At 33.8% G+C, this 72,089-nt stretch overlaps 1 protein-coding gene across 1 annotated transcript; it reads left to right on the top strand.

The window, feature by feature from the left end:
- Positions 1–17,062: 17,062 nt before the first annotated feature.
- Positions 17,063–68,574, top strand: LOC129223057 (cytochrome P450 3A21-like). Its single transcript, XM_054857622.1, has 13 exons — positions 17,063–17,073; positions 23,087–23,183; positions 24,434–24,486; positions 24,570–24,666; positions 27,596–27,712; positions 32,623–32,711; positions 36,015–36,132; positions 50,216–50,306; positions 58,519–58,679; positions 58,849–58,937; positions 59,889–60,032; positions 62,360–62,522; positions 66,628–68,574. The coding sequence occupies exons 1-13, from the start codon at positions 17,063–17,065 to the stop codon at positions 66,721–66,723; spliced, it is 1,326 nt and encodes a 441-aa protein (XP_054713597.1). The 3' UTR covers positions 66,724–68,574.
- The last annotated feature ends 3,515 nt before the right edge of the window (positions 68,575–72,089 follow it).

Genomic DNA, 72,089 nt, shown 5'->3' with positions numbered 1-72,089 from the left:
GAAACAGAAAATCTAAGTCAGCACATGAGTCAAGAAATTATAAATTAATATCTGATGAAATCATGTACCCGCTTTGTCCGAAGGCACGTTTTTTATTTCAATAATTATAACCCCAAAGTTAAAAAAGAAAAACAAAATGAACATCGTAGTTTGTTGGTGGATGATGTCAGCAGAGCGAAATATTATTGACAATTAAAAAAAAAAAAAAGCTGGTCTTTGATTAATCACAAGTTATAAAACTTCATTTTTTTAAAGAAATGTATCTTTTTACTTTCTTCTATATCTAATATATAGAAGAAAGTATTGGATTCGTGCAAATTTTCGAATTTCGAAGGATTTGAACGTTTTGAGGTGTGCTGAGTCCATTTCGACCATTTTTGGAAAATGTCTGTCTGTGTGTGTGTGTGTGTCACGTATGTGTGTGACCAGTTTTTTTTGTGGCCGCTCTACAGCAAAAACTACCGCATGAAATTGATCGAAATTTGGTACACATATGTGCCCCTATGTGAACTTGTGCGCATTGGTTTTTGGCGTGAATTCCTCCAAGGGGGGAGGAGTAGTTGGACGTTTTTTGAGTTATGCTTGCCTGCTATTCCCCAGGAAGTAACTGGCGGAATCAAACAAAATTTGGTCCATATGTTGCCCCTAACAGGTAAAGGTGCTGATTCAATTTTGGTGTCAACAGCTCAAACGGGGGTTGAGCTATAGAACGTTTTTGGTCGTCAATTGTGACTGCTGTATCTCAAGAAATAATGAACGGAATCAAACAAAAATTTATCGACAAGTAGCTCTTAGAGGGTATAAGAGCTGATTCTATTTTTGTGCCAATAAGCTGAAAAGGAGGTGGCGCAATTGAACGTTCTTTGTTTTCCATTGTGAGTGCCATATCTCTAGAAGTAATGATACGTTCTGGATGAAATTTGGAATAAATGTCAATCCATGTGTAAACAGGCGTTGGTTCAATTTTGGTGCCAATCGCTCCTTGGGGGGGGGGGGGGGGCTGATTTTTTTTGTTTGAATAAAAATAGCTTTATAATTGCAACAATAAGAAAGATAAATCGCTATAAACTGTCGTTTGCGTAATTCGCGTGATTTTAATTGTTTTAAAATGAGAAGAAAATCGCGATGATTTAAACTTTTTAACTGTTGCCATCTTGTGTTTGTTAACAAACAAATGTTAGTATTTTTTTTTTTGAGCAAGGCTTTTAAAATAATTTTTAATTTTCATTCTTTGCTTTGATGTTGAGATAAATCGGGAATTGGGATAATTGAGAAGGAATAGATGGAGAGAGTGCAACCCTACTATCCCGATACGGCAACAGTACCATGTGACTTGGGGAGTAATTTCGAGTTGACCGTAACCGCTGAAGAAGTTTTCATTAGCTGAAGCCATGCATGATAACAACCTTTAACTGTAGAAGGGAAAAATTAGATTAATAGTAATAGTGCAGTATTCTAGCACTGTAAAGTGTAAGGAAAAAGCCACACCAGGAGGTCCAGTAACTTTTCCCTAGCATGTACGAATGTTTTTTACTTCTAAATAAAGAAAAAATAACATTTAAATGCATTCAACGAGTACATATTCCACAGTTGCCTATAATTTTTAAATTTTTGTACTTATTTTCTATAAAAGTTATAAAACATTGTATATCTTGAGTGCAAATAACATTTTAGTTCCATAAAAACACTTTTTACTTAACTAGTAATTATTTTAACGGCTCTTAAGCATTTTGTGTGCATTTGCTTTGTTGGCGAGTTATCTTCTCGCCAAGCTCCTGTGAACAGCAGATGCGCAAAAATAAAGATTTGCTATTTTTATGCTTCAATTTAAATACTAGTATGCCTGCGTATGAAATCATTTCAAAACATTGATTACAATACATATGAATCCATAAATTTTCAGTCAATAACAGAACACTTTAAACTATTTGTACATGCCCGTCACTTCAGGGAATAAACATGAAAATACATGAAACATGCAATTACATTATATTTTAAAATCCGGAAAGAAGTGGGGAGAGGGAGTTTGAATGATTGGTCCTGTATTTGTATCCGTTATTTATTTATTATTATGCGGTGAAGGAGTTGGAGCCAGAATTGCTCTGATTTGTAGCCCCGACTTCATAATAAGCGCCGTCGCGTCGTCTGAAAAATATTTAATGTCAAAAGAGCGATTGCGTGCCAAAACGCGACAACTTCCCAGCCAAACAAGTCACCTGACCTGGGAAACATTGGGTCCCAAGCTTATTTCACTGAGACATTTGCTATGGCTCCCTCCATTAGTTTCCTTCTCAATGATTGGGATGGTGGTTAAGTTTTGGTGTATGTAATTTTGTTTTTGTTGGGAATATTGCTACCTCGTCAAACATGGGGAGTGATAGTAATTATGCGAAAGATATAGAAGAAAGTTTCGTGATGGCCACTACATACTAGTTTTATTTTAAGCCTGGTTGCGCCATGACGCTTCACTACCGCTTCGCTGGGACTGGTTAAAACTCGAGGGCGTTCAGGTAAACACGAGACATACGAATGCATCACCGCTTACACACCAAGGGGGGGGGAGCATAAGAAAGCCTACCTGCTTTAGGCGACCTACCCCCGCTTTGGGCTACCCTCCCCTAGAGCTCATGCTTAGGCTTCAAGGCTGGTAGATGTTCTGGAACTGGATAGTATATTTACAACAGACGTTTGGTTTTGCCCTCTTACTTTCGAATGTTGACCACTCTCATGGAATGAAATCAATCAAGATCATCGGATTACTGCATGCCTTTCACATAAAGAAAGAGCAAGCACATAAGAAAAGCACTAACACACTTGGAATTTTCACTAAGACACGAGGTTGACCAATATTACTAAACTAGAAAATCGCCCGTCAATATATGACGGGTGAAAATTCTCTGCATTTGAACGAAGCAATTGCCTGTTTGGTGATATTTTGATGTTGACATTTTAACCCTACCTCCAGTGGATTAACTCTAAACTCCAGTAGATAGCGTTCATTGTTGACCGCTTTTTCGTTTCTTTATTCCCCTGAAATGAGTCTTATCAGTAAAACAATTAATGCTGGATCCAGTTCAGTCTTGTCACAATAAAGCCTTCCCATGCATGTCAAACATTATCAAAACATATTACAGTAAAACCTGTAAAGTTGACCACCCTTGTAAGTTGACCACCTGTCTATGTTGACCGCTTTTGTCAGGAACGGAATTAGCCCTATCTCATATAATGAAGGAAAACCTCTGTAACTTGACCACCTCTCTATCTTGACCACCTGTCTATCTTGACCACTAATGTACGCCAAATTTGGTCTGGAGTATTGTAAAAAACCCTTTGTAAGTTGACCACTTGGTTTATTTTTTAAAACTTTCTTCAGCAAATTATTTATTTTATTAATTATTATTATTATTATTATTATTATTATTATTATTATTATTATTATTATTATTATTTCTTTTTTTTGTTGTTGATAGCTTTCCAAAAATGTTTTTAATGCTTTGATGAGAGACTAGCATTTTCCTAACTAAACAGCAGCATAAAGCTTATGCTGCTCTTTATTCTCCAAACTTGTTTTTCATTTGTTTTTCTATTTGAGATAGCTTTTTGTACTCCGTTCAATGAAAATAGGTGTCAGTAGAAAAGTTCAAAGTCTTCCCTTTCAATTGCAATATTATGTGGCAACACAGGAATTGTGCTAAAAAGAGCAGGCCAGGATCTATACATTTTGGGTCCCCCTGGAACAAAATATGTAGGGCCCCTCCCTAGTGGCCAGCAGTGTCTATTTGTAAAGTGAATAAGTCATAGTGCTAGTTTTTTTTTCTTCTATTTTTTTTCTTCAATTTCGAGAGCTGTTAGCCCCTTTAAGGACGCAGGCCCCTCGCTCTGCTGGTACACAGATGTACACATGCTAATGAGTCAAGTTACATGTTTCTGGTGCAAGGGATTAAGAGATACGACACTTTAATTTTGCCTTTATGAACTGGGAGAGTCGTTCTTATTGCTCTTTGTGCTATAAGTTGTACAAAAAAGGCTTCAAAAAGAAAATTAGTTGAACTTGAGATTAATAAAAAGTATGAAATATTATATTAAAATTAATTGAAAATGGAGAAAGCCAGGGAAAATTAGCCGGCACATATGGAATTTCTAAAACTAAAGTGTCTAATATAGTTGAAAACAAGGAAAAAAATTACAAAATTATTTGAATAGTATTTTTAATTACTGTTTCACTTTCAATAATGTTAAACAATGAAAGTGAGTTGAACAGAAAGAAAAAAGGGTGAATTCCTCAAAAAATGAATACATGGTGCCAGAAGTGGCAAAAAAATAAAAAACTCATTGCCGCCCTTTATAAGTTGACCACCTGTCTAAGTTGACCACCAAAGTACTGCACCGCGAGTGGTCAACTTACACAGGTTTCACTGTATCAAATTATCATGGCGTATCACGCGGTTTTTTTTTGTTGATGACATTAGGAGCGTTACTCGATCATTGGCTATGATATACAGGGTGTTTCGTTTTAACCTGAAATACCCTTATTTTCGCAACCGTTAGTCCTAGATGTATAATTCCAATTGCAAAAATGTCCAATTTAGATGCAGAGATATATTGAAAGAGATATTGAAATATTTTGACTGAGAGATAAGGTATTGTGTGTGTGTGAAAGTTTGAAGTAACAATAAAAACGAGTCAAAAATACAAAATTTAACTTTTTATACGGGCCCTAGGTCCCCTAACTAGTATCTAGAGAAATAGTCTCCATTGAAAGCTATTACTGACACATAGCACTTGACAATTGTGCGACAAAAACTCAAGGAGATATTCCAGTTCAAAGTTTTAGGGACCATACAGAAGATGAGATTGGAACTTATCACCCTTTCAGAAGAATGACAGGTCGTCGAAGTAAGGAAAACTAGGTATTTATATTTTGAATTGCTATTCAAAAATAAATGCAAATGTTATGCCGTGATGTGCAAAAACACACGACAAAACCTCGAACAATTTGAAAAATCTAACTCTATGCACACATACAATTTTAAACACTTGTTAGCCTTTATATTTCTCCCCAGAAGGTGTTATTGACGGCTAGTGAAAATTGATGTACGTCACAAATCGCTGCGTTTCATACCTCAATGAATATTGGTCGTACTAATTTCAAACACTTTGAGCTAGAATTATTTTTTGCTGGCGAAGCGGCCTAAATATAAGTCAGGGAACCTAGGGCCGTGTAAAAAGTTAAATTTTTTTATTTCTTTTTATTTTCACCTCAAACTTTCAATATCTTAAACTCTGCATCTGATTTTGAACATTTTTGTAATTGGAAGTATACATCTAGGACTAACGGTTGCGAAAATAATGGTATTTCAAGTTAAAACGGAATGAGGATTAACTTAAATTTTTTAATTATGCAGATACAACAGAACTCTGATAAATGCGATAGCTTCATTGGTGATTTGTAATGGACATTGGTGGACCGACGATTAGTTTTAAAGTTTTTTTAAATTTTACTATAGCGTTATAGAATTTGTGTGTTGTGGCAAAACTGATAATAGTTCGGGGAAAGATGTGATACGTTACTGTTTGCTTTTTGTGACTGTCTCCTTGCTAACTGCTGCTCTGTTTCTCTCTGAATTCGGAAGCCTAATTTATTCTATAGCAGTTGCTGACAAAGCACCTTTTTTCCACATTGAACTTTTTCTTCGAGACCACTTGGATTTATCCAAAAGCTACTGCAAGATCACTCACAAAACACCCAAATCAAGAGCTTTAACACATGCGCCAGAGACAAATTCATCGTCCCTGGAACAAGAGCAAGAATCAGGTAAATTAATTTGAAAGTGAAACTTTACTAATCAAGGAACAACCGCTAAGTTTAAAAAGAAAATGAGCTACAAAAAATAACAAAACAAGAAAAACAAGTAAGAGAAGTAAATTTGATAAGACAACGGGTGACGGCTTTAAAGAAGTTTTTAAAACTCATAAGTTACTCAAAACGTAACATAAAAAAAAAAACGGTTAAGGTATTGGTTAGGAGTGAGTTTTTATACTCTGGTTTTGTGCCGAAAAAAAGTGACATTTTAAAACAAACCCTTAGGAAGGAAAAATCGGTTCTAATGATTTCTGAAATATTTTAGGAGGAAAAACCCCTATAAGTCTCCCGAAGTGCTCTAAATGGACATGCTTTTGAATTAAGCACCCCTCTAGCCTCTCAGAATATTGTTAAAGCCTAGTGGATTTCCTGGATTTCTGATAATCCGCATGCAAATAGTAAAATGATATTATTTTAACAGCAAATTATACATCTTAAAACTATACATCATAAACTGTGCTAGTTCAAAGACTATTTTAGGCCTTATTTTATAATTTTATGAAATACTATTACATTATTTGCTTTATCGTCTGACTTACAATCACGTGATCCTTCCAACAATAATTCTAATAAGGGACGAAGCAGTTTTAGTTAACTTTTCTCTTTTTTAAGGGGGGGGGGGTGAGAAAATATTAGAAGGAGGGAGGAAAAAATATAAGAAGTGTTCATCATGCCTATACTCTTATAACGCCTTATTCCAATAAAAATGAACTAGTTTCTTATACGCTGGAAGTAGGGAAACACGGGGCAAGACCTAATCAGTTTTCCATTTTTCACAAGCGTAAAAATTGTTTACTAATACTTTGTCATTTGAAATTTTTGAGTTGAATCTAAAATCACAAAGAAGTGCAAACAACGTAATATAATGATTTAAAAACATTATGAGTCGTTTTTCGAAAAGAAATTTAATCATCATCTAGCCCCTAATTTGGGGCAAGATGATAAACTCGTTCAAGATAGTATGAGACAAATACATTTGTTAGCATTTAGCATGCATTATTACAATTTTTGTGTAAGACATTAATACATAACAAAAAGCAATACTAAGGAGCTGAGAAATATATTCTTCTGAAATTGTTTTTTTAGATCTGAAAGAAAAGAACTACCGAGGTTTTGACAGGAAAAAAGTTTTTAGTGGTCCCCCCGAAAAATGCACTATCCGATGGTTGCCATCGATGAGTGATATGTACTTGCATTATTACGATGGCAATATAATTTTCTCTGAAATAGATACCAACGTCGCGTCATTATTCCCCATGTAGCAGAGATTTCCAAACTATTATTTTAATGAATTAAATTGCTATTCAGTCTGTTATACATACAATATAACTAAGCTATTGTAACGGATTCGGTGCGACTTCCACTTTCTTGAAATGAAGTCACAGTTCTTGATAAAGCACAGGAAATTTATTTACACTATGTACAGGAAAGATCGTCAACAACTGCTAAATTATTCATCAGCAATTAAGCAACTATCACACAACACCGTAAACTCAACGTTTACACACGTATTTACTTCCAAATACGAAAACAACACAGCGAAATGCTTCGCTATAAACAGAGCTAATCCACTCTCAGTTCGAAATCCTCAATCGAAACTAAACTGTTTATCCATCGCTAACGGCTTATATAGACCGAAAAGAAATCTCTCAAATATTCCAGAAAATGCTACAACGTTCTACAACTACACTTTCATTGATAAAATCAGTGAATGAAATAAGAAAAAAAAGAATAGGGGGTTGTATACTTTAGCCATATGTTAAGGGGTTGTATATTCATTACGGGAAACTATTTACAGGTTACGTTACTACAATAATTACTATTTACAGGATTTGTAACATTGCCCCCTTCCTAAGGACTGCACGTCCCGGGCAGTACAATCCCCAGAAAGGGTGCCAAACTTCTATCACAAGTTTACAAATATACACATTAATTAATAACTAACAGATACAGAAAACACAATAATAACAAGAAATATTACTAAACATTAAAAGCAAAAATTATCTACAACTTTTATGTTATCAACCATGGTTGTTTACGTAATACTCATGAACTATGGCCATAGTATGGGGCTAACCGATCATAATGTACAACCCTAGGTTTTGCATTAGGTGATTTTTGGATCCTCACTACGACGTCATTCAGTCGGTTAAGGACTTTGTAGGGTCCATCCCAATGCGACTGCAATTTGGGTGACAGACCTTTCCGTCGGATGGGATTCCATAACCAAACCTTGTCGCCTTCGTTGAATTCATGTCCAGTAGACCTTGTGTCGTATCGGGTCTTCATCTTCTCCGCCGCGATGTTGATTCGCTCTCGTGCGAAGTTATGAACGTCTTCCAACCGGGCCTGGAGATCCTGGATGTACTCCTCAGGCGATGCAGGCGCATCCGGAGGACGACCGAAGACGAGATCACAAGGTAGCCGAAGCTCTCGTCCGAAGAGCATCTGAGATGGGGCATATCCGGTAGTCTCGTGGACAGCACTGCGGTAGGCCAGCAGGAACAAAGGTAGCTTCTTGTCCCAATCCTGTTGATTTCTGGATATCATAAGCGAGAGATTATTTAGGATTGTGCGGTTAAATCTCTCCACCATGCCGTCCGATTGTGGGTGTAGTGGTGTTGTCCTAGTTTTCTCAATTCCGAAAATTTGACATAGGCCCTTAAACACAGCAGAGATGAAATTCCTCCCTTGATCGGAATGAATCTGCAAAGGTGTTCCATATCTCGAGATCCAATGTTGGACTAGAGTCTCTGCTACGGTGGTAGCTTCTTGATCTGGAATGGGATACGCTTCGGGCCATTTGGTGAAATAGTCGATGGAAACAAGAATGTATTTGTTCCCATCAGCAGTTCTTGGTAGAGGACCCAGGATGTCGATCCCAATTCGTTCGAAAGGAGCTCCAACGTTGTACAGACGTAGCTTCCCTCTGCTTCTTTTCTTCGGTCCTTTACGAGCAGCACAGGCGTCACAAGAATGGCTCCACTTCTCCACGTCATCCTTCGCTTTGCTCCAGAAGAAGCGCTTCCGAACTTTATTGAGGGTTTTCAACACACCAAAATGTCCTCCAGTCGCACTACTATGTATTTCTTTAAGAACATCTGAAATCCTTGATCGGGGAAGTAGTAACTGCCACCTAGATGTTTTGCCGTCATCAGATTCCCATTTTCGGTACAGTACGCCGTTCCGTAAATGGAGCGAGTTCCATAAAGCCCAGTATCTTTTTGTTGCAGGAGTGAAGGTGGAAACGTCCTGCCAGCTAGGGCGTCGACTGTCACTTTCCAGGAACTCCAAAATTGGTTTTATGTCGGGGTCTTCAAGTTGATCTTTTCGAACTTGGTCATCAGTCCATGGATCAGGTTCTGATGAAGTTGGAGTCACTGTCACCTGATAGGCAGTAGGGCTAGTCGTTCCATACTGTTTCTCGATTCGGGAACAATAATTGCAGTTCAGAGGACAGGGTCTCCTTGATAAAGCGTCTGCATTGCCGTGAGACAACCCTTTTCGGTGCTTGATCTCCATGTCATATTCCTGGAGCCGCTGAATCCACCTGGCTATCTGGCCTTCCGGATTTTTGAAGTTCAAAAGCCAAGTTAACGAGGCATGATCTGTCCGAAGCAGAAACTTTCGGCCGTAGAGGTAATGATGGAAGTGTTCTACAGCTTTCACTATGGCCAGTAACTCCTTTCTGGTGACGCAGTAATTTCGCTCCGACTTTGATAAGCATTTGCTCCAGTAAGCGATGACATGTTCATTACCGTCAATTTCTTGGGATAAAACAGCTCCAATGCCCTCGTTGCTCGCATCAGTGTCCAGGATGAAGGATGTTTCAGGCTGAGGATAGGCGAGGATAGGCGTTGATGTTAAAGCCTCCTTCAGTCGTAGAAATGCATCTTCGCATTCTTTGGACCATTCAAACTTTTGCTTGCTCTCCGTCAGCTTATGCAAAGGTCGTGCAATGTTGGAAAAACCCTTCACAAACTTCCTGTAGTACGTGCAGAGCCCCAGGAAACTTCGCAGCTGATGGATGTTTTCGGGACGACTCCAACCCTTGACCGCAGATACCTTCTCTGGATCGGTTTGTACACCCTCAGAAGAGATGATGTGACCAAGGTAGTTCAATTCTCGGCGGAACAAATTACATTTGGACGGGCTTAACTTCAGATTGGCTTCCTTAAGCTTTTGCAGCACCTTCCTAAGATTTGCCAGATGTTCTTCGAAGCTGCGTCCCACGATGATGATATCGTCTAAGTAGACCAGACAGGATTCGTAAGAAAGTCCTCTTAACACTGTCTCCATAAGACGCTCGAACGTAGCTGGTGCATTGCAGAGGCCGAAGGGCATCACTTTAAACTGCCATAAGCCTTGTCCAGTTGTAAACGCTGTCTTCTCTCGGTCATCAGGGTGTATCTCAACCTGCCAGTAGCCGCTCTTCAAGTCCAGGGTCGAAAACCACTTGTGTCCGGACAGAGTGTCCAAGGTGTCGTCTATCCGTGGAAGAGGGTAACTGTCTTTCTTGGTGATTTCATTCTGCCGCCGGTAATCGACACAAAATTTGGTGGAGCCATCTTTCTTTCGGACCAAGACGATGGGAGAGGCCCAAGGACTGGATGACGGTTCGATTACATCATTCTCCTTCATCTCTTTCAGGAGGGTCTCAACCTCTTCCTTCTTGGCGAACGGTAGTCGTCTTGGATGCTGTTTAATAGGGGGGTGTTCTCCAGTGTAGATCCTATGCTGCGTTAAATTCGTCCGGCCCACATCCTCCGATGTAGATGAAAACAGATGCTTGAAGTCGTCCACCAATTGTTCCGCAGCAGTTCTTTAATCTTTCGATAATGGCGCACTCCCAATTAACTTCGATGTCAAGGACTCAGAAGACACAGTTTCGGGGGAAATTGATTCTTCTAATAATGCAGTTTACTGGAGTACAAGTTGCTAACACTTCACCTTTCCGAATATTCCTTGGCCTTTCACTCACGTTGGCGACTCTTACAGGAATTACATCCTTAGAAAGGTTCACAAGCGTAGATGCTACCAGCACTCCTTTTGGGTTATTGCTTAAGTTGGGGGATTCAATGAGTCCAAATCGAAAACTATTGCTTTCTTCAATGGAGCCGGGTATTAATGATTCTGACCTTGAGGGAATTGACAAATCTGTTTGGGAAATTATTTGATGAGCGGATTTTACATCACTTTCTGCGGGAAAGACTGCTATGTCTTCTCTCGTCGAGTGCAGCTCGTTAGTCTTGAAGTCGAGGTTGAAGTCATACTTCTTTAAAAAGTCCAATCCGAGAATGAAGGGGTCTGTGATAGCAGCAACGAATGCCGTATGATGGTAAGTGGCATTTCCAAACACAATTTCTAAGTTTACTTTACCTTCAATCTCGATCTTGTCACCTGTCACAGTCTGGAGACTTACGCGTGGCGATGTCCACAGCAGTTTCAATCCAAATTCACGAGCCACATCTGTCCTAATGATTGTCACATTGACTCCAGTGTCGACAATCAGTCTGCAGGGGTTCCCATTTACATGGGCGTAAATGAAAAGTCCATCACTGCCACTACTAGAAGAGGAAATCTGCAGAGCTCTGGTGGTGGTGATTTCCTTCCCTCGCGTAGCTTGGCGAGCCGGACAACTCCTTCGCAGGTGTCCTTCACTACCGCATTTCCAGCACTTCTGCTCTTGTTTCTTTTGGGCTGTTATGCTGCTCAGATGTCTTGCCAAGTCACCGAGTTGTCTCTCGAGTTCAGCGATGTGGGACGACCTGGAATCAGACTGATCAGCTTCCAGAGTTCGGATGGGATGGCGATCCACACGGGTTGCTTGCTGGGCGGTCTCCAACTTCATTGCATACACAACAGCAGAATTCAGGTCTTTGACATCCGCCATCCGTAGAGCTTTCTGGATTTCCGGATCTCGAACCCCGTCGATGTAATAGTTGAGTGCCAGGTTGTCTCGAACATCTGCAGGACAGTCGCAAAAAGAAAGATGAGACAGTCTCTCGATGTCCGCCGCTAGCTCTTGCAGGGTTTCCCCGGTTTTCTGGAAACGGGACTTCAACTGGAGTCGACTGAAATCTTTCTGGCACTTCTCACCGAAGCGAAGCTCCAACGCAGATGTGAGGGCGGCGAAATCCAGCCGCTGGCTGCCCGGAAGGGTCTGGAGAATGTCCGCTGCGTCACCTCTCAGGGATGCTGCAAGATGACAGGCCTTGGTAGCAGAGTCCCATCCGTTCGCTTCCGCCACTATCATGAATTGAGTTTTGTAAACCTGCCACGAAGTTTTCCCATCAAATGTGGCAAGTTTAATGGACGGTCGAGCAACCGATGTGGGAGCGCCAAACTGTACAGAGCTGCTTTCCGCGGTCGCCAATCTCCTTTCCACGTCCTTAATTATTTCTTCCTTAAATGAAGTCAATTTCTTGTCTTCTTCTTCCAACTTATTTTCCATATTGGCGATGCGCTCTTCCACAGTATCAAATTTTTCTTCCAGGGCATCGACTTTATCTCCCATGGCGGTTAGTTGATTCTCCATCATGGTTTTCATTGACGTTAGGTCACTTTTCATTTCATCGTGACTTGTAGTAATTTTAGCAGTTAAATCACTATTTAACAGTTCTTGGTTAGTCGCTAATTCATTTTTCAATTGTTCTTGATTAGCCGCAATGTCATTTTTTAATTGTTCCTGATTTGCAGTAAAACTTGCAGTCAAATCACTTTTCACAGAGGTGATTGCGTCAAGAAGTTGTTTTAATTGTTCATCCATTGCGCGAGTAATCACCATAAAAACAAAGTGCAAATTTAAAAAGTCTTTATGAAAATAATGTCCAAAGTCACACTTACTCCAAGAAAGTCCTGAAGTAGCCCCACGTTGGGCGCCAAATTGTAACGGATTCGGTGCGACTTCCACTTTCTTGAAATGAAGACACAGTTCTTCATAAAGCACAGGAAATTTATTTACACTATGTACAGGAAAGATCGTCAACAACTGCTAAATTATTCATCAGCAATTAAGCAACTATCACACAACACCGTAAACTCAACGTTTACACACGTATTTACTTCCAAATACGAAAACAACACAGCGAAATGCTTCGCTATAAACAGAGCTAATCCACTCTCAGTTCGAAATCCTCAATCGAAACTAAACTGTTTATCCATCGCTAACGGCTTATATAGACCGAAAAGAAATCTCTCAAATATTCCAGAAAATGCTACAACGTTCTACAACTACACTTTCATTGATAAAATCAGTGAATGAAATAAGAAAAAAAAGAATAGGGGGTTGTATACTTTAGCTATATGTTAAGGGGTTGTATATTCATTACGGGAAACTATTTACAGGTTACGTTACTACAATAATTACTATTTACAGGATTTGTAACACTATGTTGAACATTGTTTAAAACAGTGCACTAAACGAAAGGGATTTAGAGGCTCAGTCAACTCGATTAGGTTAGGTTTGATCGAATTCTATTAACCAGTTGCGTAGTGAGAAATTACCATCTGGTTGGGACAAAACAAATTTCTGAATGCGCTACTGTTTGATACAATTGATCGAATTCGAGTATATCGAATTCTGTTGAAGTCTACTGAGACTTGTATACGCAGATTAAAAATTAATTTCACTGAAACTTCAATTAACAAACACTTGATACAACAACAGCTGAAGCTCTCAACTAACATCTTGATTTGTTTTGTTGAGTCTCCCGCACTTGTTTTCTTAGCAACCCATTAACAGAGCTTTTACCTTATTTAATCCAATATTCTTTATCTTGTCCAACCTAAATTCTGGAGTATAAACAGGTAATCATTCAAGGGGCTAGAGGGGGGCAATTTCCTTCCTGGCTTTATGTATTTACATGTAAGTGGGCCTGTTTTTTTGGCACATAATACATTTTTATAATTGTTGTACCCCCCCCCCCCCCTCTCCCTAGAAAATAAAGAAATGAAGTTTTTTGCGGAAAATAAATAAAATAAATTAGCAATAATAAATGTCAAATTTAACTGTTTGTTTCATAGAGCGTATTTGTATATCAGATTTGTAATATTCTTTTCATTCTTCTAGATACAATAAAAATTATAGTGTTCATTAATACCATTTTTTTAATCCTGTTTTAGCTTCGTTATCTGATAGGGAAAATGAAAAAAAGAGAAAAAAAAAGGTATTATATCAACATTCGAAACTTATCTCGTCTGAAGCCATCATTTTTAGAAACATTTTGATAAAGCTTATACTATCAGAGACTGTATATATAAGATTACGAACAGTTACATTTGAGACAGCTTAAAACGATTCCTTCGATAACGACAGTTTTGTAGATAACAAATGACAATTTGATTACGGATGGTGCGGTAAAGTAAATTCAAAAAACTTTTACAAATAAAACTTGATGCCTGGAACACATGCTCTAAGCATGTTCAGTAAACGTTTTTACTTCAAAATGTAGCAGTTGTGTTACACAATCAGCGGTACGCGTATAACAAGGCAAAAGGAATGGTTTTGCGAGTGCATCGGACAAAGAACATAGGGTGCACATGATAAGAGGAAAAGGAGAAATATATAAACACGAAACAAATTTGTGAGGGAGGGGTATACTGCCGTGCTAAGCACAGATGTGGTATCTGCACATATTATCAAAATTGAGTTATTGTCACCAGGTGGTCGTTAGTAATTTAATTTACCTAAATCTCAAGTTTTTTTTGGCGATTTGAAAACGCGAAATATTAAAAAAAGCTTTAAGAAAAAAGTCGTAACTGCAAATTTGCTTAGTTTGCTAAGGCAATTTGAACGTAAGTGACAAATACTAAGCCTTTAAAATGGTATCTGCGCAGTTACCACTTTTTTCCTTAGTAATTTGTAGATACGACTTTTATACCTTAGTAAGCAGCAAATTTAATAATGTAGCAGTTTATTGTAACACAGAATATTAAAATTAGTTTACCGTTGAATAGTTGATGCAGGTTGATAATGAAAACTAATAAAACTTTGCATAATTGTTAAAGTAAATATTCAGCTTTTTCTATTTAAATGGTTATTTAAAATACGAATTCTCAAGATGAAATGCATGTAAAATATTCATATCTAATTCCTTCAGGCAAACAAACCGCATTTCATTCTACGGCCAGTAATATTTTTATTTAAGTATCGTCTGCTGCCAAAATTATCTTCATGCTCAGTAAAAATGAATCTAGAAAATAAAACATTATTAAAAAAAAAAACACATTCTTTGAATATAAAAAACAGAAAATTGTTATGGATTACAGTTTTAACAGTCTGGAGCTTTGAAAATGGTATCTTTCAGAAGATAGATTCTGTTAGATTTGTATTACTAAATAAAGCGAAACAGCTAAGTCCAAAGAAAGCAGATGTTTTCAGTATTATTTAATGATACATTGAGCACGTTTTTCTAAGCTACTTTTGTCGTATCTGTGCAGATACCCCTAAAAATGCCCAGTAATTGTCACTTACGGTGCAAATAGCTTGATATATGGAAAGGTTTTGAAAAGAAAATTTGTCGTAACTACATTTATTAATATTAAATTAAGATTTTTACAAAAATACTCTCTTACAGTTTTTAGATAAGTTATTTACGAAACAACTACCGCAAGTTGAGCATTTAATTAAGTCATAAATCAAAGAAACGAGTTGTAAAACTTTAATCATCAATTTCTCATTTTGAGCTCTACTGCAGATACCATATCTGTGCTTAGTACGGCAGTATAGGAAAATTCTGAAGCGTCACAGATTATTTTCCGGCAGCATTTCGGAATTTTACGCGTGCACCAACTTTCTGAAAGAAATATATATATATTTGCAGTAACGTGTCCTGAAATGCTACAAGTTGCAAGAGTAAAGACTTTTCACTGTTGTGAAAACATTTTAAGCACCCACTGTAAAGATTAACTGAGCGTCTTTATTTTTCGTATCACCTTCAGCCCAGTTAGAGCCCGTTCAGACTTTCTGAGCTTCAAGTGAGGACAACGTGTTGAGTTTTTGGTTCCGTAGAACGAAAGGAAATAAGATGGTTGGTACTTACCTGATACCTTAGCTAGGATCATTTTCGCTGTATATTCTTTCGGAGCTCTCCTGAAAAATCAGGAAAATGACAAGTTATTGTTTTGAACATAACTAAAGGTTTATAAATTAATCCAGAAACATGACTGACTGATATTGGAAAGGTTTCTGAATTCTTCAGAAAGACTCCAGATTAACTTTAGGAAAACTACTGGCTTTTAGCGGGAAAAGTTCCTGTTTTTTGCGAGATTTGATACTGGTTTAAACCAGTATTGATCATTTGTTGTTTTTTTTTTCTTTAAAAGGGACATTTAGAGGTTTGAATAAATACACTTTTAAAAACAAATAAATAAATATTAAGGTATATAGTTTTTAGTTTGGGTTTATGACAGCAGAAACGAACTCTTACAAAAGAGGAATCAATGCATTATTGCATTTTTTCGCACATTTGCTTGAGTATATTTGCATCTATGCTAATCTACACATATTTCGTAAGCTGAAAAAACTTTTTAGTGGTTTTTTAGGGTCAGGGAAAAATAAAATGTATTGAAGAAATATAACATTTCGTGTAAGTGAGTTTTTTTTTTTTTTTTTTGAAAGTGCTTTTAAACAATCCTGCCTAGTGATTTACGGCTGAAACACTCCCAGCGCTGCATTTCGTTAAGTTACAGAACAGGACATTTCAGCGTCCCTCAGTTTTTTGTTTGAACAATCGGACAAGCTACGTATAGCTTAACTCTCCCGTTCAAAACAGGACGCAGGTCCGTCATTTACGGGGGTTAAGGAAGAGACTGGCTTTCTGTGAAATTGATGTTTTACATATTGTATATGACGCAATTTTCTATGTTTTTAAGGCCTTATATGCATTGTTAACATTATCTTGAACCTTCTTCTTCCTCGTGCAGAAATTTGAAATTACTGGCTTGATCGTGCGCATTGTCGCCTCAGAGTTAGAACATGAAAAATCCAGTTACGACCTATTTATTATCGAAGTTTTAAAAAAAAAAGTACAAAGAAAAAAAAAAAAAAACTTGACTTATGTTCAAACAAGAGGAGAGAAAAAAGTTGTAATTTTTTCTTCAAAGAATTTTTTTTTCAAAATGGAGTATAGCAGGAGTTCTGGAACTGGGTGACGTAGGACGAGGTGAGGGGTACCGCGAAGTGTCCGTGGTATCAATATGTATGTAAGGTGAGTGCATCAAATAATGCCCGGTGGAACAGTGAGGAAATTCTCCTTTTTTTGATACCTTTTTACAAAAATTCGCTAGGTTCTCCTTCATCGTCATCAAAATACCTAACTGATGATAAAGCGTTATCAATAAGCTATCTTTAACAACCTGGCAACAGTGCAACATTGTAGCAAAAGTTGTTGTAGAAGAGTGATGTCAAAACCAACTGCGCTCATTTCACAGTAAATTTTGTTTCTACAAGGGGTCCTGAACTTTAACTACAACAAAAAATGTTCATACTGTTCTTCAAAAGTAAATTATGTAGTGGACAAGTTCGAAAAGAAAAATGTCATTGTATCCGTCATTTTTTCCCGATATTGGATAATCTAGAAAAGTAGATTGTAGTACGGTAGGACCATTTTTCACCTTATTAACACTTGTCCTTACAATGTAACACTGTAGTATTTGGGAAGACGACATGATCATATGCTGCATGAACTGTGCGCAGGTGTGGAACCCAATCCCCTGAAAATAACGATTTATTAGTTGTTTACATACTACAGATGGATTAGGGTGCCGCAAGAAAATTCTAAATCTCCAAAGGGTGCCGCGAGACAAAAAAGTTTGAGAACCCCTGGAGTATAGCATTAGAATCGGATTAAAATTGGAGCATAGTAACAGATCGGATTCGAAATGGTAATATTTGTTGTTATAATAATTTTTCAACTGATGTTAATCGCTGGCGGGGAAAAAAATTAATATCTCCAATAAAGAGAGGGAGACATGCTTGGCAACGAGCCAAAAGTATCTCGACGTCACTCGCTTTGATTAATGACCTTGTATTTTTTTTTTTTTTTTTTTTTTCTACCAGCAGACGATAAACACATTTCCCTAAATTGACAGTCCTCGGAATAACTACGCCGCGTTGTGTTCTTCCTTAATGCTTTCTTTCTCTGATCGCCATGGAGGTGGCAGGGTTTACGTTTGCTCCTATCGTAACAGCTCTTCTCGTTGGAACAGCTACAGTATTTTTATTGTACTGGTAAAACAATCATTTTATTTTTATAGCATTAATTTTTGTTCGCAAATTTTTAAGGGGTTGTTTTTAAAAAAATATAACTACTAACTTTCTTTTTTTTTTTTTCTTGAAACTACACATCAATCCTAAAAATGTTAAGATAATTCATTCATAAAAGCAATATTTTAAGGAAATATGATATCCCTGTGTGCGTGCGTGTCCAGATGTAGTATTATATTTGAAATCATGAAATTGCAGCACAAGAAAGCTTGAAATTCTATGAATCGAATATAATTTTTTGCACTGGTGTCAGGGACGACGAGAGCCAAAGCGGACCCCTAGCCAGTTTTGTCGCCGAGTCCTCTACTCCCATGAAACTTATAATATTTTTACTACTCTGATTTCGAGCCACAAGGCCTGGCCCCTGGATTCCGAAGCGGCTGACAGGACCTCTCTTCGAACCTGACTGGTGTAATTGCGGTGATGAAATTGTTTCCATTCCCTCTAAATATAGCTACTTTTATGTTGCTTTCGAAGGTAACCAGTACTGTATTCGTCAAAGTGGCTGTTTTAAGTACACATTGTTAAAAATCCGGCAGTATTAGTTAAACCCCCCCTAAGGGCAAAGGCGAATCCCCCTCAATATAACGGAGACCCTCCAAAGCAAGAGCAATCCCCTTAAAATGAAAAAAAAAAAAACACCCCTCAAAACAACTCCCCCCTAAAACTTTCAATGGCGTAACCTACGCTATGACCCCCCCAAGGGGTCATAACACCCTAGGCGGGTCCCCCGGAGAGAGGGTAAATGATAGGTTGCATGGATAAACTTTAGGATATGGGTACTTCAAATTTTATTTTTCTAAAAATGTATCAAAGACGGATGCACATTTGTTCATAAAATCAAGGTCGCCCTTATGGGAGGGCACTGCGTCCTCCAAAAAAGTGCGTTATTTGGCAAAATTTGTCTGACGATTAGTCAAATTTGCAGACTGAATTGCAAAGTTGCAATTTAAAAAAATGTACATTAAAACTTATAAATGTCTTTTCTTATTAGATACTGTTTTCGATTCTTGTTTGCTTTTATCATTTGGGTATGTGTTTTATCATTCGATAAAATCCGGAGTTTCCTTCGACACTTTGAAAACATCCCGAACTTTCAAAAATTCAAGTCCCTGCATACAATACAATAAACTTATAACTTGAATTGAAAAAAAGAAAAAAGTCTATGATTAAAGTAAAAGGATGTAAGATATTGCTATGCGGCATTTCTTATTATTTACTAGCTGCGTGCCCGGCGTTGCACGGGCTACTTAAAAAATGAAAGATATGTCCAATTGATTCTTTTGCATTACTCTGACATCAGTTTTTAAAGTGCTAAGGAGTAAATAAATACGCGTAATGCAAGGTTTGCAAAACACCAGTAGAGCATATTTTTGGCAAAAATCTCTTTAACGTTAACCATAGTTATCAATGATACAAGTTATGAGTATTTTCAACTAGCACAAAAGAGAAAATATATGCATTATCAACTATAATCTGTGCTCACGTTAAAATGAATTACATCTGATAGACTATATCTGAAATATTTATGTACAATTACAATCAGCTTTTTTGCATAAAATGACACACACTTTTTGGTTGATTACGTGAAACTAAAGCACGAAGACTAAATAAATACCAATAAGCATTAATTTAATATCAAGTCACCAGATTCCAATTTAGCTTTAGTTAAAATCCTTAAAAATAATATTTTTTGTTCAACTCTGTTTCACTTAAAGAAATCCAAACAATCTTAATTTAACATGTTCTTTTAACGATACAAACTGTAATAAAAACAGGAAGGAAAAAGAGAGTTCTTACAATTCGAAAACTCACCCGTGTGACGGGGAAAAGTCCAACAAAATAAACATAATTAGTCGCACATCCTAAATGTATCAAAATATGAGGCCGGTGAATAATAAACTTACACTAAAATCAATAAACATAGCTAAAGAAACAACTTTCATATGCTGAAAAGAGTTAAGAACGTTGAATGTAAAAAATAAAAAAAGGACAGACGAAAAAATAAAGGCTATGTCCGAATAGAACAACCAATTTTAAACTAATTTAAAATGAAATTCTAGATGGAAACGTTGTCTTAAGATTTGGACAGCAGCCAAAAAAATCTCTTTTTAAACAATTATTAGAATTTTACTTGCTCACTCATATGCAAAATGGCAACAGGAAAGAAATAAAAATTCCTGAATAACGTTATGTCAATTAACGTTTTAATTAATATCTCCGCTAATTAAAGTCGCACAATTATGAGATTGGTCCTATTGTTTTTTCTTTGGAAAATTTCGAATTGATCGGTATCTCGTTTGACTCTCGATTCGCACTGGTTCTCGAGAAGATCGATCTTCAGACAGACAGACAGACAGACGGACGCGAACAGATTTTAATATTATAGTGAATTTGTTTAATCAAATTTGTTACATAAAGGAAATATAAAACATTAATATCATTGAAAATCAGTCGGTTTACGCTATTTTCTTTAGCAAACGAGCAGGTATACGAAGTGTTCTCTTGAATATAGCCCTGGTAGTAATTGTTTCGTAAAAATATGGATCAAAATGGAAAACTTGAATTTAATTATTTTACATGAAAATATGGTTCAATTATGTATTTACTTATATCAAAACGGATCAAATTTATAATTATAAATCAAGAAAACATTTTATGCAAAATTTATTCTAAATGTAGAACGGGTAACCGGATGCCCTTTTTCAATTTTAATGCTGCCATATCAGTCATTTGAAATTTGTGATTAAAAATAAAACGTGGTCTTGTCACTGCATCGAAACTAGTGTGCCAAAGAAATATGTTTAGTTAGCGTTATGGAATTAATAGTGCATTAATTGGTGTTTTTATCTTTGTTAAGAAATATTTATAAAAGCTCTTCAACCTGTCTTTTTAAAAATAAAAATAAAAAACAGAACAATAACTCTTTTATTAGGGTTGGCCTTTTGATCTAGCTCCAAGTTTCATGTGAATGTTAAGATGCTTAGAAACAATGATAAAAGACCTGGACACATTTCATGTATCCTCCGCCATCCTTCCACTATATTTTATATCATTTTAATTGATTTTATCATTGCTTTCTCACTCAGCAGAATCCGTGTGACGCTGCGCAGACCGTAGTAGCTTATTGAGACAGTCTGCAGACCATTTCTTTGCAAGAAAAAAATACTAAAACATTTAAAGTTAAGAAAAATCTCGGTGTTTTTTAGTGCGATTAGATGCAGAGTTGCACCATATTTTTTTGGAGTATAACCGATTGTAGCTAAGAACGTTCCCAAAGGAAAGAAGGGTGGGGGGGGGGGGAAGAGATGGGACACCTGTTGGCCGAGGCTCAAATCTGAACGGGACCCTTGCTACAAAAAAATACTTTTAAAGTTTTTGTTTAATAGTCATACAAACGTAAAATAAGACATCTCATATCGTTGCGTTAAAAATTAAGAATAAATGACTGGAGCTTATTAGGTTTAGTGCGAGGTATGCCAAAAAAACAAAACACATTTTGTCGGCGTTTGAAAACTCATCATAACACAAACAAGACCAATCCATTTTTAGAAGAAATTCTCCATTTTAGTTTTGATGCTATCAGGAGGGTCTAATTACGGAACCGGACAACTAGGCCATGATCTGGGACCTCCGATTTTTAAAAGGTCCCTAAGGAGCATAATTCATTAAGATTTAGCCTACTGTTATCTGTGAAAAAGAAAGAAAATTAAGATGTTATCCTTTATTTATTCCTTTTTCTTCAATTTACTTCTTGTCACAGTATAGGCCCATATGCCATTAAATCTAATAGGATCAGTAAACCAATCTGTTCTCGTAATTGTTTAATGTTCTACACCTCAAAACCCATTTTGAGAGAGTGTTTGAACGACTGAAGTTAGCTCTTCTAGTTCTTCGAGAATGTTTGTATTTTTAAGATTTGACGACAGAAGCCATGTCTATCAGCAGCTAATTTCTAAGATAGGAAAAAAATGCGAAGTTGAGAAAAACACAGATTAGATTGTTGCAAGGGTCTTAGAGGAGATAAATGATACCTAGGACTCCCGGGTTGCTAAGAGCTCTTTTCTTTTGCAAATATCTGAATTTGGGGCTTCGTTATTCGTTGTCTGGTCTCACTAACAAGACTAACAATCTAACAAACCAGCTCCAATCCCCCCTTTTTCTTTTACGACATTTCAAGTTCCTTGTTAAAATTGAACATTTCATAAGTGCCAAATAGAGGATGTGCTGCTTTTACTAAACACGTATATTATACATTTATTTTATTTCTTTAAGTATGTGCGATTGATGAAAGCGATTTGTTAAAAAAATAACACATTTCATTTAAAAACGGAAATGATTGCATTTCCTACACGGTTTTTGCACTGTTGCAAGGAAAAAAAATGTTCAATTATAGCTAGGATCATAGGCAACCTACAGTTGTGTTTATTGGAATTCAGTGGCAAACATTTTCCAGGAAAAGAGCAGCTGAATATTCCCCACTTTCTCAACATTCTCAAACATAGGCTATATTTGCAATTATTAGACTTCGAAGTCGGAAATTTTCCTGAAAGATCTCCCAAACCTTTCTACTGCACTAAAGTCTCCAAAAATTGCATTTTAAAAGTTGAATTCTGGAAATTTTCCGAGAGGAGATCAGGCCAACTTTTTAATGTTGTCAAAAATTGCAAAATTTTAAAAACCTTTTGAAATTCTATATGTGTCCTCTGCCGTGAGAATTATTTTATTAAGAAGTTTGGTCCTCGAGTAGAAAAAAGTTGGACACCAATGGTATAATGTATAAAACTGGGAAAACATAAAATACATTTTTTAGGTGTCTGAATTGAATAAAAATACATTAACTTGATTGAAAAATCAGGTGTTGACGGAAAATAACCAAAAGTTGAACACGTATTCTGCAATATAATTGATTTACTACAAATTTTCACATTTTATTTTGTGCGTTCTATTTATAGGCTTTCAACTAGAAACCACCAATACTGGAAGAAAAGAAACATTCCTTATGTGAAACCAATTCCCCTATTTGGGTGTCTTTTAGAAACCTTCAGAAAGGTACTTTCACATATATTTTTTTAACCGAACTTTCCATTTAATTCTAAATACTTAAACTTAAATGAAATTTTCACTAACACTTAGAACAAAAAATTTGTTTGTTTAAGCCAGTTTTCTGTCTGATCGACATGAAACGTTAATACAAACTGCTCTCCGCACTATTAATCGAGGTGCGACATCAATGGCAAAACATCGATGTTTTAAAACATCGATGGTCTTGATACATCGACCAAAAAAAGTCTTTTTGTCACTATATATTTATCATACATTTTTGAATATACTACACCACAGACTTACATACTTGATAATCTCTAACAAATGTTTCTGAGTAGATCTGTTAATTATTTTGTCATTGCACCATTTTAATAAATTACAGATATTATTTCGGAAATTTCTAAGTAAAGACAATAATACATTTTATATAATATATATATATATATATATATATATATATATATATATATATATATATATATATATATATATATATATATATATATATATATATATATATATATATATATATATATATATATATATATATATATATATATATATATATATATACCTCAAATCATAAATGCAATTTAATAGGAATAATTTCTAACTACTAATATAGGAATATTTCCTATTGCTAAACTTATTTAGTAGAGTAAATTATCTTCATTAGGCTCTCATTTAGAATAAGCTAGGAAACCATCTTTGGAAGGTTTCGGTATTCGAAACATCTAGATGGATGGATTTGAATATACTGCAGCGTAAATTAAGGTGAGAGAATACCCCTACACGAAGGTGCAGACAAATAGGGTTTGGAATATCTTTCGCAAAAGCCTTGGTACTTAGACGCCTCTTTCGAACACGTGTTAAGACTTAATTTTAATTTTAATTTTTTTTTCTGAATCTTTAAAGCAACAGTATATTTTTCCATAAAATAAAATAAAAAAAATAAATATTTCTATTATTTTCTATATATTTTTTTCTTTTTTTTGTGCTTTCTATTCCATAATTTTAGTAAAATTAATCAAAAAGAATATTCCGATAAAAAAAGTCTTTCTTCCAAGGTATATCAGATGCGTTAATTTGAAGTTAACTTTTTTCTGTTTAGCATAAGAATTCTAAATATAATTCTCACCCCTGAATACTAAAAACTATAACTCTTCCAAATGTAAGAAATAGTGAAATGTCGCATGAATTTTAATGAAAAATATTGATGTGACTTACCATTTTTTTTTTTTTTTTCATTTTTTCAGTCACTCCATATTATTGAAGTAGAAAGGTATAAAAAGTATGGAGCAGTATACGGGTGAGATTTCTGCTTTGAATATCGTAATCAAAAGTTTATTCACAAAATTTGCAGTTGATAACCCATTAATTATATTCTTACAGGCACTATGAAGGTACATATCCAGTTATTTCTATAGCGGATCCAACGTTGCTTAAGAAGATTTTTGTGAAGGATTTTCATGCTTTTACCTGTCGAAGAGTAAGCATCTTTTTATGTTTTTTTTTAAGCAGTTTTTTTTCTTCCCTTTTCCCTACCTATTAATTTTGCTAAAATAAAAGAAACAAAAGTCTTTTAAACAAAAAAAAAAAAAAAAAAAAACAAACTGTCCCTTTGGTTTCTTATTGAATAGCAACACATGAAAAAAAAACTGAAAACAAGATCCTTGTGGAAATATGTAGTAATATTTATGCTTGTTGTAAAATACATGGTGTCCCAAAACTACCGCATAAACTCTGCACAGCTGGATTCCTCGTTGGGAGAACATAAAAACTGGCCAAAGAAGCTTTCCTTCAAAATCCATAGTTTACGAGAAAAATACAAATAAACAAAGTATGACGTCACTGCCGGTGCAAGAAAGGACACTTTATTGGACATATCAACAATAGTATTTGCATATCTTTCCAGACGATAATGTTTAAAACGTCAGTAGACGTATTTGTTGTTATACGTAATGTACGTATACTAATGTTGATATGTTCAACAAAATGTCTTTCCTTGCACCTGCAGTGACGTCATACTTTGTTTTACGTATTTTTCTCGTAAACTATGGATCGTACAGGAGTACAGGAACGCTTTTTGGGGCAGTTTTTATGTACTCCCAATGAGGAATCTAGCTGTGTAGAGTTTATGCGGTCATTTTGGGACACCCTATATGTTCTCAGTAAACACATTTTTCGGATTGCTTCACAATATTGCTCGCGCAAATTTTCGCAGAGAAAATAAATCATATAAGATATCACAAGAATATTTTAAAATAAAAATATCATGTAAAATCATTAATAAAATCAAATATTCTAAGTTATAAAGTGTGAAGATGTACAGTGCTGGCCAAATTATTAGACTAAAGAGTTTTTTTGTTTTTGTTTTTTGTACACTTTTTGTACTATAATACTATTTATTTTACTGTTAAAGTACAGTACATACTGTACACTGATTATTACGTTATTTTAGCATAATTTAATGTTTGCAGGTGGCAGTACTGTCTGCTTTGTTTATGTTCTTTGTTTATCTACCTACCAGGAACATAACCTCAAACAGCTTAAACACTTCACTAGTTCTTTTTATTAGTGTGTTATGTTATATTTAAAGTTATTTTTAGGTAATTAGTAAGTATGTGTATGTGAGTATATACAATAGTAAGTATAAACAATTTTTTACCTCCTTTTTTTAAAAAGTTTTAAGAAATGGTGTAAACCTTGCGAAATTATGCCAAAAAGATTTAAAATGCTCTTCAAGAACAAGGGAAATCATACTAAATATTTGATAATTATTTCACTGTTCGTTAATGTGTTTATAGTCAGAGGCGGCATTTCAGCATTTCACTCGGGGGGTCGAGTTTTTTAAATATGAATTAGATTAGTATAGAACAAAACTCATATTAGCTAACAGCATGTAATCATGATATGGGGGAGATATTGTATAGTTAAGGAGTCCCCAAAAAAAGTATTTGTTGATATGAGATTTTTTTTTCTTTCAAAAATAGTATGTATTTTCAAGAAGTATCTATAAAAGCATACTATGCATTGAGCAGCTCAAATTTGTTTCCAACAGAAAAAAAAGTAATGAACATTCATTAAATAGACACACTTTAAAATATGAGCGTAACAATCAATTTAAGATACCAAGCATTTTCTTGTGAAAATCATGCAGCCACACCACTGCGCTGGCCTCTCATAACTTTCGTTACACAGAGCACACAAGAACGAGATATTTAGCCTCTATGAGAAAATTAAGTCTTTAGATAAAATCCATCATGATTCTTCAGTTTTTTCTGTTCTGAAAAGGCCGGTAAAGGCTTGAATTTCTAATAATTTAAAAAAACGGAAAACACTTGCTCTGTCTGAAAATGTGTCGAGTTTCATCAACCATTACGGAATACCAGCAAGATTGTTTTTCTTGAACATTGATTTGCGATTTAGTTAAATTGAATTTGTTCATTTTTTATCATTCTTCTCGAAAAATTTGAGAATGCGACCGCCCCCTCTCGACCCCCTTATTTGCCGCCCCTGTCTATAGTTATGTAATCAATAAATAATTTGCTTTTAAAACAGTCTTAGTCTAATAATTTGGCCAGCACTATAGGAATGGGAGCATGAGCGCGATATAGAATTTAGTAGTATAAACTTTAAAAAAAGGAACTCCGGGCAAATGTAAACGAAATCTATTTCCATGCGTGCGGTACTTTTTGAAACTAAACTGCTGATGAGTTTAATTCTTTTATTATTAACAAACAGCTTTTTCTTTTAATTTTCATGATTTTTGAAAGTAATACCTCACTTTTTAAATGTATCATGGTGTTATTCGCTAAAATATGATAATGTTGGCTGTAAATCATGAACAGTTTCTTAATCAAATTCTAAATAATTATACTGTTGTTCGGCAGATAAGCGTCAGTTTCAGCAAAAATGAGTTTTCGTGATGTTTTTAGAAACGCGTTTTGGATTCAATACTAACAATGGAGAAATGTTAGAATTAGATATGCACCCTTGTACCATCGTGCCTCATTGTAGGGTACTTTGGTACAATGATTTTCATTTCAAAATCTACATGTTACTGATTTAATTATAGATTTTTTTTCCAAAATTATGCGGCACATTGCAACATTTGAAAACACTCTTCAATCATATTGTTAAAATGTTAACTCCAGATGCTCATTATAAAATAATTTTCTGTACTTTGCACCAAAGTGCCCTGGTTTACCGTTCTTGGGAAATTATGTTTGAGCTTGAAAACGCCCAATTAAAAAAAAAAAATAAAAAAAAATAAACGCTCGTAAACAACTAAGTCCCTTTTGTTATCAAAATAGGCCCATTTTCACCATAAACTTTTTTAACCTGTTGTCCTGTTGTGTTCTTAGTAACGGTTTTTTTTCAACAAAGAAATATTTTTTTTTTCCTTTTCATTTCAGACTTTTGAGACTGGAGAACCAGTTATGGATAAAAACGTGTCAATAGTAAAAGGCGAAGATTGGAAACGAATTCGTTCAATCATTACTCCAACGTTCACCTCAGGAAGATTGAAGAGGGTATTATACTTCCTTATATTTATAAGTACACGAAAAATTTCTGTTGCCATTCGTTGCTTTTGTTTCTCCTTACTGGTCTGTTTCAGTATTGCTATTTTCTTTGTATTTCTTTGTATTTTAGGTCTGCAAATGATCTTGGCTTCCGAAAAGAGAAAATTGTGCCCTGTGTCCCAACAATGTTTAGCAATTGAAGATTTGTTCAGTCCCTGTTTTTTAACGTGGTTTTCATGTTCTATTAAACGAAATTTAAGTGAACGCCTTGTCTGTCCCACGTAACCGATATTACATTGACAAGGAATGTGATATATGCCCCACTGATCAAGTGGTTGGAATGTGTCCTTCAGTTTAGAAAAAGAAAGTTTATTTATGGGTCTGTAAATTACGCGAAAGTCAAATTTACTGAGAATTCTAGAAATACGAAAAGAAATGTGTGGATAAAACGGTAAAACCACAAAATTTGTAGAAGAAAAACTACGTATGTTGGAGGTTTTATTCCGGGTTGAAAGTTTGCAAAAAGCCCTGTCGATGACCTGAAGAGGATAACACCTGTCCAGAGCCACGGCTTTCAAAAAATTGAGTTCATTGTTGAGAAGGGTCTGATGTACCTGTAAACTAATGTACCTGTTATTGGAGCCTTACGGTGTCTTGAAACAAGACTCCGGGAATTCCATCACACCCACCACGAAATTTCCGAACTTGTAAATTTGACTGAAATTTGTCTTAAACATTCAACCTTTATTTTTGAGAGTACTTTTTACCAACAAACTGACGGCCTTGCTATGGGCAACCCTTTGAGTCACATCCTCAGTGAAATCTACATGGACTTTTTTCAACAGAAATTGTTTCAGTTATTTGACTTTCCACTCTGGCTTAGATATGTTGATGACACTTTCACCCTCTTGATTGCATTGTTGATTTTGTTCCGTCTATCATTGATCTAATTAACGCCGTCGATTCTAATATTCAGTTTACTGCTGAGATTGAAAACAATAATTCTTTGCCCTTTTTGGATGTTTTAATCTCGAAGAACAATAATAGGTTTTCTACTACCGTTTACCGAAAACCATTTACTGTCTGTCTTCCCCCACACTCTCGTTCATGCCACCCGAAGAAGCAAAAAATGTCTGCTTTTTATACTTTTGTCAACCGAGCCATCTCCATAGGTTCTGATCAGACCCTTCTCAACAATGAACTCAATTTTTTGAAAGCCGTGGCTCTGGACAGGGGTTATCCTCTTCAGGTCATCGACAGGGCTTTTTCCAAACTTTCAACCCGGAATAAAACCTCCAACCTACGTAGTTTTTCTTCTACAAATTTTGTGGTTTTACCGTTTTATCCACACATTTCTTTTCGTATTTCTAGAATTCTCAGTAAATTTGACTTTCGCGTAATTTACAGACCCATAAATAAACTTTCTTTTTCCAAACTGAAGAACCCAATCCAACCACTTGATCAGTGGAGCATATATCACATTCCTTGTCAATGTAATATCGGTTACGTGGGACAGACAAGGTGTTCACTTAAATTTCGTTTGAAAGAACATGAAAACCACGTTACAAAACAGGAACTGAAGAAATCTTCAATTGCTAAATATTGTTGGGACACAGGGCACAATTTTCTCTTTTCGGAAGCCAAGATCATTTGCAGACCTACAACAGTAGGTGAATAAGATTTTCTGGAATCCTTTTACATTCATAAAAACTTAAATAATCTTTGCAATGAGTCTTTTGCTGTTCCGAATTTTTCTCCAAGCTTATTCAATCTCACATGTTAGTATACGTCATATTTTGCCTTTTCCGGTTACGCAATTTAAACTCTCCCTTGACCTTGATTCATCCATTTGTACATTTCGCACTGAGGAAGGAGGCTATTGCTTCCGGAACATGTCTGCGTTTTTATAAACTTTTTATCATTTTTGTGCTTTTAAACGTTGCTCCATTTTTATCCAATAAAAAATGATTTGCTTAATAAAATAGCTGTTTCTTACGTTTTTAAGTTATATTTGGTCTTACTTATCATTATTTTTACAAATTTATCTATTTATTTTAATGATTGCTTTGTACCATTAACAAATATGCTAAAATATTTTTTAACTGTTATGATTATGTATGTAGAATATGGTTTAAATGATATAACTTCGCAATTGCTTTGCATGCTATAAATTGTAATATACAATGCATGATATGTACTGTTATATATACGAAATTAGAAAACAGTTAATCTAGTGTTCGTTCATCTCATACGTTTTAAGTTAAAAGATTCTTTTTATTTTAAATCTAAGCACGTGTTAAAAATTAAAAATCTATAAAATCAATAACAGAAAATATACTTAAAATCATTGGCAGTCACTGGTTAATGCCTATCATTTTCTCAAAAGCTGTAATATACGAAAAATTGAATGTTATAACGACGAGAGGGTATTATGGAACACTATTTACATTTCTAAAAAGAAATTTTTTTATTGGTTTACGAATAAAAAATCCCCAAATCAGTAAGTGTACATACTACGACTAATTGTTGTGATCTTCCTCTTGTAAAAAAATAAGAAAAAAAAAACCGACTTATTGTATTGTTATTAAAACATCATTGTAAAAAAAATGTTGCAAGTAAAGCGTAATAGGAAATTGTCGGCGAATATAGAATAAATGATGCAAACCACAAAAATTTTTTGACTTTCTTGTTTTCCTTCGTTGTTTTAAAACTCCTGATTTCCTTTTTTTTTTGTCTTTTCTTGCGTACGATCTCTGAACTCCGTTTAAAATGGGAAGTAGTTTAGTGCAGAAGTAGATGAAACTTTCCTGCTTTATTTGACTTCGGCGTTTTTAGAGGAGATATTGTACGTGTGGTAAAAACTTGTAGAAATGCATATACACGGACAATCGCAACAGGACACTTGAAAGAGCAGGGCTTACATCAAATATAAAGGATAACCTAGTGTGCCATGATGCCTGACATGCCTTCGTGAAAAACTATTCTTTTAATATATATATATATATATATATATATATATATATGTATAATGCTTTTGGTGTTCAAGTTACATGTGTACTAAATTTAGTACATTAAGATGTATAGTAGTTAAAAAAGATTGAAATAGTGTGGAAAATTAAATGCTGAAACTCGTAAAAATCAGAAAACACTTTATATTGTAGCGTAATGTAGCGTACTTCGTGTTATCCATTAATGTCTACAAGTGAAAGCAGCATCAACTACAACTGAAACCTTGGTGCTCCATATTTCTGAACTTATTTATAATACCCTGTACTTATTTAGGGTAACGGCATTAGTCACAGACATGCTTAAGACATCGACTTCATGTTTGTTAAATTTTCTGAGCCTTTGAATGTTTTTATGTTATTTTTTAAACTGTCTGTCTCCCGGGCAACTACATCTCATCTAACGTTTGGAAACTTCTGGATCCTCTGAACTAGTTAATTCTATTTTTATATACTAAATTTCGAAAAAAAGTCCGACTCCCCTCTACCAGACACAAAAAAAAAATCAGATGGAGATCAGACACCCATCTGATGATACCCATACCCAGTGACAGACAGGATGAGAAAAGGATACGTAATGGACCGAAATTCATTTTTTCTCTTCAAAATATGCAAAAGTTCTTTATTTTTAGAATTAAAGCCTTTTTAAATTCAAATGAACCGGAAACGCCACCTGACCTCGTCTTAGTTGTTCATAACGTTCCACCACCGCCTTGTAAACACCAACTGGCTCATGGAATTCACTCTGATAGTTCTCTAGATGGCTTTTGCTGTATTCATGGGCCACATCAACAACAGTTTCATCCGCTTAAAAGCATAGACTAATGATAAGAATAGACTGAGCTATAGCAACCCTTTTGCTGCTCATAAACCAAACCATGTGACTGGTGGATATCCTAGCAACAGCGGGCGTTGATCGTAGCAGACGATCAACGCCCGCGAGAAATAAAATAAATAGAAATTGATGGAACACGGAAGAATGATCTTTTATGGAGTCGGTTTGTAAATTTGTTATTCTAAGTTGTAAATATTTTGTTAATATAGTGAGTTTTTCGTTTAGATAGTATTGTGCATTTTCTTTAGTCAATTTCAATATTTCTCTAAGCAATTAAAGATGCAAGCGCCCAAAAAGAATCGTCAAACGGTAAGATTTTTACCTACAATTTCAATTTTAGATACCGATTAGTACATTTTTGCGTTAACGCAAAATGTTTACGCCATTACGTTTACGCCAACGCTGACGTAGCAGTTTCAAATGAAATAAAAATTACTGAAAACTGTGATCAAAAACTAATTACTAATGTCAAAATAATGCATAACTAAAAGAAAAACAGTTCAATATCTGCACCTGGAAAAACATTATAATGAAAGCATATTACGTCTTAAAATACATGTCGAGTGTTTAACTATAGATAATGTTGCCATCTAGCAACCATGCTGCCAAAGTTTTCACCTAGCCTCCCACCAGTCACATGATGTATCCATGAACCAATTTTTTCATCAGCAAGACTGGGAAAGCTCGGTCTACTCTTATTATTAGTCTATGCTTGAAAGGGTTATTATTTAAATTCAAACTTATGATTGTCTGTTACTGGACCCTTGTCTGTTACTGATGACTTTACCCTATGTATTTTAGCATTAAGTTGTACAATCCGTTTAAATTTTTGGTATTAATACGCAACTCCTATAATCAATGTATTTTGATGCCTTTTGAGTTCAAGTTATCTCAGTAAATGTTGAAATGAATAGTAATGAATGCTTTTAAGTAAATGTTTATCCTGTAAATGGTTTTTGATGTTCCTAATTGGAATTTTTTAGTGAGCTATCATATTTAGAATATATTTTTTTCCAGTTGAAGAACGACTTACAGAACTAGTTTAAAACTAAGCTTATACATTATTTTTCTTGTCATAGATGATGAGCATTTTTAAAGAATGCTCCCAAGTGTGTGTGAATAATTTCATGAAGTACGCAGAATCCGGTGAGCCTATAAATTTAAAAACGTAAGTTTATTTCAAAGATACCTTTTAATTGTCTTATTTTGATATGCTTTCACAATTATGAATATAACTACGTTAGAAACGGGCTTTTTATTATATATTTTGATTTTCTCAATAATAAGCAGTCAACTTATTATGTATTATATCTTTTGATTTCTTTTCTTTTATTGCGTTGTCTTCTTTCTTAATTTAGTTATCTTTACTAATAATAGTGCTCAAAGTTTTTTTATCTGGATGTCTGTAGGATGTCTGAATCTCTGTGACGCGCTTAGCGCCTAGACCGTTCGGCCGATTTTCATGAAATTTGGCACAAAATTAGTTTGCAGCATGGGAGTGTGCACCTCGAAGCGATTTTTCGAAAATTCGATGTGGTTCTTTTTCTATTCCAATTTTAACAACATTTTCCGGAGCAAAATTATCATAAGATGGACGAGTAAATTACGAAATTATCATGGGAGAGCGAATGAACATAGCCAATTGGCGAGAAATTCGTCATCCATTATTTGTAAATATACAGGCGAACCGAATGACTTTTTAATTTTTAACTCCGGGCAAAGCCGTGCGGGTACCACTAGTGCTTAATAAATAGATTATCGCTACGACTTATCTGGAAACAGAGTTTCCTATAACGCGAGGCTCTGAATACTAATTTTGATGATTCAGAGTAATGCGATTCCCACAACTCCATAATTCGCATTACCGAATTTTTAAACAGAGTCAGGGTTTTAAATGAGAGAAAAAAATATGTGCTTCTTTTCTGTCGCTTTACAGGACTTACTCTTCTCTCTCGCAAAAAAATGTTCCAAGATGCTGTCATTATTTCAAAATGACTAATCGTGCGCTTCTTTACTGCATTGTTTTTAAAGCACATCGTACAAACGATTTTGTTTTGCGTGTATATATAGGTAGTTATCAAAGTAATGGAAACACTCTGTGATAACTGTGTTGGGAATCGTTACTCTGCCGTAAATGTTGCGTTAATAAAGGTGCCTTCTGACTGTAATCACTCACACTGGTGAATCCAGTTGGTGATTGGGTTCTGTAGTCACTTCTGCTTCTATTGTTCGCGTTTTAGACATTACAATCCTATTCAATACCCGTCGGTCTCTTTCACTGAGCTTTTCTTTCCGTCCACTATTTTGCTTTGCTGAGCTTGTCTTACCTCGCTGTGTGTATGCTGTCATGACTTTAGATACTGTACCTCTTGAAACGCCAAAAAAGTTGAGATTTTTCTGTTACACTTGCTCCAACTAGACGCGCTTCAACAATTTGGCCTCTTTTAAAATTTGAGAGGTCCGACTTTTTACGCGCTTGAAAAAAATCCAAAACTTCCAGAACTCCAATTGAGCCACCATATACTACCAGAATATTAACATTGCTATTTATATAAAAACATCAGAAATCTACTTTTATTCTTTATTACTTACTAGTGGTACCCGCACGACTTTGCCCGTAATAGAAAAATTAAGAGGTCTTTTGGTTCGCCTGTATATTTAAAAAAATTGTATGGTGAATTTTCTCGCCAATTGGCTTGTACCCATGTTACGGTTACACGTTATGATAATTTCGTGTCTCGCCAATTGGCTTTTGCCCATGTTACGGTTCCATGTTATGATAATTTCGTAATTTACTCGTCCGTCTTATGATAATTTTGTTCTTAAAATTGGAATAGAAAAAGAAGAATATCGAATTTTCAAAAAATCGCTTCTAGGTGCACACCCCCATAATACAAACAAACTTTGTGCCAAATTTCATGAAAATCGGCAGAACGGTCTAGGCGCTATGCGCGTCACAGAGATCCAAACATCCATACAGAGAGCCTTTCAGGTTTGTTATTTAAAAAGAAAAGAAAAGAAGAAAGATAAAGAAGTAAAGAAAAGAAAGATAAAGAAAGATAATTTTCAGAACAAATTCTTTCCCATTTTATTAAATTTCTGTGAAAAATGGGCTTAAAATTGGAATAGAAAAAGAACAAAATCGAATATTCGAAAAATTGCTTCGAGGTGCATACCCCCATGTTACAAACTAACTTTGTGCCAAATTTCATGAAAATCAGCCGAACGGTCTAGGCGCTATGCGCGTCACAGAGATCCAGACATCCTACAGACATCCTACAGACATCCTCCGGACAGAGAGACTTTCTGCTTTATTATTAGTAAAGACAAAGCACATTCAAAAATCACTTTTATTCACAGGTGTTTCCATTATTTTGATAACTACCTGTACATACTTTCCAGGTCAAAGAGTTTGTTTTTACATGTTAGAAAGAATCTTAATATAATGTTTAGGTTTTTTTTTTTTGCGTGTGTTTACATGATTTTTATTACATACTAGTGATACCCGCACGGCTTTGTTCGTAATAGAAAAATCAAAAGGTCTTTTGGTTCACCTGTATATTTACAAATAATGTATGATGAATTTTCTCGCCAGTTGGCTTGTACCCATCTTATGGTTCCACGTTATGATAATTTCGTATCTCGCCAATTGGCTTGTGCCCATGTTACGGTTGCACGTTATGATACTTTCGTAATTTACTCGTCCATCTTATGATATTTTTTTTCTTAAAATTGGAATAGAAAAAGAACCACATCGAATTTTCGAAAAATCGCTTCGTGGTGCACACCCCCATGCTACATACTAACTTTGTGCCAAATTTCATGAAAATCGGCCGAACGGTTTAGGCGCTATGCGCGTCACAGACATCCTACAGACATCCAGACATCCTCCGGACAGAGAGACTTTCAGCGTTATTATTAGTAAAGAAAATGAGAAAATACTTTTATGCACGGGGGAAAATAGATATAATTTAATATAAATGTAAACAATTCATTAGATTATTATAAAAATGTAAACACAATAAAGGTGATTTATTTCGTTACTGACAAAATAGTGCACTTTATATAATTTCTGCTGAATATTTAATTTCTTATCACATCTCCGTTCGCATTCATTTTTGCACTTGCATAATATGTGCAGGATAAAACTTCATGTTGCTATGTTTTTGTTTGCAATTCGTATTTTTTACTTACTAATTATCAGTTTTATTTTCAAGAAATAAATTTTTAACCTCTATGCTAACTTATGTAACAAGGTTAGCACGCGTCTTTTGAAAATAGATCAAAGTTTCACTTTAGGTTGAAACATACTTAATTTGATGTTGCAGATAGATGCTTGTGAAAAAAAAAACTTCATTATTTTTGTTCACTCTCAAAGAGTAACTTTATTCAGAGCATTAAATGAAGGGGGAAAAAACACATTTCATATTGTACAGTAATATTAAGTAAGTGAATCTACGTTTTTTTGCAGATATTTTGAAGCTTTTACGATGGACGTCATTGCGAGTGCTGCATTTTCTACAAAAATTGACTCGATTAATGATCCAAAAAACAAGTTTGTTGGGGCAGCAAGAGATTTATTCAAGAACGTATTCAGCTGGAGATTTATAGCTTACAGTAAGGTTCAATACCTGTTTGATTCGATAAATTGAAAACGTAATTTATGTTTGTATGCTATGTCTGATGCACTTTTTTTCGGAACTCTTTAAATAACATTTTGCGTACTAGTTACTTTCTAAGCGAACAAAAGTGTCCAAAAAATGGTGACCTTTACTTATTGAAATAACTACAGACCGTTAGCAAGAACTTTGTTCATAACTAAACGAGCTTCGAGGAAGACCGCTTATGTAGAATCACTGCCCAAACTGGACCCGGGACTAAAAAAAAAAAAAATCCAGCATCTAACTCTGAGTCCCACTTTACTGATGGAAAAGCGAAGCTTTAGGTCCACAAGCTACGATGATGCACCTTCATTATTATTCGAAGTGTGGTACAACGTGGTTTATAGTTTAAAGTTCTAAAATCTTGATTGAAGTATATCTACCTTGTTAAAAATTACAAAGAGCTGCAAACTGATTTATGAATTGCCACATTACATTACACTATTTAATTTGGGATTACAAAACTGCATTTACTTGCGACATTGTGAGGATCTTTTTGACAGGGTGTAAGGAGAAGAATACAAAATGATATATTTTCCTTTATTGAGACAGTGTTTTTTTTCCTATATCGGATCGTGGATCAAATTTAGAATATGCGAATAAACCACAAACCTTTGTATTTTTAAGTCAGAAAATAAGTTATTGATGTAATTTAAGTGCACATTTATGATTGTTTAAAATATATTTTTTTGTTAATCAGGATAATCCTTCAGATGGTTCATATCAAGCGTATTTCCTAGAAGCTTCAACTCCTTGATATTTTTTTTCTTTTACCAGAAACCTAAACTTTAGTTTTTCTGATTTTTTTTCTATTTTTTTTTAATTGTGCTTATTAACGTGACTATGGAAGAAAAACGAATGACAACAAAGCCCTCAGCTGCATGTAGAAGCAGTTATATTGGCAAGTCATACTTAGAACTTTTTTCAAAGAGAGAGGAGCGATTTATTTTATCTTACCTCTTACTACGCATCTAATTCACACATGTAGGGGATGGTATCCACATAATTCCTTTTAAAAACAAATAAAATACACATATATAGCCGATTGGAGGAGCTCCCTAACCTATTTCCGTTTCTGACGTGTTCAAAGCTAATCTAAAATTGCGTTTTTAGGACTTCAACTTCGACAAAACTCAGAGAGAAACAATCAAAAATCCGTATCTGCCTATTATCATCGAAATTCGTCTAAAATTGAAACTGAAAAAAATGCCGGAGATAAGTCCCGAAACGTATTTCTTCTTGAAATTCGTATTGTCTGAGATGGTCTAACTATCGCGTCTTTACGACTTCAAATTTGAGAATTACCGGGGAAAGGCCACCGAATCTCTCCCCCCTTAACGTCACAAAAGATCGTCTATAAGTTTATTTTAGAAACTTCAATGTCTAAGGGAGATTTGATTGAATCGACATCATTACTCTAGAAAGTAAATAGTGATTTGGAAGAAATGTTGATCTTATCGCAGTTATTCAAAATCATATACTTCAGTATGTATTATTTTTGAAAGAAAGGTTTTCGGCATTTTGCTTTCAAAACAGCGGAAGGAAATAGTTTACTACACATATTTTACCGAAAAATGAAATTGCCAATTGGATAAGTGGTGCAATTATATTTCTAGTCATTCAGACATTTCATTATGGCAACCCGAAGCAACCTCTGTGACCAAGGTTCGTGGGTTTTTGTAGATGGAAATTAATGAGTTATTTAATATTTTGAAAATAATATTGACGAACACAATTAAAAATGTATCTTAAGGATGAAGGTGGAAACATGATCAAATGCACGAAATTTCCCTAATGGGCCATTAGAACTGCTCCAAAGAGGGGCAAAAGTAAATGACAACCTGTAAAAAAATGTACAGCTTATTTTTTTAAAAAAAATCTGCAATTCTCTATGGTGGTCCAATTTATAAACTGCACTGTCAAATTCAAGCCAATGTACTCCTATTTGGACTTTAGTAACTTTGTAAAAATTTACTCAAAAGGAAAACTACACTTTTAATCTATAAATCTCTTATCAGACCTGTACTAACATACTCCTCAGAAACCTGGACATTGACACAAAACAATGAAAATGCCCTTGGTGTCTTTGAACTCCGCATTTTAAGGGCCATCTTTGGAGGAAAGGAGGTTAATGGTATTTAGCACAGGCGCTCTAATTTAGAGTTGTATCATGCTTTTAAACAACCTTATGTGGTCAAATTCATAAAAATTGAAAGATTCAAATGGGCAGGCCACGTTATAAGATTAAATAAAGAACGATCAAGAAATAAAATTTTTTTTTCGCCTAAATTTACAGGAGTTAGAACAAGGGGTCGACCTAACCTCAAACGGATTGATTGACTTGATTAGGATTTTTCTACCAGAAAAGTGAAAATTTTGCAAGCCATTTCCAAAATGAGAGAGGTGTAGAAGAAAGTTGTTGAGAAAGCCAGGGCCCACCCAGGGCTGTCGTGCCACTTAGGAAGGAGGAAGGAACTTTGTACAAAATAATTAAATTAGTAGTAATTTTCAGATTTAGCGAATATGTGTGTATCTAAGCCTTTCCTTTCTGAAATTTGACTTGTGAAGCCCTATTTTTTTAAAAATATATTTGACCATATATTTAGCGGAGCATAACTCTTGTAAAAAGGGGGTCCAATATAGGCGGTTTCACTAGATGCCTATCGACATTCTATCATGAACCGATCTCTTATGGCTCCAAAATATTTAAAATCTATTATTTTAAATGATAGATGTATATTTTTTTATATATGATTGAAGTAGAAATTACTTTTAAATAAAAAAAACCGCCTTCAAAAAATACCCAGGAACTAAAAAGCAAAAAATAACTGATTACACTTACATTCTATTTCCTACCCAAACATAGAAATTGTAACATATTGTATAATATGTACCAGGTAAAAAATTATATATCGCAGATGCATTGTCTAGGACACCGTTGAAAGGTAGTGAAGATACTAGTTTTTTAGAGGCTGGATCAGCAGTTGTTCATACAGTCCTATCAGCTACTGATGAGAAGACCGAAGTTCTAAAGATTGCTACTAGAGATGATCCGGAGCTAATTTTAATAAAAAATACATTGAAGAAGGTTGGCCGCAAAGTTTTAAACAGATGCCTGAGAAAACTAGAAGCTATTGGGACAAGAAAGCAGAACTTCACTGTTACAACGATTTAATATTTCTGGGAAATAGATTAGTAATTCTCACAAAGATGAAAGCTGAAATTTTGCAGAACATACATTCAGCCCATCAAGGGATAACATCTTGCATAAACAAAGCTTCAAAAAACGTATATTGGCCAAATTTTTGTGAAGATATAAAAAAATTCATTAATGCATGCACAATTTGTCAACAACATCAACGTGCTAATGTAAAAGAAACTTTACTACCATACAGTATACCAGCACTGCCATGGGAGGAGGTAGCTATTGATTTCATGTATCTACAAAAAACAGACTATCTTTTATGTGTTGATTACCATTCCAAATTCATAGAAGTTAAGAAATTGACAAAGAAAACAGCAGAGCCAGTTATCAATGCACTGAAACAAATTTTTAGGACACATGGTATACCACGCAGGTTGCATTCTGATAAGGGTCCACCGTTCGATAGTAGACTTTTCCAAAATTTTACTAAGTCGTATGACATAGAGCCTGTAACATCGTCACCTAAGTATCCAAAATCAAATGGAATGGTAAAGAAAGCTATTGGAACGATGAAATCAATTTTACTAAAAGTTATTAGAAGCAAAGGAGATCCCAACCTAGCAGTACTGGAATACAACAGCACTCCAAAATCCAGTTTGTTATCACCGTCAGAAATGCTTATGGGACGAAGACTTAGAACTGTAATGCCACAGAAAACATCTCTTCTCACACCAAAGTTCCCAACAGATGAAACAATAAAGATTTTAAAAAAGCAGCAAAATAAACAGAAAGAATATTATGACAGATCAGCTGTAAAACTGTCAACTCTAAAGAAAAATCAACCAGTTTTCGTACAGCTAGGGCACCGAGATTGGGCCCCAGGGACAGTTATAGAAAAGTTAAATACACCCAAATCTTACTTAGTGAAAACAGCGGCAGGAAGTGAACTTAAAAGAAATAGAATTCACCTTAGACCAGATGAGAGTAAAGAAAACATGGAGTTGGATGTAGATAAGGAAAAATTAAAATCACCATCCACCCAAATAGTAAGGGAGGATTCATCTGAAAATCCAACTGAGACTCTGCCTGATAATGTCTCAACCCCCAAACGAGAAAAACGCATAATAAGAAGACCCCTCAGGTTCCAGGACTATGTTTAAAAAAAAAAAAAAAACTTTTGACATTTATTTCTCTTGAATATTTTAGTATTTTAGTATATGTTTAAATTGTGATTGTTTTAGTAATTTTTGCACTTATTTGTCTTTATCATTTTAATCTTTAGTGCATGCTTAAATTGTGTTTGGTTTAAATCATTTTTTTTTGTTAAAAAAAAAAAAAAAGGACGTGTAACATATTGTATACTAATGAGCATCGACTTGTAGCGCATGCGCGGTTGCCAATGCTTTGGCTGGGAAAGTCAGTCCATGGAGTGTGAATAAAACAGTTAGACGTTCATATTACTTTGTCCTCCTTATTTTGGTATTATCATTCCACACACGTTGAAGAACCCAACCCTGGATGATTTATAACTATATAACAGAAATGAAATTTATTTTGCAATTCCAGCACAAAAATCAACTAAACTAAACACCGAATTATAAAATAAACACTGATTTAAATTACTGTACGATGAATTATTTAAAAAACCTAACTAATTATGTACGATCTCTTAATTTTTAATAACCTTTTGAAGTCGGGCCCTCCTATAAACAACTACATAACGTAACTGACAACCCACCGAATCCTGAATTAAACACTAATTTAACTATACGCGAAATAAGTCTTTAAAACTAAACCTACTCAGCTACGTTAGGTAGTAGTTTATAAGAGGTCAAATCGGTCCAGTAGTGGTGGAATAATTCGAAAACACACATAAAAAGCCGCAATACGAAATCATAACCTCCTTTTTTGAAGTCGGTTAAAAAGGAAAACAATTTATTTTCCGTAAAACGATATACTTTTTAACCGACGGAAAAACAGAGGAAGTTCTTAAGTAGGCCCCTGTATGACCACACATAATATTTTACAGATTAGTCCAATTTTGATTATTCTTTTGGAAAGGATAGGTATGCCCCGAAGTTGGTCCCATATAAATGTATAGTGAAGAAAAAGTGCACTGGTTGCCTTAAAATGGAGCTACTTGAACCCAGCGTTCAAACAGCCCTAAACCACATTTGGTCACTGATGTGTTATGTTAAGTGACGATTGTGTTAAGTGAGGTTTGTAATATTTTAAAATGAAGAGGTTAGTTACTATTTATACCCTTTTTTAGCAGATCTGGGGATAAAAAGGGTCCGAATGTAAAAGAACACCCCTTGAAGTAGGAAATACTGCGGATTATTAAAAGGAAAAATCACAATCGTGTCTAGATTAGAGATGTAAAATTTCCGGAAATTTTGAAGTAGTGGGAAAAATTGTAAAAAGTAGAAAAATTGATTTTTTAATGAATAAAAATGGATTTTCTTAATAGCTCTGTGTTTCTTGGAACATGTAAAGGGTTAAGCATTGAAAAATATATGCAATCCACACATCTTCTTTTTCTGATAGCCAGAATTACACATAAAAGTTAGTTTAATTAGAAAAAGAAATTAAAAAAAAACCTTTTTGTTTTATAACTGAGAGCTTTCTTGGTCAAACACCAAAAACAAGTCAAGTCGTCGTTCAACCAATAATATTGAGTAATATGTGTCTAATCATAACAATTACATTTTCTTTTTTAGATAGCCTTTGAAACTTGAAATAATAATTGTAATTTTTGACTTTCAAACATGATTGATAATGTTTAAAAGAAAAATAAGTATTATTTCCCTTCCTTACAATGTAACTTTACTGTCTGAAAATGAAAGCTATTGAGTTTTGATTTTTTTTCCAATCCAGTCTAAATCCAAATCAAAGCTAAATTGGTTTCTCTTTTCCTTTCCAACAGAAACCCCAAACAAAAACTGCGTAATGATTTCTAAAGCTGAATCAAAACTTAAACTGGAGTTTCAGTTTATTCATACGGTAGTGCTAAGCACAGTAGTAAAAGAAGTCATACCTACACTTTAGAACAAAACTGAGTTATTGTAACCAAGTTTTTCTCTATTTCGTATTTTACTTAATAAATAAAATGATTTTGGGTCATTGCATCAAGAACTATTTTTTAATTAATTCTGAAAAAAAAAAAGAAAAAAAAAAGCCATCCTAATCAATTATATGGAAGAGTCAAACTTTAAAACACAATCTCCCTGCTTGAGCTCAAATGCAGACTCCACTTTTATGCTTAGCACGGCAGTATACAGGGTGCGGCAAAAAAAAAAAAAAAAAAAAGAACCCCTCGGACGAAGATTGCATCATCGAATGGAAGTAAAGTAACTTCATTTTAATGAGTGTCTTATTTATTTTTGTATCTCACTTTATTAGAAAATAACTTACAATATAGGGTCTGGTGGGGGAAAGTGGTCAATGGGGTAAAGTGGTCATAATTCAAATAAATGGCTATAGCTTGGAAATTAATGTTCGAATAAATATGAAAATTTTATTTTAGTGTAGTGCATTTATAAACTATATTTTGAATACAAAATTTTACAACTGGCAAAATTTTATTTGGTAAAAAAAATATTTTGTGTAAATATGAAAATTCTTAAAATCTAAACACCTTTTTTAACTTCCTTGGGAAATTTTGTTTGTTAGAATTATGAACAGATTGACTGCACAGGAAGCTTCCTACATGTCTCAAGAACTCTTACTCATTAGCAGTTAGCTGAATCTATTTTGAATAATTTGTTAGAACAATTTAAGTAAGATGGGGTAAAGTAGTCATAATATCAGGCTTAATGAATATTGTTCTTCTAAAGTCACTAAATCTTTAAGTATAAGGCAGATATAAATTAAATATTAATTTTACTTAATATGTATTGTTTTTACAATAAACAGGGTTAAATATACGAGTATATGCGTATGTATACGCAAATACACGTGTAGGCACGTATATATCCGTATTCACATAAATGCACCAATAAACACGTATTTGGGTATCTGCAAGTATTTTTTATCTATACAGATATACATTCGACCATACACATATATTCCCGCTTATATGCTCGTATATATACGAACAATTATATACTCAGGGAGACACGTATATACGCGTACGTACACGAGTAGACACTTGCATATAAGCATATGATATATATGTATACAGGGTGAGTATAAACTCTTGGTCAAATTATTAAAAGGTGTTAGACGGGAGGATAAGAAGCAATCATAAGAATCATGAGAAACATCCAGAATCAAACTCAAGGCTGACGCGCTACATGCACGCAAAGCCAGAAACTGATGGATGCAAAACATGTCACAAATTTATTAAACAAAGACAATTTTACACAACATTTTAGGTTTTAAGAAAATTTTAAAGTTATTGATGAAATTTGCGGCAGCTGTAATACATGCATCGCAATCACTCTGTTGCAATTACGAGACTTTTGAAAAACTTTCATCAGTCGCTGCACCTTCGTTGCGATGCGTGTATTAGAACTACTACAGGCCGTAACTTTTAACAACTGCTCTAAATATGTCTTAAAAACTAAAATGTCGGGTGAAATCATCTTTGTGTAACAAATTTGTGACCTGTTTTGCTAACGTCAGTTTCTGACCATTTGTGCATGTAGCGCGTCAGCGACCATAAGTTTCTTATGATTCTTTGCTTCTTATCCTCCCCTTTCACACCACTTAGATTTTGCAAAAAATCTTGGATTCATTCTGTAAGCATACATGTATATTAGCGGACATACTCGTGGATATACGTGGATACATGCACTGGTGTATGCACGTAAATACGTCTAACAGGTATAGAATCGTGTTTACACGTAAACATACGAATATACTCGTGCTTTCATATATATTTACGTGAATAGACACGTACAAACACGCACAGGATATTTCCACGAATTAACTCGTTTATACTCCTATAAGTATGTATGTACACTTTTATATGCGTATATGCGTCGACTGTACACGTATATACTCAGGTATGCACGCATATACTCGAGATACAAGCGCAAAACGCGCATGTGATGTTCTTTTCTACGCTTTACTCGCATATACACGTGATACGTATATATTTGTGTAGACACGTATACACTCCTATAGGTAAACACGTATACATGCGTGAGTATATACGTGTATACACTCGTGTATACACGTATATACTTGAGTAGGCATGTGCATGCATCTGATGTATACATGTATCTATTCATATATGAACATGTTTACTCATGTCTACACGACACGTATAGTAGGCTCGTGTATACCCGTATATACTCGTACATGTACTTGTAACTATAAAAATAACTGAAATATACAAAAATTAGGGTTATTTGTAACGGTTTTGCAGTTTTTTTAAACTATGACCACTTTACCCCATGCTATGACCACTTTCCCCCATCCCATGGGGTAAAGTGGTCATAAATACAAAGGGAAATGAAAGTGTTATAAAACTACTTAAATTCAATATTTTTTCCCTGAAATGCAATGTACCGTGTTCTTTAATAATGCAATGTAAAATAACAACAAAAAAAGTTGAAGTGTTTAAAGAATTTATTGTTTTTATTATCCACCTAAGTTGAAAACCTACGATTTTATGACCACTTTACCCCACCATACCCTATATAGTAGTTTATGTACTGTTTTTCAGTTTTCAAGGGCACCCATATGCAAAATTATAAGAGGGGGGGGGGGGAGCTCAGATATTTTCCCGACGGTTTAGCAGGAAATTTTCATCATAGAAACCGATTTCAATACAGATTAGAATTATTAAAATTTGACATTTTTAATAACTTATTCATTAATTGCTGGAGAAGAAATGTTTACTAAAAGCAAGGAAGTTCTGATGTCAAGGGGGGGGGGGCTTGAGCCCCCACTTGCCCCCCCTATATGAGCGCCCTTGGTTTTCTTATAACTTTAAGCAAAATACTTGCTATTTTAAACTTGTTTAACCAAGTAGAATGGCAGTTCGTTTGCTTGTTCTGCCTCGGCAAACAGTGTTTGATGCGTTATGTCGCTTCAAGTGGCTTAGAAATTATAGTCGATGTCCGAAAAGTGTACAAAAAAACGAACAGTGAACATTTCAGGAAAACATCGCCAAAATCCGAAGTCAGGCGTTGCTTGTGATGGAATCAGCATAAGCGACAAAAAATCTGTTTTTTTTTTTTTTTTTTTTTTGTAGATGAGGGTTATAAAATGAATTAAATAAGTTTACTAGAAGGACATTTTAGATGCTGTTGTATTTCTGTGAATCTAAGGGCACTTCAGCACAGCAATGTAGCCTGGACATTTCAATTTGACACCACGCCAGTTCATACGGCCAAAAAAACAAAAGTGTTGCAAGGCGCATTGTTTTTGACTTGATATCATCTTTAGAGTGGACGCTTTACTCGTTAGACCTCAATCACATTTGTTACATTGTATGGCCTGTTTTAGAGTAAAAAGTCTACCCTAAACTACACATAAGTTTGGACTCTAAACCAATTGCTTTATAGCGAATAGGATTGATTAAAGAACTTGCGGTCCTTAAATGAAAATGTTCAATCAGTTGCACCTTTGTTTTACTTCAAAAGGCGGCTAGTTTGAAACCAATTAATTTGTTCACTCTAAAGGTTTTCTCAGATTATTATGTTTTTTGTTTTGTTAATTTATTTTTTTTTAATAAAGTTATATGGAAAATTGCTTGCACTTTTTTTTTTGCCGCACCCTGTATATTTGGTTCGCACAGTCAGCAGTAACATAGTTCTGTGATTAAAGTTATGCTTGTTTGTTTTATGAAGGAAAATAAATTCTTCACTAAGGATATTGATTTAATTTTTTTCTTTTCTTTTTTTTTTTGCGAAAAGTATTAAATGTGTTTTGATCTATATGCAAATTATATTATCATACAACAACTTGCATTATCAAAGTTAGACTGTATTCACATACAAGGTGGGGGTGGAATGAGGAAATTGCATCAGAATTTAAGTATAAAAAATTTCTATTCACTTTTTACTGAAAATTTCAATTAAAACTTCATAAAAAGGTGAAAAAAATTAATTTTTTCAATTTTTCCGAAGTAAAAAAATACCCCTTCGAAAAAAACGTTTTTTTTCCGTTTTTTTCGGAAATGTTCCGGTTTTTTTTTTGACTGTTTTCATCTCTAGTCTAGATTCAAATAATTCTGGAGAAATGTCTTAGATAAAGGCATCAGCCCATTTTGACTTAATTATATCAACTCTAAAAAAGGAAATTAAAAGATCGTTCACGAAACAAGCCTGGGCATCCTGTAGTATTTAGTAGCTAGGAAAAACAGGTATTAAATAATATCAGAGAAAAAAATCCACCAAAGCCATTAAATTGAGGGGTTTTCATTCTTTCTAATGTTTAAATAATGAGCATTTTAATTGGTTTTAGATGTAGTTAGATTATGTTTCTATTTGAGAAATTATGTTTGCATAAAAATATGTTCTTATGTATACGTTGGTTTTATATTAATTTATACAAATAATTTGCAATTTATATAAATAGTTTGCTTACTAGAATGTACGTTTTAAGTTTCTTTTTAAAAATCATTGGTCCTTCTTGGTACCATCACCTGTTTTATAGCTTTTTCTAATGGATTTGCTGAGTGGGACCAAGTAGCCCCAGCGCGGGGCTACTTGAGCCCAATTTTTAAAAATAAAAAATATATATAAAAAGTAAAAATTGTTGTTTAAAAAGGCCTTAGGTGGTAGCAGAACGTCTGAAAAGTGGTAAAAACAAGGTTATCAGTCTCGTTATGGGTTTAACATGGGTTTTCAGTGTAAAAATCGCAAACAGTATGAAATTTCGGGTCCAAGTAGCCCCACTTTACGGTGCGTAAAATAAGTCAAATAAACTAAAACACATTTAATGCAAGTAGTAAACAAAAGAACTCTGTTTTGTGCATATGAATAATAATTATAAAAAAATGTTGTTTTCATGAGGCTTTATTTAATTTATTAATTTTTGAAAAACAAAAAACAGTCAAATTAAAAAAAAAATCAAATTAATTCTGATTTTCCTTTTTGTATGTTCAAAATAAGAAGTTCCGTCTAAACCTAGCCTACATTCCCGAATACCCATATCTAATTTCTAGTATCTGATCAATATTTCCAAAAATAGCTAAAATCAAAAATTATTTCAAACATAATTTTGTAATATTTTAAGTGGATTTCTAGGAATAAAATATACCTCACTCGTCTCAAGAATTAGATGCGTAAAAAAATAAATAAATAAACGAACAAATAAAAGAGCAGCACCTTTTAAACAAAGCAACACATTTTTCCATTAAAAAAAATCTTTAACCATTTATAAAAAGAAAAAAAAAAATAATTCGCTCATTAAACTAAATACATCATATATAAAAAAAAAAGTTTGTTTTTCCTCTGTTGCCAAAAAATGTTTAAAGTGAATTAATGTACTTTCCAAAGTAAATAAAAGCAATAAAATGTCAACTTAAAGAAATAATTTTCATTGTCAAAAAAAAAAAAAAAAAAGTTTGCGCATATCTTAATGTAGAAATATAAAGAACTTCGAGTTTATCCGCCGAAAACTGAATACATAAATTAAAATTTTAGAGTGAAAATAAAAACAAATCATATAAACAGTAATTATTTCACAGTTAAAACCGTGACTGCGGAGTGAATCTTATTTTGGGATAAAAGAGTCAGATTCGGGAGCCGAAGGCATTTAATTCAAACACTCGGAGCTAGAATCGGTCATTTCCTTTAGAGTACGCAACTCTGCCAACATTTGCAGAGTCGGAGTCGGACTTATTTTGGGATAAATGAGTCGGAGTTGGAGTTGAATATCCAATAATCGGAGTCAGTAACTTATCCTCCATGTATAAATTTTTACCAAAACTACGAAGTCAGAGTCGAAGTCGAGGAGTCGGAGTCCGACTAATTTTCGGGCACAGGAGTTGGAGTCGGAGTCAGGTGCTCACGAGTTCTCGTAGTCGGAGTCGGGAGTTTTTCATCAAGAGTTCCAACAAAATTTGTTTGAAGTAAATCCGCCTTCAAGTGCGGAATCTACATTGACTTTCAGTTTTCCCATAGGCGCTAATGTTAAGGGGTTTTGAACTGTTCAAAATTGAACGGAAAATTGTTCAAACCAAAAAGATATTTTATATACAAGTTTTTCATCAAAAGCTTTTTCCTACAAAGTTTGAAGCAAATTCGCCTCACAATTCGGAATTGCCTTGAATTTCCCCGTAGGCGCTAATGTTAAGTTTTTTTGAACTGTTCAAAAACTGTTCTGTTTGAACAAAAATCAGTTCAAATAAAAAAGTTAAATATAGGAATGAGGTGTACTCGCCGAGATATTTCGAACAAAAAAAATTGTTTGAATCGGACTATTCACTCAAAAGTTATTAGGAGGGGGGGGGGGAGCAGACAGACCGACAGACCGACCGACAAACCGACAGACAATTTCCCTCATCTCAATACCCTACTTTCCAATTTTTAATTTTTTGATATTTATTTATTTATTTTTTTATTTACTTTTTTTTTCGCGATATTTTAAAGATGAAATAAGACTTCTTTCATGCTTTTTTCTTCTTTCTCTGACTTTTACTGGGAAAGAAATACACTTCTTTTAAACGATACATTTACGACTTCTTTTTAAAGTTTGGGACAGCCATCAGATTTAAAGAAAAATAATAATAATAAAAACATTAGCAGTTAAAAATATTTAAAGTGTCTTTTTAGAAAATAACGATGATCTTTTGCTTATTATTTAATTCTAAGGTAAAATAAGTCAATAGGTTATTGTTTTTGTCTTAAAACTTTTGAATACGTCTCTTTGATCGAACAGCTCTAAAAAAGGGTTTCACTTCCCCCAACCAACCCTATTTAACTTTTCAATAAAAACATTCAACACGAAATTTTTTTAAAAACTCTATTGTACTAATAATTAGGTTCATTGCAAATACTCATTTTAAACTTTGAAATTTTCTTGAATTTACGAATTTTTTATGCTTGCCAATTTCATTTTGAAATGAGTCTTTAAAATGTATGTTTTCTTTCTTCCCTTACAGTTATGTTTCCTAAGATTCATCAATTTCTCGGTATAAGTGCTTTTAGTTTGACCCAAGTGCATTTTTTTAGAGATATGACTCTTCAAATAATAGAAGAACGTAATAGGACTGGAAAGGTAATCAAAATAATAAAAAAAATTAATTTGAATTTTGACATCTTGAATTCAAATTATGTTTTTCGCAATCACGTGTTTTTTTTGCATGTGTGAGTGTATGTGGGTATGTGTGTATATATGTGTGTGTGGGTATGTGTGTGTGTGTGTGGGTGTTTGTGTCTGTGTGCAGGCGCGTGTGTGTGAGTGTGTGTATGTGTGTAGGCGTGTGTTTGTGTTTGTGTGCAGGCATGAGTGTTTGTGTATGTGTGTGTATATTTGTGTATGTGTGGGTATGTGTGTACGTGTGTGTGGGTATGTGTGTATGTGTGTGTGTGTAAGTGTGTGTGTAGGCATGCGTGTGTGTATGTATGCGTGTAGGATATGGACGCAACCTGGAGACGGTTTTTGCTGTAGGAGCAGCATCGTGAGGCCGGCCGGTCGACGGTGGTGCTGGCGGAAATATAAAATCAAAGGAACGTCAAAACCGTCAAGTGAGAACAATAAGCAATCGTGATTGCTCAATAAACTGCATTTTATACTACTGAATCTAATCAGCTTTTTGATTCTAATCATTTTAGCTGTAATTTCATTACAATTTTTAGGAATATTTTATAAAATTTCCATGCTAATTTATACTCTTAAACTAAGTTTTTTTATTCGATCTAGTAGGCAAAAGTAATTTAATTTTGTAACCTATCAAAAATTTAGGTTCGGAATGACTTCCTTCAATTACTTCTGGATACAGCGAAAGAAGTACAAGATCAGGAAAGTCAAGAAACTTCTGATGATTTAACTGCAAATTATGGAAAAGGCGAGTTTAATGAAAATGTATTAAAGACATCAAACAAAAAAGGTATGTAAATGGTTAAGGGGGTCCGGGACATAAAAATCGTCAAAGTTAGCATTTTTTTTTTTTTTTTTTATCATCATTTAAAAAAAACTACTCCGTTTTTCTCTGCTTAAAAAGAACATTTGAATCTTGTTTCTATCTTAATTCGAACGAAAGATATATTTAGTTTTGTTGCATGCATATAGCTAAAATTGCATTTAACTTTAAAACTTTAAACGCGTTTTTCTTCATGATGCAATTTGTCCCGATTTCTTGCATTTAAACTCTTATAAGTCAGCAACCGATAAATATAAAGTAATAAAATTTGGAGCATATCTTTTTCAAATAGTTTACTTTAATTTTTATTCGGCAAATTTAAAACAAAACGTATACTGCAAAAAATATGATTTTTACAAAAAAAAAAAGTTCCTTCGAATTTACTGAATTTTTTTTTCAAATATTTTTTATTTTTTATTGAATTAATATTTTTAAAATTGCCGAATAAAAATTAAAGCTAAGATATTTGGGCATATTGTTTCGAAAAAAAATTGAAAATTGATCAAGAATATTTCGAGTTATAGCATTTTAAAGCAACCCCATTTTTTTTTTTAACAAATTAAATTTAAATAAAAAACTTTTTTGTTTAATATTTATGTTATAATTTTGCTTATTGAATAGCTGGTGAATCAGTGCAAAAGTTAAACTGTTTGATAAAATATTTTTCAAAATGTGTCCCGGACCCCCTTAAAGAAAAAGAAAGTTTCTTGACAAACTATTGAACTATTATGCTTTTTCAAAGAAAAACTAAAAACCCTATTAAAATTACATTCAAATTGCGGTCATTGGTTACAATTTGTTATCATATCGCATATCCTGTTCAATTCCGGCTTAGTGCAAATTTTTAATTTTTGATTTTGTGGTGGATTTACACTGCTAACTTGTCAGACTTTGAATTTAATTGCATCCACAAGTGATTAACTTAAATGTTACGGCGTATTTGCTGATCTGATCCTTGAAATTCAACCTAGCTTTCATGTTAGCACTGCAATACAGCTATAAAATCATAAGTCCGTAACTTGCGATAATGGCGGTATTAAAGTGAATTAAGTATACAGGGTGTAACAATACAGCGTTTACTGACTTTCAGGGCAGATAGAGTACACCTAGATGGTGGGAAATCAGACAGCAATGTATGGTCGGAAACGCTTTCCTGGCGCGGTAGCGATGACACAAATCACCAAAACGACAAGACACGAACAAGAGAAGAAAACACGTTTATTATCCTTAGTAGAGCAAAAAAACTAAGAAAAAAGAACATGAAGGAACCAACGATCCTCATCAAAGTAGGTGTTCGAAATTACGACCCCGAGCCGTGATGCATGCCTCACATCTCCGGCGCATTGAAGATCGAACGTAAAAGCGAGTACGGCAACAAAAACCGCGTGTGCACATGCACCGTCATCTGACGCTTCGGTATACGTAACGACGTCTATCGTGAACACCAGACAAAAACTTACCAGCATTTTTGTTGTATTAGAAATAACAAACATGTCTTTTCCTCTTATTTTTGTCCTGTTTTTCTGTGCGTCACTATCGCGTCAGGAAAGCGTTTAAGAAAGCTTTCAGGAAAAATGTTAGCTTGTGTGTGTGTGTGTGTGTGTGTGTTTCATTTCATTATTTTATTTGATGAATGTATATAACGAAAATTAAAAATTTGTGTGAACAGGGCAACATTATACTCCCACGACTTTGAGTAGAAATTTTATCATAAATATTGCATTTCCACAAGGAAAGTGGCACGGACACAACTCAGAAAAACATCCTTGGCGAAAATCAAAGCTTCACCCAATACAGTAAAACCTGTAAAGTTGACCACCCTTGTAAGTTGACCACCTTTCTAAGTTGACCGCTATTTTCAGGCACAGAATTAGATCTATATCATGTAATTCAACCTCTATAAGTTGACCACCTGTTTAAGTTGATCACTAAAGTAGGGCACCGCAAGTGGTCAACTTACACAGGTTTCACTACTAGTTTTAAGCAATTTTGTCTCAAATATTAGAATACAAGCAAACAATTCTACTGTGCTGTTTTCTGATTAATTTTTGTTGTCTAAATTAATACCGCATGTTTAAAGTTATTTTTTCTGAATTATAAAATTTTTAATGATGCTCTACTATGGTTAATATCGATTCTACGCCACCACCCATCAACTTATGTAAGCTAGTTTGGTGCGAGTTTTGTGGCAAGAAAGAGCATCAAGTATAGATTTGAAATCAATAGTTAGCACATGTTTCCCAAATTTTAAGTTGAGCCAATTTCAATGCCGGTGCGATACTTTACTATTACAACCAAGAAATACGTCAAGAGTATACTTCCTTTTAATTTCTGTAAAATGGAATAGTTGGTTTGTGTTAAAGTAAAGTCCTGATTATTGTGACAAACTATGCCTTATTTAAAACAATGTGTTTATTTTTATCCGACTTCGCTACGGATGAATTTTTATCCTTTCGCGTGCGCGACACAAAGGAGGGTAATGTGTTTATGAGTTTATGTATGTATGTATGTTCCTATGTGGCGTTGTACAGGCTAAACCCCTTGGCTGATTTTGATAAATCTTACGTCAATCGATTTGTCTTCACCTTTGAGTGTCATTAAACACATGACAGTAATCAAAATTCACTATAACCCACAACCAGTCGCCATATTGTTAGTTCGGGACGCTACCTGCGTGCTACACAGCGTGCAACAAATGCAGGTAGCGTTTTCACTACCTGAATTTTTTGCTTACTAAATCTACTCATTCGATTTTCACCTCTAACATGTTGCATTTGTTTTTGTCGTGATTCAGGGGAATGAGTTTCGCGACGTGTACTCTCTTTAACACAACTTCATAATAACTAAGTCAATGAAAATTAACTAAAAAGGGTAAAATAAAAAAAATAATTATTAAATAAAAACAAAAAACCGACAGCGTAAAATAAAAAAAAATAAAAACCAAGAAGAAAAAAAATGTAAGCCCAGTAGTTTTGTTACTAAATACTACTGAATAAAAACTCCAATGAAATAGTTTCATATCCGATACACACATAAGGCAAATCATAAATTTAAAAGCAGACTAGAAGGATCAACAGTCGGGGTCCATTAAAATTTTTCAAGGTTCCTAAACTGATCAAAAAGGAAGGGGCCCCGACTGTTGATCTTTCTATTTTGCTTTTGAATTTTTGATTTGTCTTATGTGTTAATAGGTTATAAAACTATTTCATTGGCGTAGTTATTCAGTAATACTTAATAAAATTCTAAAATACTGGACTTATATATTTTTCTTTTTCTTTTTTTGTTTTTGTTTTTACGCAGTCGGATTTTTTGTTTTTTTTAATAATTATTTTTTATTTGTATCAGGGATAGCTGTGAAAAAATATATATAAATTTGCAGTGTTGTATTTTTTTTTAAAGTTTTATTTGCACTACTACAATGGTGAACATAATTATAAACTCAAAAAAAAATTTTTTTTTTGGTTTAATTATAGCTTAACTCAATTTAACTTCTTTTCACTAAAGTAAAGATGAATGGTTAAAAGAATAGTTCTAAAACTAGTACAACTCATCAGTTAAGTGAAACAGTTAATGAAGTTAGAGAATTTGAAAATTTAATATCATTACGTAATTTTATCATTACGTGAAACCTGGACAAAAGTAAAAACTCAGAAGTAAAAAATCTAGGATTATAGTAAAATTTTCTTCGAACACGTTGATTTAAAGCTATCGAATGAATAAATGTTGCCATCAGTGATTGCTAAATATTTTGTTTTTGAAAATTAATGAGAAACATTTAAATGCACTGCTGGACAAAATTATAAACTCAAGACCTTTTTCATTTTTTCAATCATAATTTAACCCAGTTTAATTTTATTTTTTATTTAATAAAATAAATAACGCAATTTAAATGCTCAACTTTAATCTATAAATAAACTTTAAGGGCTCTTGTTTATTATATTCTATGTTTTGGATTTTCTCATCATTAACTTCTTTTCTGAAGAATAAAATTAAAACATTCTTGTCATTAGCTACTCTGCCGTGCTAAGCACAGATGTGGTATCTGCAGCAGAGCTCAAAATGAGAAATTGACGAATAAAGTTTTACAACTCGTTTCTTTGATTTATGACTTAATTAAATGCTCAACTTGCGGTAGTTGTTTCGTAAATAACTTATCTAAAAACGGTAAGAGAGTATTTTTCTAAAAATCTTAATTTAAAATTAATAAATGTAGTTACGACAAATTTTCTTTTCAAAACCTTTTCATATACTAAACTATTTTCACCGTTAGTGACAATTACTAAACATTTTTAGGGGTATCTGCACAGATACGACAATAGTAGCTTACAAAAACTTGCTCAATGTATCATTAAATAATACTGAAAACATCTGCTTTCTTTAGACTTAGATGTTTCGCTTTATTTTGTTAATACAAATCTAACAGAATCTAATTTCTGAAAGTAACAATTTTCAAAACTCCGGACAGTTAAAACTGTAATCCATAACAATTTTCTGTTTTTTAAATTCAAAGAATGTGTTTTTTACAATGTTTTATTTTTCAGAATCATTTTTACCGAGCATGAAGATAATTTTGACAGCAGACGATACTTAAATAAAAATATTACCGGCCGTAAAATGAAATGATTTTTTTTTTTTTTTGCATGAAAGAATTAGATATGAATATTTTACATGCATTTCATTTTTAGAATTTGCATTTTAAATAAGCATTAAAATAGAAAAAGCTGAATATTTACTTTAACAATTATGCAAAGTTGTATTAGTTTTTATTATCAACCTGTATCAACTATTTAATGATAAACTAATTTTAGTACTCTGTTACAATAAACTGCTACGTTATTAAATATGCTGCTTTACTAAGGTATAAAAATCGTATCTACAAATTACTAAGGAAAAAAGTGGTAACTGCGCAGATACCACTTTAAAGGCTTAGTATTTGTCACTTACGTTCAAATTGCCTTAGCAAACTAAGCAAACTTGCTCTTACGACTATTTTCTTAAAGCTTTTTTTAATATTTCGCGTTCACAAATCGCCAAAGAACTTGAGATTTAGGTAAATTAAATTACTAACGACCACCTGGTGACAATAACTCAATTTTGATAAAATGTGCAGATAGCACATCTGTGCTTAGCACGGCAGTAACTGTTTATTTTCTTTATCGTTATGTCAAACGAAAAAAATGCCACTGAAAAAAAAAAAAAAAAAAACATTTATTTTCATTTCAGACGATATTTTCTCCTCAGTTTAATTTTTCTTTATTATTCAAGTAAAACTTTTTATCCTCTGGTTTTCATTTTCACAATGATTTGAGCTTTTTTAGTGCAAGTTTTCATTCTGTCGAGTTGTTAAGTACTTCGTGCTTTGGTATTCATTGAGTTTTGAAATGCCTCAAGGTTTAAAACTTATAGAGCAACAAGTAGGAAAATTGTGGTGGCCTACAGAGATGCTGGTAAAACCCAACGCCAAATTGCCTATTTAGTTAAATGCTCCCAAGGGGCAGTAAAAAACGTACGGAAGGATCCCCGAAGTTATGGAAGAAAAAGGACGGGGAGGCACTCGAAACTAACTAAGAGAGATCGAAGATATATTTTGTGCACAGCATCAAACACTTTAGTTTCTTCCAGCAAAATTTTGAAGACTTTAAATCTCAAGGTGAGCTCTAGGGCAGTTAGAAGAGTTCTACAACAAGCTCAGAATATGAAGTGAAGAAAAATGAAAACACAGCCAAAACTGGAGGTTCAGCATATTGCTGAAAGACTTCAGTTTGCACAGAGACATACGTCTTGGAAAAAAATGTGGAATACAGTTGTTTGGTCCGATAAAAAAAAATCAACTTGGATGGTCCAGATGGCTTAAGATACTATTGGCGTGACATTAGAAAAAAAAAGAACAACACATATTTAGCCGAAACTTTGGTGGAGATTCTGTAATGGTTTGGGCTGGTTTCTCTCAGCATGGATTACCAATTAATCCTGGAAGATCATCTCTCACCTTTTGCTCATCTGATTCCTGGAGGTAACTGGTTATTTCAGCAAGATAACGCGACTGTACAGACAGCGAAAAGTACAAAAGAATGGTTCAAGCGCTTTGGTATCAAAGTTATCAAATGGCCAGCTCATAGTCCGGATCTTAATCCGATTGAAAATCTTTGGGGGACCATGGTTCGCAAAGTTTATCATGATGGGCACCAGTACCAAACCACAGAGGAATTACAAAGGACAATACTTTCAGCATGGAACAATATGCCAGTGCAGCTGTTGGAAACTCTTGTGAAATCTATGCCTAGCCGCATTTTCGAATTAATTCAGAAAAATAGTGGCCAACTCATTTTTAAAAGTCTGATGGCTAGATTTAATGCAGTGTTAATTTTTAAAACATTTCAAATATTGATTTTTTTTTTTTCAATTTATCCATGTTAATAGCAAAATTACATTTTCATAAATCTATGCTTTTGTTTTACTAAAGTAATTGCAAATGTAACTTAATTAAACTTAAAAAAAATAAATTTTGTCAGCTTATAATTGCGTTTATGCAGCATCGTAAGTTTGTCATTTTGTAATACAGCATTGTTTCATTTTTGGATATTAAATAATTAAGTACTTGAATAAAATTCTACCAAACTTCGGAGTTTCTTACTTTTGAGTTGATACTTTTGTCCACGTTTCATGTGTTATTAAGGTATTAAAGTTGAGAATTTTTTTAATTAAATTAATTATTTTATATTTTTTTATGAGTTATACTAAACTTATAACTATTTAGCCAGTTATTTATCTTTACTGGAACAAAAAAAATTTTAACTGAGTTAAATTATGATTGAAAAAATGAAAAAAAAAATGAGTTTATAATTTTGTCCATCGATGCATTTATATATTTCTCATTAATTTTCAAGAACAAAATTTTAGCAATCACTGATGGCAACATTTATTTATTCTATGGCGTTAAATTAACATTTTCGAACGAAACTTTCTCGTAATCCTGGATTTCTTACCTTTGAGTTTATACTTTTGTCCAGGTTTCACGTAATGATAAAATATTAAATTAGCAAATTTTCTAATTTTATGAACTTTTTAATTTAATTGATAAGATGTACTAATTTAGGACTATTTCTTCAACTATTCATCTTAACTTCAATGCAAAATAATTTAAACTGCGCCATGCTATAATTGAAACAAAAGAAAAAAATTTGAGTCTATAATTTTGTCCATCACTGCATTTCAGTTGAAGAAGTTATTTGCCTACTATCGAATTATCTCATTGAGTATATTTTCTTTTTACATTAAATGCGTTTGTCTGTAATTTTAAGATGATTGTAATCGAGAGACTACCTAAAATGTAACACTGATTTGCTCTGCAAATAATTTGGCAAAACATATTTATTTCTTTCGTTGCTTTTTAGCTTAATATTTATCAGCTAATGTTTCAAACCTTTTCTGGATCATTTATTCTGCTCAATTATGTCAACCAGTATTAGCATGTACAACAGTTACTTTATTTATATCATGCTTTTCTGCCAAAGACAAGAAGGAAAAATAAACTAAAGGCCTAATATAGTATAAAATTTTCACTAAAAGTTTCGCTAAACATATCACTAACCAGCAAAAGAAAGCAATAGCTGGATGCTCTTTTTCAATAAAAATAAAGAATATATTTCTGTCAATAAATATTTAATTAATCTATTGAAATGTTAAGTTTGAAGTAATTTAATACTTACGCAGAAAAAGGAAGAAAGACTAAACATATTGGTAGTGTTAAAAACTCGATCTTACGGGGGGAAAACGCTCGTTCAGTAAATTCCCATTTCTATATTTAAATAATAAAGTTTTCTTTAAAAAACGTTGAATGATATTTTTATTGTAAAACCTTAACAATGTAGTGTAGTGATTTCTTTGAAAATATTAAATTTTTGTGTCCATTTTCATAGAATATTTTTTCCAAGGATTTATTTGTATATTTTTAGGTGTTAAGTCGGTATTTCTAGATTCAGAAAAGAATAAAATGGAGATATTTACAGTGATGACACCTTTCACAACTAATGGTTATAGTAGCAATCGTCATCATAGTTGTTTATTAATGTTCGCTAGATGTAATGAATGCTTTTCAAAATATCTTTTGTGTTCCTTTTAGAACTTTCAAATATTGAAGTTGTAGCTCAATGTGTGACTTTCTTCGTTGCTGGATTCGATGCCACAGCATCCACTCTTTCATTTGCATTCTATCTTTTGGCTCTCAATAAAGACGTCCAGGAAAAGTTGATTGCTGAAATAGATGAAGTTTTAAAATCGGAAGGTGTAAGTTTTTTTTTTAATCTTTAAATTTTTTTTAACAAGGTAATAACAAAACAATTTTTATTTAGTTGTTATTTTAGTTTAGTAGTTTAATGCTGCAGTTTTCACTCATCACTCCGCGCCGTAAGATGTACTTCATTTTTTTTTATAACTCAGTGCTACTTAATTTCAGGGAAAACTTAATTACGAAGCTATTCAAAGTATGAAATATCTGGACAATGTGATCTCAGAGACTTTACGATTATATCCACCTGCTGTAAGGTATGATATTTTAATTTTTCTCTATCATTTCATCAGAAAAATTTTAGCTTCAAAAAATTGGATATCCGAGAAAAAAAATATTTTCGCGCATACCGTGCATTATAACTAACGTATGGTTCATTATTTTTATTTAATTATGTTTAAAGTAAAAAAAACTGAGAATAAGACACCTCGATAAAAAGTTTTCCCGATTTCGAGTTATCTAAGTCAATTATTATTATTATTACTATGATGCAGCACAGTCACTTTTTGTTTTCTTTACTTGTATAGTGCGTCCATGACGAGTTTTCGGTAAGTTCCACTAAATCCAAAGCTGAGTTCCACAAACTTTTTTTTTTTGAGCTACAGCACTGCGCACATCGAATTAGAATTGATATTAGGCATTATTTTAAGAAAAAGACTTAAAAAATATTGCATTACTATCTCCAAATTCTTCAAATCGTCAGCTAAAGTTACCAAATAAGAAAGGTTTTTTTTTTTTTTTTTTGGAGGACACAGAATCTCCAGTTACTTCTTATCAGGTCGCCCCTGCACAAAAGTGCTCCTGTGAAGAAAGTTGTGCGTAGTTTTCCTTGAAAATATTGTTGTTTCTTATCACGTGCGAATCCAGTTGTTCGAAACAGTTGAAAATAGCTAAGTTTAACTCGAGAATTTCCTAAAATAATATTCGAGGAAAGTGTTATACTTTATTCGAATACTCTATAAATATCTCAAAAGTTTGAAAGTATGAATTTCCGTTTTTGTTTTTACACTTATGAATAACTTTAAATTTTGCATAAAAGTTTAATTTTACTTTTAATTTTAGAAAATGATTTAGCTTAAGTTGGAAAATCGTACCTGGGATACAGTAAATTGGCCTTTATTTCTGGAGGGCACTTTTTGTTTTGCAACTGCAATATTTTGACTGAAGTTTTTCACTTATCCCTGTTTCTTTATTATTTTTTTTTATAGAATAGAAAGGGTAGCGGATGAAGATTATGATCTAGGATACAAGGGAATAAAGATTCCAAAAGGCATGCTGGTGTCTATTCCAGTCTTTGCGATCCACAACGATCCGAAATATTACCCAGATCCAGAGAAGTTCGACCCGGATCGGTAAAAAGATAATATTTTTTGCTCAACAAATATTTCGGACCATAAAATATTTTTTAAGCATATTGCTCAGTGTTTAACATCACATTTTAAAGAAATTAAATTCCAAAATAATTAAATGTTCTACGTTATATTATAACTATTTTTAAACTTTAAACATATGGGCGAATTTACGGAAAAGCAGCCATTTTGTCCCACACGTAACAGCTAATGTATCTCAATAAAAATAGTAGTTTTAAAAAGTTTTTAACAAAAAGCATATTTTCTCAGAAGTCACTAACATGTTTGTGAATTCTAAAACAACAAGTTTTTTCATTACCATTTGAAGGTATAAATTCTAATTAAATATCTCAGCTCTCACATGTGGACAAGAAGGTCGTTTTCTACATGTATTGTGTTTCAATTAATGCTTGTACTGCCGTGCGAAGCACAGATGTGGTATCTGCAGCAGAGCTCAAAATGAGAAATTGATGATTAAAGTTTTACAACTCGTTTCTTTGATTTATGACTTAATTAAATGCTCAACTTGCGGTAGTTGTTTCGTAAATAACTTATCTAAAAACGGTAAGAGAGTATTTTTCTAGAAATCTTAATTTAAAATTAATAAATGTAGTTACGACAAATTTTCTTTTCAAAACCTTTTCATATACTAAGCTTTTTTCACCGTAAGTGACAATTACTAGACATTTTTAGGGGTATCTGCACAGATACGACAATAGTAGCTTAGAAAAACGTGCTCAATGTATCATTAAATAATACTGAAAACATCTGCTTTCTTTAGACTTAGCTGTTTCGCTTTATTTTGTTAATACAAATCTAACAGAATCTAATTTCTGAAAGATACCATTTTCAAAACTCCGGACAGTTAAAACTGTAATCCATAACAATTTTCTGTTTTTTAAATTCAAAGAATGTGTTTTTTACAATGTTTTATTTTTCAGAATCATTTTTACCGAGCATGAAGATAATTTTGACAGCAGACGATACTTAAATAAAAATATTACCGGCCGTAGAATGAAATGATTTTTTTTTTTGCATGAAAGAATTAGATATGAATATTTTACATGCATTTCATTTTTAGAATTTGCATTTTAAATAAGCATTAAAATAGAAAAAGCTGAATATTTACTTTAACAATTATGCAAAGTTGTATTAGTTTTTATTATCAACCTGTATCAACTATTTAATGATAAACTAATTTTAGTACTCTGTTACAATAAACTGCTACGTTATTAAATATGCTGCTTTACTAAGGTATAAAAATCGTATCTAAAAATTACTAAGGAAAAAGTGGTAACTGCGCAGATACCACTTTAAAGGCTTAGTATTTGTCACTTACATTCAAATTGCCTTAACAAACTAAGCAAACTTGCACTTACGACTATTTTCTTAAAGCTTTTTTTAATATTTCGCGTTCACAAATCGCCAAAGAACTTGAGATTTAGGTAAATTAAATTACTGACGACCACCTGGTGACAATATTTTGATAAAATGTGCAGATACCACATCTGTGCTTAGCACGGCAGTGTAGTTATTTAAGATTTTCTTTCTCAACGCAACAGCACTTAAAATACTTCAAATGTTTGCAAAAAGAAGTCCATATTATTCAAATTCAAGAAAATACTAATAATACGGTGCTGGCCAAATTACTAGACTAAGACTGTTTTAAAAGCAAATTATTTATTGATTACATAACTAGAGACACATTAACGAACAGTGAAATAATTATATAATATTTAGTATGCATTCCCTTGTTCTTGATGAGCATTTTAAGTCTTTTTGGCATACTTTTCACAAGGTTTACGCCACTTCTCAACTTTTTTAAAAAGGAGGTAAAAAGTTGTTTATACTCATAATACACATACTCACTAATTACCTAAAACTAACTTTAAATAACAGAACACACTAATAAAAAGATCTAGTGAACTGTTTAAGCTTGATTGAGGTTATGTTCTTAGTAGGTAGATAAAGAACATAAACAAAGCAGACAGTGCTGCCACCTGCAAACATTAAAATAACGTAATAATCAGTGTACTGTATGTACTGTACTTTAACAGGGATATAAATGGTATTTTAGTACAAATAGTGTACAAAAAAAAAAAAAAAAAAAAAAACTCTTTCGTCTAATAATTTGGCCAGCTCAGTAATCGATGCCACATTTTCCTTTGCTTCCCATATGTATGTGTGTATCAGATTATGTTAAAACTCAAAAATATCTACTTATCAAACAATAATTTACTAACAGACTATCCCGAGAAAACTTTTAGTTATGTTATTTTGAAAATAAATTTGCAAGAGTGATAATTATAAATTTCAAAATATTTTTGTAGCTTTTCTCCAGAAGAGCGAGCTAAAAGAGACCAATTAATTTTCATGCCATTCGGATTTGGACCACGGAACTGTATTGGTATGAGGTTTGTTCTAATGCAGATCAAAGTTTGCCTTGCTTTCTTGCTCAGTAATTTCCGATTCAAAAGGTGTGCCCAGACAAGAGTAAGTATATTGCTTTACTGTATGAAATTAAGGGTGAAATGACTTAAATTGTAGATATATACAGAGTGGTCCGGAACAAAAGTGCTATGTGAAAATTCAGGAAACTAGCCTAACCGCTTCGTGAATGTAGCCAACAACAGCCAAACTGCAGGAGAACCCCTCTCCCATCTATATAAGTTAGAAATCTTCAATCGCAACCATACTAAAATACTTAAAAAGTATTTTCCTGTGTTTTTTCTGTGTGCAAGAACTATTGGTTGAATATTTAAATGTTTCAATATTTTTCTACTATTTTTATAATTGCTTCAATTTTCTTTTTAATCTCTTGATCAGTAACTTTTACACTTCTTAGCATTCTTCATGTATTAATGCATAATAAATATCAAGCGAAACGAAGATTCGTTTGGCTAATGATTTTGAATTTGTTTCTAGCCAAAAATAGCCAAGCCTGGTAGCCCTGGTGCAGAAGTAGGCGTACCCCCTTTTTATTTGTTTCACGGCGGAGGAAGTTGTGTTAAAAATGGTACGGATGACACTTGTCTTACAATAGGATGGAGCATCAGCGCGTTTAGTGGTTCACGTGCTCAATAATCTGAATAAAACCTTTTATGTCCTGTAGATTGAAAGAGGTTCTGTATTTTATGGACTATCTCCGCAAAACATATGTAAGAGCATGGTGAAGAATTCAGCTGTGTTACGACATAGATGGTAATTATATCTATGTTTTTGACTCTTAAGAGTTTCAGGCAGCTGTATGTAACAAACATTCAGTTATAACTAATATAATGTTGAAAAAATAGGGTTGGTTATATACACGCCTATTTTCTGACCACTCTGTATAAGATTTTCTCAACGATCCTTTCAACTAAGACGAGCAAAAACATTCTAAGAATTTCCATACTTCCTCCGTTCAGGATTAGTTGCTATACTTTGTTCGAAAGTTTGGTCCCAGATTAGTTGCTACATTTAAAATTTGTTGCACTAACTTAAAACTGATGGTTTTATGATTTTGTTGGGGGAGAGTTTTCTTAAGGCTATGCTACTAGTATCAATTAAAAACCTTTATTTTCAAGGTATTCCCTCCTTCCTTTCATCAGAACCCATAAAGTTTCAAAAAAAAAAAAAAAAAATGTTCTAAGCTATGTCCCGTTTTGTACCAGTGTCATACCAAAAATATCGGTTTTATTTCAAATGAATTCAAGATTTATTAGTTAAAAGATAGTTTCATGGGACTTTAATTGAATCAAGCCCCCTTCCCTTTTTTCAAGGAGCAAAGTGTAAATAACGGGATACACGATTTAAAAAATACAGAGCTATTGTCGTAAACTCATGAATGCTGTTTATATGAAATTCGTGTTTAGGTTTTTTAATAAGCTCTATTACGAAATGTTCTTTGTTAAAGTTAGATAATTTTTGCCTGTAGCAATGTATTTTATTAAAAGCGGTTAAACGAGGCTTCAAGATTATTGTAACAAAAAAACGCAGTACGTGTTGTAAAACAGGGGCTAGAGTTAAAAATTGTACGGTAGGGAACGAGCTAAAATTTCTCTGATCACTTCCATGAAAATAGTTCGTGCGGGAGGCTCCCACTTGTGGACCTTTCCCCCAAAACACATTATGTCAGAGTAGGAATGCATGGCTTGCATGCGCGGTGAAATTAAATCTTCTATATTTACACTGCCAAATATATTAATTTTTGTATTGTTTGTATCATAAAAATCAACAGTTGTGAAGAATGCTGATGCAGTCGTAAGAAAAAAATAACGCATCTACTGTTTGACAACGGATTGTATGGAATTGGAAAGCGTCCAGTTAAGATGAGCCCATCTGAATGAGGGATAAAAGTTAAATTTTGATGCGCGTGTAACAACAATTTGAATGTAACTCTGCTTAATTTAGAGGCTAGCATGCATCAGCAAAATCTGGCATCCCTAAAAGCTAATAAATGCGTCCATTTCCGCTGTAAACCGGATGTTTGCCTTTCTGTACAATTCGTGGTCAGACGGTAATATAGTTTATCTTTAAGCATTAGTGCAAAACAGTTTTACAAGTGAGGATTAATATTCTCCCTAAAAAAAGAAAAACAAAATCTGCACATAAAAAAAAAAAGATGCACACATAAATAGGAAACATTTTCCGCTTTTAAAATTTGATGTTACAAACCCTTACAAAACGATGAAATGTTTATTGATCTGCAGATTTAAACCTTGGAGACAACTTATTAATTTAAATTAAAAAATGCCCTGCACTTCATAAAAGAATGTTGATGACTTAAAATAAAAGTACACTCCTGTTTGTGAAAATTGCAACACCATGAAGGAAGCATCATAGTTGAATGAAATTTAATACACAGTTGAGTGGTAATGGTACAAATAAATGATTACATTTTCAAACCAAACAAACAATAAAAGGAGATAGAAATTAGTATTTTGTGTGGCTTCCACGCGCCGCAAAAAGAGCTGCTACACGACTCGGCATGGAGTAAAAAGAAGTTTAAATATCTGCCTGCGGAAGAGTATTCCATATTGTTTGTATGCGTAACCAAAGTTCGTCTGTCGAAGCAACAGGACGAGGATGACGAGCGAGACGCCGCCCAACGAAATCCCACTCATGTTCAATCGGTGACATATTCGGGGAATTTGCAGGACAAGAAAGAAGCTGTACCTGCTGCGAATCAAGGTAGGATTTGACAGTCCTGGCGACATGTGGACGAGCATTATGGGGCTGGAAAACAGCCGATGGCAATCTTTTGCATGAAAGGAATAGCTTGGCGCTGTAAAACTTCGTTTATGTATCGGGTACTGTTCAAATTGCCCACAATTCGTAGCAATTGTGATCGTCCATGATATGCTATGGCACCCCAGACCATAACTCCGGGTTTTCGTTCACTGTGGCGTTCGATAATGGATTCTGGAATGTGCCGTTCACCGGCATAGCGCTTGACACGAATTCGGCCATAATGGTGCCACAAATTGAAGCCGGATTCGTCAGAAAAGACGACCTGTTGCTAATCAGCACGCCAGCTCCTATGCACATTGGCCCATTGTAGCCGCAGGCGGCGATGGTTTTGCGTGAGAGGAATCCTGTATAAAGGAACCCTTGCGCACAGCTCACGCTGCAGCAGACGTCTCCGAATTGATGAAGCACACAATGAAACACCTGTAGCTGTTGACCACTGTGCTGCCAATTGTCTAGAAGAAGCTTTGCGATCCGTCAGCACCATGCGCACCAGGTGTGTGTCATAGCGAGCTGACGTCACATTTCGGGGTCCACTCCCGGATTTCCGAGCTGTCCGACCTTCGTTCGTCCACTGCTTCCAAACACACATGATTTTACTGCTGCTACGCTGCACACGAGCGGCTACTGCACGATAAGACAATCCAGCTTCACGAAGGCCGACGATTCTGCCCCGTTCAAACTCCAAAATTTGATCAAATTTCGCTTTCTTTCGTCGAAGAGGCATAGATTCAGTTAACGTTTACTCTAGCATATAACCACCGATAATCATACACGCCTTGCTACAGCCGTCTATTTGTATTCGGTTCGATCCGCCATTCAGAGGGCGCTGCTCAGCATACGCATGCGCTACCGGTCTGCATTTCTAATCATTTGCATATCATACCCAACTTTATATTTCCTGCAATTTTCAGCTCACTCGCGTAAGTCCTTCGTGGTGTTGCAATTTTCACAAACAGGAGTAATATTAAAAATACATAAATTAGACTATTACTACTAGAAATACTCAAAAGAACATTTTTATATTCTTAATAAAATAACTACAACTCTGTGACTAACCATACAAAACGATGGATCATGTTATTTATTAATAACAAAACGAATTCAACTTGAATCAAGCCAAGACAGCACTACTTCCTTACCTCTGGACAGTTCTCCACCTGAACCAATTGATCGTATGACTTGGTAGAATCACAAAAAGATTAAAAAAAAAAAAAAAAAAGATAAAAACATCAATAGTGATGACTATAATACCAATCTGGTTTGCTCCGAAAAACAGTAAGATGAATAAGAAAACAATAGCAATTAACACCATTCTTGAATATTTAGTTCTGAAATGTCAATCCCTTAACTGAATTTTTCGTTACAGGTTCCTATGGAATTTCTTGCCGCACAGTTTTTGTTGCAGCCTAAGGACATTATGATAAAGCTGGAAATTAGAAAAGATGGCCTCAAATCTAGTTAAAATGTTTAGCTGCAATTTCGAGGTTACGTGTGCTTGTGTATATGTTATAGGTTTTCAATCATCTGGCTAATCACAACCGAAAGAAGAGCATACAAATGTCTGTATATTATGCTAAAGCATACGCATTAAGCTTTATATTCAACTAGTGGTACCCGCACGGCTTTGCCCGTAGTAGAAAATTAAAAGGCCATTTGGTTCTCATGTATATTTACTAATAATGGATGATGAATTTCTCGCCAATTAGCTATGTTCATTTGCTTGCCCATGTTACGGTTCCAGTTTATGATAATTTGGTAATTTACTTTCCCACGTTGTGATAATTTGCTCGGTAAAATGTTCCTAAAATTGGAATAAAAAAAGAACGCAATCGAATTTTTTGAAAAATCGCTTCGAGTTGCACACCCCATGCTGCAAACTAACTTATGCTAAATTTCATTAAAATCCGCCGAACGGTCTAGGCGCTATGCGCGTCACAGGGATCCAGATATCCAGACAGACAGAGAGACTTACAGCTTTATTATTAGTAAAGAAGACATTTTTTGATGTAGTATGAAATAATTGTTTCGCAAGGTAGTTTTTTATTAAAAAGTAGATAAATAAATTTTCTTTGAAAATTATAGGGTAAGGCATTGTTCCTTCGGCCCTTTTTGAAACAAATGTTTTTACCTTTACTTGGGTAAATGTTATATTAAAAATGTAAGTAAAATCTCATTACTTACCATTTGAGGACTCTATAAGCACTTCAAAACTACAAATACGCTGTCTGAAAGTCTTGATGACAAGATGTGCTAATTCTCGAGCCTGATGGTTGTAAAGAATTTCTATTGGTAGTGCTCGAAACTAGATGAGAGAGCGAATAATAGCCTGGGGAATTTAAAAACATGATATGGGGTTACTTGTGAATGGGGACAGTAATTGCAGATGGGATAGGATTTATTATTAGTTGGTAATATCTTCATGTCCTTGAAACGTCCAGTGCGTATCTTAGCTATTGTGGAAGAGAGGTTGCTTGAACAGTGACGATCGGGGATTGTTGCCTTGCTGCAAATCCTTCGCTTGGCAACAGTATTCACGTTTGTGATGGGGCTGTTAGAGTTTGGTCTTGTGCTTCCTTTGAGGTCTGCACACTCATTTGTCTCAATTCCGACATAAGCTGGGGATCCACTGTAGAATTCAAAGTATCGATCGATAATAAATCTTATTTATGAACATTGAATACAAAACATGGTATAAAACACAGATACGCGGTTACATAGCTTCGGGGATAGTCCATATGGATATGACATGGGCTCTGAAATTCACCGGGAAATAGAGCAATTGCTTCTGACGCGCTGAAGATCTTGTTGCTGAGAGTGAATACAATGTACGCATTCTTTCTTCTTCATCTATTTCATATGTGGCTTTATTTCTTAAAATAATAGTTGGGATTTTAATAAGGTAATGAATACTTCCTAATGTGTAACTACAATTTAGTTCCAAAGTACACATTGAAAAAAAAAAAAAAAAAGAAACAAGACCTGTGTAAAAGTATTTGAGATTAGTAGTTCTGATTAACTAACAATATTATTAAAAAGAACACAATTGAAGGTCCAGTACATATCATAAATTTTAAAAGTGATAAATTTGGATCAAGCACATAAAAAATGTGTATCCTTTTTATTTATACATCCAATAAATCTCATTTTAAGTTGCTAGTTTCCACATGACTAGGTGTTGGTGGCTAAGGGAACAAAACTTACCTGTCAATTATTTTAGGTAAGTTTTATTAACTGTCAATTTATAGCAGGACAAAGCTGTACGTTGTAACTGTGTCATTCAAAATATTATATTTCAAATTGTTGTATTGTATCTAAACGCTGAAATAAATGTATTTGTTCTACCTGAGATGTCTATTTAATATGAAGTCCATCTCATTTCATCATACGACAGAGGTTATTTAACTTTTAAAGGCACTAACAGTGTTAAATAAAACCAATAATAATAGTCAGTTAAATTAATTAGTTAATAAACAATGCAACTATGGTGATGTCAAGAAAAGCAAAGTTAAACTTATCAATGACAATTTACGAAATGAGTGTACCCAAATTTGCAGAAGCTGAAGCTTCTATAGTATTTGCTATATGAAATTAGATCGTTTTATTTAATAATATGCAAGAATATCTACAGTGGCTCCCAAAAGTGTTCGTATACTTTAATTTTTTAGTAAAACCAAAATAACCCGAAACTGAATTCGAATATGAATTCCAATATTTTTTCACATCATTCCTATGTCATTCTAAATACAATCCAGTAGTTTTTTCAAAATATTGACTTATCTTCTTTTTGAAATGGGTCAAAAAACGAAGAGACAGAGAAGTAACACGCCACAAAAGTCATCGTACACTCAAATATTTTCGAATAAATTCTTGATTAAAATTATCATATGCCATTTTTTTAATATTTTTGCATTGTGTTAACCCTTAACAGTCATTTGGCTTTAATTTTTGGTTATTTATTCCTTAATATTGTGCTTATTACTTTAAAATGTCTGGTATTCGTGCAACAATACAACAAAACAACAAACACCAATCGAAATTTGATTTTTTTTCCTCACGGTAGCGGTAAATTGGTTTAAAATGTCTCAAAATTAGATAATTTATATCATTCCATAGTAAAGTGCTAGATTAAATGGCTTAAATAAAAGACTTGGACCGAAAACAAGGTAAGAAAAGGTCAACTGGAAAAGTTAACAAAGCATGATCGGAGATTTAAAGTTAAAAAAATTATGAGCAATACACATTTGAGTGCTGTAAATGTTTCTTCAGAGTTAAATGAAAAATTTTACATTTAATTTTTACCTAAAATTGTTCACCAAGTTCTGCGATTAGCTGGATTAAATGGGATCTCTTCCCGCAGAAATTTTCTTGATCGTGTGGAAAACAGAAAGCTTACGCTTTTCGTCGCAAAATCAATGATAAATAAACTCAAAACGTTTTACAATTACGTCTTACTTACAAATAAAAATAAATTCTACATTTTTGGTTCAATTGTTGTATAACTGTAAGTAGAAGAAAAAATTTGAAACTTAATCTTAAGAACTTAGTTGGATCAGTTAATCAGGACGGTGGAGGTGTTATAGTGTGAGGGTGCATATCAGCATCAGGACTTGGTAGTTTGGAATTTTTTGATGACAAAATGAATCATGCTGTTCTTTTAAATATTTTAAAACTCAATTTTGAACTCTTAGCCAAAAATTTGGTTATTGAAACAACTTTGTTTTTTAATCAAGATAACGATAAGAAGCACACGGTTTTCAACGTTTTCGTCTAGTGCCTCGAAAATTGTCTTAAAGTTTAGAAAATACCCCCTCAATCTCCAGATTTGAACTTAATGCAACATATTTAGAGATATCTGGTGGCTAGATTACGAAAATACGGCTTTGAAACAAAAATATAACCAGAAAGAGTAAGACTCAAAGTGTGGTTGAACACTTACTCAGGAATTACGCAAAAAAAAGAAACAATGAAATTTATTCCCAGGCGTTTGAAAGGTGTTGTTGATACTGCATGATATTCTACAAAATAATAACTTAATAAAAAGTTACATTATTCAGTAATATAATAGATATTTTTTAAAGTGTACGAAGACTTATGTGAGATAAAATTTCCGGCACTTTTTGGTTTTTATTTTTAAAAAAATAAGTTTTAATATTTTTCAAAAACTTTTCATGTAGTTTTGTTAAAAAATGATCATAGATCTTATAATTAAATACCTATTCCGAAATATTAATTCAAACCAATGGATAGATGTCAATTTCGCTGAAAGTCGCAGGTGTACGAAAACTTTTGGGAGCCACTGTATTTCAGTTAACGCGAAGTGTTAATTAACGTAAGGCCTGTCATCTCCATTACAAACTATTTTATAATAACATGTCTAGAAAAAGACTTATTAAATTAAATGCATTCATCCGGCATCGATTGTGATTGAAAATTGACTCAATTGCAACTAATTAAAAATAATGTTGGTCAAATAAAGTTTTAAAATATAAAAAAAATCGCTTACATCAGTGAACTTCAACCTATGGTGCGCGAGCAGATTTTGTTCGCCCAACGGGAAGCTAAAAAAAAAAAAAAAAAACATCTTATATGCATTTTGACTGGGGTGGGGAGGATGGGCGGGGGCTAGCGCTAACTAAACCACCTAAACTGAATTATTGTTGGAATATTTTCATGCCTCATTTTTAAAATTTACATTGTGGCCCTTGACTAAAAAAGCAGGACACCCCTGGTTTAACGCTTTAAAAGTAAAGCACCTATACGAGTAAGGGACGTCAGGTGCAAGGAAAAGTAACATTCTACTTATTCACTTGCTGTAATATTAAAACAGTTTTAAAAAAATACTTATATCATGTTTAAAAAATAAGGAATTCATCATTAAGGGACAGTTTATTATCATCTGTAAAATCATAAATTGTTATTTCTTACTGAAAAGATCAAATAGAATACGACAGCAGGAAGCACAACGTTATGAAAGTGCATATTAATAACTGTTTGCACATGTTTTCGGGTTTAAAAGAATCCTTTATTCAATGCAAAAAAAAAAATAACGGAGCGGGAACTTGTGGATAGAAATTTATCAATGCCAAACTTCTTCCGTTAAAAAAAAGTGATCGTTTTGAACCTCAATAGATATGTTGCAATTTTTTCCTAATTTACTATTTATCAACATTATGTTTATTATAGTTACTTTACTATACTTACGCGTTTGTACAGGGTGACAAGAAAACATCTAATGAAAATATTACGACCAAACCTCAAAATGAATATGGATACATTGTTTCGTCTAGTATATTTACACATTTTCACTGTGGCTACCTTTAGAATTAATACAGAGCTTTAAGCGTGTCACAAAATTTTCGGCTCTGGGTCTGCCACTGCAGACGAAAAAAGCAACTATTGCGATTATATTGAAGAACTGCAGACTATGACGACTATTTTAACCTAAATTATTTCAGAACGTCTATTTTGAAAAAAAAAAAAAAAAAGTGCTACAATTTTGGCTGAAAGCGACTAAAATGTAAAAAATACGAGGGGTGTAGAAAAAAAAAAGCTTCAGCTTCAAGTATCATCGACCGAACTTTTCTAATTTTGAGCTCACTGTGGGTCTGCTAAATTACGCGAAAAACCGCCAAATGGGCAAGCTCGGCCTTAAATTTTGTCAAAAATAAGTAAAACAGCCCTTTTTTTTAGCCTACTTTCTCATAAAAGTCAGAGAAAGAAGAAAAAAGCATGAATGAAGACTTAACGCATCTTCAAAATATCGCGAAAACCAAAAAACAAAAAAGTCAAAAATAAAATGCGTAGTTAAATAAATATCGAAAAATTAAA

Source organism: Uloborus diversus, chromosome 5 (genome assembly GCF_026930045.1).
Source record: "Uloborus diversus isolate 005 chromosome 5, Udiv.v.3.1, whole genome shotgun sequence".
Taxonomy (NCBI): domain Eukaryota; kingdom Metazoa; phylum Arthropoda; class Arachnida; order Araneae; family Uloboridae; genus Uloborus; species Uloborus diversus.
The sequence above is the reverse complement of the archived record's forward strand: the minus strand, read 5'-3'. Positions and strand labels throughout refer to the sequence as shown.

Coding starts and splice junctions, on each gene's coding strand:
- LOC129223057 (XM_054857622.1), top strand. Junction 27,713..32,622: donor CCTCAGGAAGATTGAAGAGG/GTATTATACTTC, acceptor TTCTTGTCATAG/ATGATGAGCATTTTTAAAGA. Junction 32,712..36,014: donor GAGCCTATAAATTTAAAAAC/GTAAGTTTATTT, acceptor GTTTTTTTGCAG/ATATTTTGAAGCTTTTACGA.